The sequence below is a fragment of the Lactuca serriola genome, chromosome 3 (genome assembly GCF_051521515.1).
Source record: "Lactuca serriola cultivar US96UC23 chromosome 3, Lser_US96UC23_V15, whole genome shotgun sequence".
Lineage (NCBI taxonomy): Eukaryota > Viridiplantae > Streptophyta > Magnoliopsida > Asterales > Asteraceae > Lactuca > Lactuca serriola.
Window position 1 is genome coordinate 270,426,381 of NC_136410.1, and position 72,089 is coordinate 270,498,469.

Consider the following 72,089-nt stretch of genomic DNA (forward strand, 5'->3'; position numbering starts at 1 on the left):
TGTGTTGTTGAATGATGAAAAATCCATATGGAAATAATAGCATGGCCATGACATGGTAAGTAGTGGCAACATCATGGTATCGAAAATAGCAGCCTCCTCTTTTGATGAAAAGCTCCCCACGACATAGAAAAGTGTCAACCATGCCGTGGCAGCCAAGATGATACTTTCGTTTTGCATCGAAATAAAACCCAATGGTGTGGGAACAGCTCTTCCATGCCATAAGAATCAATGTATAATTGAGACACCGCTCTTCGAAATAATAATCCCTACATATATCAACACGCACCCCACACTTATTAAAAATCGTGGGTCTCGGTTAGAAACTTCAAACTCTCACACGACTTTTTTCCCATGAAAAATCAAAATTATACCCTAATTGTTGAAATTTCTGAAAGCATTTGAAAGGCAAAAATTTTGCAAACATCTAAAATATCAAGAGCATCAACATGGAAAACAAAAATTTTAACAAACTAAAAATAAAAATAAAAACTCAGTAAGATAACTAAAAAAATAGCAAACCAAAATAACTAAAAAGGATATCACAATCACTCATCTTCGTCGAAATCAAGCTAGAATTGTCTATTAAATCCCTTGCATGCAAGAAGTGGTTTGTGTAAGCCAAAACTTTTGAGACCTGTCAGACTATTTCCTTTTGTTTTCTTTGCGCCATTAACTAAAAAGTAGAACAAGAGTTGACCCAACTAGTCAAGAGTAGCAAGAGTTGGATAATTCACCAAAGTAGTAGACTAAATAAGTCAAGAAGTCCCTAATCGCTTGCAATCTCAAAACTGATGCAAAAAGTAAAACCAAGCAATGTGTATGATCACGAATTCCTGCACATAAAAACAAGAACCTTCCCAACAAGTGACATGACACTAACTGAAATAAAAATAAAAATAAAATAAAACTAAAAGTTAAAAACAAATAACGAATAATCAAACAAACTAAATTAATTAAAAATTGTTCCCCGACAACGGAGCCAAAAACTTGATGTGTATTTTTAATGCACTAGTTTTTTATTTATTATTCTTAGTTTATCGCATCTAAACCACACCTTATAGGTAATGAACCCGATAGAGTATAGTATATAGCTTTGATAAGCAAGGGTGTCGAACACAAAGGAAACGATAGTGAATTAATTTAGAATGTTTGATTATAGGTTAAAAAAACAGAAGAAAGTAGTAAAGGATGATTTTATGGAATTACATCTCAAACAATTGATTAAACAATAAATCTCGATAAATTGACCGAAGAAAAATCTCTTTAGGTACTTTGGTCTAGGCAAATTACCTCTTAAAATCATAGATAATTGCACACAAATTTATTTATTCATGTTCACCGATTTCTAAAATGATTAGGTTCATATTCACTATTACTAATCCTTTAGCAAACAAGTCATTTCAAGCAGTTGTCAGTTGATTAAACTAACATGTTCCCTAGTGTTCAGTTTGAATCAAGCAATACTTGTAATAATAGTTAATCAAGTTGGTTGGTTTAATTAACTTATATGTGGTTGGTCATCACACATGATTACACATTAATTTACTTATTTTATAGTTAACCCTAGGTTATGTTCACAACACTCCGCTTACAATCTTGTTTTCACAAAACCATAAGATTCAATTAATAAAGCAGATGTTCATTTAACTCAATATACTTACTCATCAACAAAAAATAATTGTCATTAACACATAAGGATCTTTTAACAAGGTTAACAAGATTAATTAAACACGAATAAAACAATCCAAATAGCAAGTAATCAACAAAATTGAGGGTTCATCTAATCATAAACACAAAGCAAAGGGTTCTAACACCCAAATCAGAAAGTAAATGCATAAAAAATCACATTGGAACACTAATCATGGTAAGAACAATGAACCAAATTATTTATGGCGTGAATCTGCTCACCAATCCTTCAGAATCTTCGCTTCTGTCAGCTTAACGGCCTTCCGACAGCCTTCTAGACCCTCAAAATGGCTTCCTGGGGGTTTATAATCGCATAAATCAATCTAGTGTGTAAGATCCCTCTTTAGGGATAATTTTCAGCAAACTGTTCTGAATCAAAGCCATACGACCACACCAACTTCAAACAAGTTCAGTGGTTAGTTTAGGATACTAGAATATGCATATAATCAAAAGAAAAACCGCTTTAAACAAGCAAATTTGACTGAAATCGAAACCCTAGAAATTATGCCAAGTTCAAAAATCGGGTTTTTCACCCAAATCAAACATAGTACTAAAAAAAACCCCTCTTTCACTGCGTTTAAAAACTTATAAATTTTTGGTATATAAAAGGGCAACACGCCGAGTTGGGGAACCCAAAATCGTCGTGTTGGAACGAGCTACTGGGCAAAATCGCGAAAAATCACCCAACATGGCGAGTGAACTGCTCATACTCGCCGAGTTGGGGGTTCAGAAAAAAAAAAATTAATATTCACACAGAATTATACGACACCCCACACTTAAGCCTTGCTTTCCCTCAAGCAACATTTAAAATATTTGAAGACTAAGACTAGAAATCCTTAACAAAACACAAATAAATAAGGGAAATAAAAGATGAAAGTGAAAAGAAAGAAAAGGAAAAGAAAGCAAACTCAAACGACGACTTGCCTCACGTAAGCGCTTCTTTTTTAGGAGTCTTTAGCTGGACTCATTCCTGCTCTACGTTGTAGTGGTTTCGAACGAAACTTCCCTCTTCACCCTTTGCTCCTTCCACCTTCTTTTGTAAGCATGTACTTTCCTTTTTACGCCATTTTTTAGTCTTCCTTTTTCTTTTTAGTGGCATTTTCTGTTGGATTAATGTCTAAGTCCATAACTATATTTGGTATGTACTTGACCCGGTTGGAGCATGGTCCTTTTGGGTTGCCTTCACCAAAGCAACTTGACTGGATGAATAATAGAGAAAGAGGTTATTATGGTTGATTAATATATTATAAGAATAATATATTAAAATAGAAATTACATTTATTTAGTTAACGTTGGACAAAAATTAATTAAGAATTAATTTTGTGGTTAGAAGAGGTTAATTGAATTATGGGGACTGAATTGTAATTATGTGATAGCTGCAAGGTTGGGTAAGGAAACCCTAAAGGATAAGGTGGATGAATTTTAAGGATAAGGCATTAGGAATTCGTCCAAATCAAGGGTTCTAGAATTATCCTATTGGGATCTTGGTGGCTAAGTAACCAGATAAGGATAATGACTGAAACCCTAATTCCCACACATATATAAAGACCCCTTGGACATGAGAATTCGACTACACCTAACCCTAGAAGTCTTGGAGCCGAATTTTTTCTCTCCTCTCTCTCTCTCTCTCTCTCTCTCTTGCTTCATCTAATTGCTTTTCGTGTTTGTGATTCATTAGAGGCACAACATTTGGGGTGCTAAGGTTCTCAAAGCTTCAAGATCTACAAACAACAATCAATGTATTCATCTAACTTGTTTATTTGATATCAATAAGTTTTTGTTGTATGCTATATTAGGCTTTTACAAGTCTTGGACAATATGCATGTAGAATTAGAAAAACTAGATGCAAGCATTAGGGTTTGCATGAACACCATAGGAATGTTGTTATGCCTATAACCCAATAGTGGTATCAGAGCATAGATTGTTTATTCTATTGTAATTGATGCAAAGTTTATTATTCAAAGCTTCAAAATTTGTTTGTCTATTTTTGACCAAACTTATGACGTGACCAAAGAGGGTCACGACGTGAGTACAACTGTTTTCTGTATTACGAATTTTCTGCCTTGATTTGCTTTGGATAATTACCATAAATTATTTTTTTCAAATTGAAAATCATATTTTTTATTATGGTGATTGATATCCAAATCAAATTAATGGATAATTGTCAATTTAAGATAATTACTAGTATTATAAGATAAAAATATATTATTTGTAAATTGATTTGAATTATCTTGTTTGGAAAAGAATAGGTCAAATTATGTGATAAATATTAATAATATGATTATCTAATAATTTTCAAATTTGATCTATGTAATGTTTTGAAAAGTTTCAAACCTTGCCCTCAAGTTTTGGATTTTAAATTTTTGATTAAAAGTTTAATTTTGAAATATTTAAAATCCTAAAACCCTAGTGTTTTAGAAGTTAAAATTCCAACCTTATACTATAGTAATATTAAAAGATTAATTATTATATATGTATAAGAATATGGATAGTCTTACCGTTAGTAGGCCTCACTGACGAAACCGATCTATAAGGGGGTTATAAGGTTATGACCTATAAAATGGTCGTTTAATGGGTGTCCATTCTCACCCACTGCTTCCTTGATTGGTGGAGGGTCGTTAGCCGAACAGGTAGGATAGGGCAACTACATCCTCATCAAAAGTATAATGAATTTAATAAAGTAACTAAATGTTTTTATAAAATTCCCAATCTTAGTTACTTTAGGCAAAATGTGAATTTGATGATATTCCATGAAATTACACTTTGTATCCTTGCTAAGACGTTAGTGGAGCGTGTGTGGTTAACCGGCACATTAATTTGGTACTAAGAAAAGGTAGCAAATGGTGACTCGATGTTGGTCATAGATCAATGGAGCGTGTGTGGTCAACTGGCACATTGATTAGGTGACTGTAACATTGGGGGAACCATGTACATTTGCATGGTTATTCACACCCTGTTTGTGATCCTCGGTATCCCAGTCACAAACTTGAGGGGCATATCGAGATTTAAACATGCCATTGAAAAGTTCAATGAATCTCAAAGGATCTAGGAGTTTTCAATAATTTAAAATTTAATTCTATTTTGTTTTTCATGCTGGAAATTAGTGAATCGTCATTCAATTACCTTCAAATTATTTGTTGTTTAAATTACGGAATTCCTCTTCTAAATTGCAAATAATGTTGTTGGATCCCAGGCCTAATTTCTCATTTGAGTGTTTAATTAGGGATTATTATCTAATAAACTTTCTCTCTTTTCCTTTTCAGATGTCGAACTCAAACAACAACGCTTCAGGCTCAAACACCTCCGACTCATTCTCAATCATGAATTTGTGTGGGACGGTGATCTTCGACAAAAATAATTTTAACGATTGGATCCAAAACATAAGGATGGTCACCCGCTACGAGGACAAGGAGTATATCCTCGAGAAGGAGCTGAAAGAGGTGGATGTGAAAACTGCTACTCCAGAGGAGATCGCTGCCTTTAAGGCCCATGAGCGTGATGCCACGGAAGTCCATCGCCTCATGCTAGCAACCATGACTTCTGAACTCCAAAAGTCCTACGAGGACTTCTACCCCTACAAAATGCATCTGGACTTGCTTGATAGACAAGAGAGGTACGAGATCATCAATTCGATGATCACGATCAAGATGAGAGACAGAGAATCTATCACTACTCATCTGTAGAAGATGCAAAGATATGTTGACCGCTTGCTGAAGTTAAATGCTAACTTCAATGAAGAGTGGGAGATTGACATCATTCTTAGTTCATTGCTACCCTGCTTCAGCTAGTTTTGCATGACCTACCACATGAACAATGAGGAAGTCATGTTAAGCAAACTTCAAGGCCTGTTGAGGACTGCTGAGAGCAACCTCAAGGAAAAGTCTTGTGACATCCCCAGTTTCATGGTCATAAAAGACCGATTTGTTTACGCTTTGTTTAAGAAGCAGAGTAATGGTTTAAGAAAACTATTGTAGAATTTGTTCCCAGGAAAACATGATAAATATATCATCAAAGCATTTCCGGAAAATGTTTTTTTATTCATTTTAAAACATTTGGGATGTCATCGTCAATACAGAAACATAAGCATAAACAGAAATTACATTCATTTACACTAGTAATCTACATCTCTTTTAAATCTCTCAGTGTAAAGTAACTTCATATCGACACCTGTGATACAAATAAGCTTGAGTGGGTCAGGTTGGGAAACCTGATGAGCATATAGGGTTTTCAACCCATAATAAAATATTATATTATAATCATCAAACATTCAGCCCAATTACGCACACCCATTATCTCTTTTAATTTCTTAAATATTTACTCTAAGAATGAATCATCCTTCACTCATTCGTTCCTAAGGATTAACCTAAGGAATTAGCACAAAGTTCATTGCTGCCCGAGGTTCATACAACAAGCACTAAATCCATAGCTGCCAAGGGTTATCTCGTTTATTGACATTGTCATTTTTGAGACTCCTCTCGTAATACAAGTCAATGGGTTTTTTTGAGTACACCGGTGAACATCAAGTCCACAACACCTACAAGTTGCGAGCCTGCTAGTGTTCCACTGGACTGTCTAGAATAGTCTGTAGTTGTCATCCCTATTCTGCTGAATGACAGGGCCATCGTTAGGGTAAAGTTTTCACTCATTTTTCACCTGTCACCCTTATCTCATGATCTATATCATCTTTCGTCTCATCCTCAAACTCATCTTTCTTCACACACCAACTATTTCATCTACCCATGTTCTGCCCAACATATTTGTAGATATAAATTACATATATAGTTTAAATCATTTAAAAACCTATATAAAACATTCATTCAACATCCATCTCAAGTAAAGAATATATATATATATATATATATATATATATATATATATATATATATATATAGACATTACACGGATTCTATAACAAATACTTCATATGTATGTGTAAGTTGAAGTAACTACACACTCACATGATAAGACGATTTCCGGACAGCACTACGGCTCTTAAAGTAGTATTCTTCGAAGAAATCGGGATATCTTCACACATCGGGCTTCTCGCGGGTAAAGTTTCGGCTTAAAACTCTTTTTTTCTCGGGATCTTCAGGGCTTCGGGACTTGCTTCGGGTGTCGGGATGATATCGGGGCTTCGAGGGTACTTCAAGAGGGCTAGAGAGGGTATCGGGAGTGAGAGAGTGAAGTAAGTAGCAACCAAAATCGGCTGTCCTTCAATTTCTATTTATAGGGCTGATTTTAAGGATTCACGTCGTGAATCTCAAAAATTCACGTTGTGAGTTTTGTCAGGCATAGGTCATTGCATTAGTCATCAGTCCACTTGCTCTGGAAGCCGTCCAACACCTGTTCACGTCATGAACACTGTGTTCACGTCGTGAACTCTGACACAGGCCTCGAAGTTTGTGATCCGAACTTTAGAAATTCATATCTCTCACATAAGAGCTCCGTTTTCGACATTTTTTATATCCACGCGTAGCTGAGATTATGCTCTACAACTTTCATTTAGACTCCGTCGGCTAATTTTGAATTTATTTTTATTATATTATTTTTAGTAGGCCGGGACAAGAAAACTCCATTATTAATTCATAACTTCTTTATCTGACGACCATTTTCGTTTGATTTTTTACCAATGAACTATTATCGATGAGACCTTCGATTCTCATTTAGATTGTTCCGGCTAGAAACCACTCGATCTCAATATCGAGTTTTGGGCTGCATACTGCTAAGCTGAAACTTAGAAAAATCATAACTTCCCCATACGAAGTCAGATTTGGACGTTCCTTTTATGCACGCTCTTGGCTTAACGTATTCTATAACTTTCGTTTAGATCGCTAAGGTTAAAAATTGCTCTATCATAAATTCACTATTTACGTCCTACAACGTCGTGCCGAATCTGTCGGAAACTTCGACAGGTCATAACTTCTTCGTTATAACTCGGATTTCGTCATTCTTTATATATCCGGAATCCTTGTCACGGCCACTACGACTTAGTTAATATTGTTCATTCTAAACAATCTTTTATCAAAAAGTCACGTTTTATGCTTATCGTCTCTATATTGACTAGCTCGTATCTATGGGCGTTATAGTTATCTCCCCCTTAGGATGATTACGTCCTGGAATCATCAACGAAAATAGGGCTTGTATAATGATTCCATACGTAATCTTTTCATCCTAGGTAATAATCGTACTTCTATGTTTCTACGAATGAGTATCTAAATCTTGGACTTCTTGATCGTAGGCGATGCTCAATCTTGCACCTACGCCTCATACTATGTTGGACTTTCAATCGTAACCTTCAAGTTACAAAATAAATCCTTATTGAGGACTCCTTCGTCTTCTTAGAATAAGTACTTTCCTTCATTTGTTGTAACCGACCGATGGGTCATGTTCTAATGACCTCTCATCGTATGATGCAACGCTTAGACTTACGTCTCTAAGAGTCAAATTCAAGAATGGAATATACCTTCCTTCATATGCTAATGTGATATAATCACATTTTTAGCATGTAGCATCTCTAGCTACTAACTTCTTTAACAACGAGTGTGATACTATTGATCATTTTGATTTGAATCTTCTGGCTTAAGTCAGATGCTACATCGACCTTGGTTCTCCGAACCATGTAACAAACTCATCATAGTTGGACTCAATTTGATATGACCACTAGGGTCAAAATATCAATCATCTTTTTAGTCATTACCGAAACAATGGTAATGACATACCTGAACAACACGGAATCAATTACTAGCTTCTTGGTAACCTTGTGACTTTCCCTAATCCAAGTGCGAGTCTTGTGCTTCTGGTAGTATAGGCCTCTACTCCCTTTCACACCTACTCATACTCGTCCCAAGTATTGTCTCGCAGTTCCCAAGTCCTAAATTACAAAACAATTTAACACATACGAATGTGTCCAAATAATCATAAAAATTTCCCTATACTCTACTAGGACTTCTTCCATGTGTATCTTCAATCATCAATTATGCTTCAACTCGATTGGTGATGGAAAGGCCAGTCGAAGGGACAACTTCAACAATTACTCCAATCATTCCATCATCCTGCCAATCGAAGGTGTACTTCAGACGTACTGTACTCCTTTGGATGTAGTGTTATTTTATCAGACATATTCTAAAGGCAAGATAACATTCTTGCGATATCCTTCGATAGGTGTCACTCACTATCATAATCCTTTCATTTCCACCATTTAATCAATTCTCTACGAGTCTTCACCATGACGTTTTGTACACCCAAGAAGATGCTTGGTGTACTTAGGTGAGAATTTTAAGATAAGAAAGCTTTATTTATGATAAACGTATAAATCTCTTTATTACTCTGAAACGTTTACATGCTAGTTCTAATATCGTAGTCGTACGCTTAGAATCCTAAACACATAAGGTTTCCAGATCCGGTCGGAAACAGACCATAAACCCAAACAAATAATAGCATATATGGTAAACATATACTATTTAGCACATAAAGGCATTTTAGGCATCTTTCATAAAATAAAATAGTGCTCGTGTCTAAAATATAGCACACTCATCTCACAATCATCGCTTAGCATTCTAAGTTGAAGACTAGAAATTTCGTACAAATTCCTAGTTCGCTTAAACTAATGCTCTGATACCAACTGTGACATCCCCAATTTCATGGCCAAAGAAGACCGATTTGTTTATGCTTTGTTTCAAAATCAAAGTAATCGTTTGAAGAAAATTGTTGCGGAATTTGTTCCCAGAAAAATATGATAAACATATCATCAAAGCATTTCCGAAGAAATGTATTTTTATTCATTCTAAAACATTTGGGATGTCATCGTCAATACAGAAACATAAGCATAAATAGAACTTACATTCATTTACACTAGTAATCTACATCTCTTTTAAATCTCTCAGTGTAAAGTAGCTTCATATTGACACCTGTGATACAAATAAGCTTGAGTGGGTCAGGTTGGGAAACCAGGTAAGCCTATAGGGTTCTCAACCCACAATAAAATATTATATTATATTTAATCATCTAACAATCAACCCAATTACCCACCTCCATTATCTCCTTTTATTTCTTAAAGATTTACTCTAAGAATCAATCATCCTTCACTTATTCGTTCCTAAGGATTAACCTAAGGAATTGGCACAAAGTTCATTGTTGCCTGAGGTTCATACAACAAGCACTAAATCCATAGATGCCAAGGTTTATCTCGTTCATTGACAGTATCATTTTCGAGACTCCTCTCGTAATACAGGTCAATGGGTTTTTAGAGTACACCGGTGAACATCAAGTCCACAACACCTACAAGTTGCGAGCCTGCTAGTGCTCCACTAGACTGTCTAGAATAGTCTGTGGTTGTTATCCCTACTCTGGTGAATGACGGGGCCATCGTTTGGGTAAAGGTTTCACTCATTTTTCACCTGTCACCCTCATCTCTTTATCTATATCATCTTTCATCTCATCCTCAAACTTATCTTTCCTCACACACCAACTATTTTATCTACCCATGTTCTACCCAACATATTTGTAGATATAAATTACATATATAGTTTAAATCATTTAAAAATATGTATAAAACAATCATTTAACATCCATCTCAAGTAAACAAACAATATATATATATATATATATATATATATATATATATATATATATATATATATATATATGCGAAAACCATCAAAATTCGAGTAAGTTCTAGATTTGATAAACTTAGTTGCACATGTAGGCACGACACATACTAGAGTTAGTAATTAGAAGCTAAGTTATAACCTAATAGAAACTTGGAAACAATTAGAAACAATGGATAGTGTACTTAGATTTCACATTGGTATGTGAATTCTACAACTACTTAACTGTAGTGACTATCTATATTTGGGTCGCACTTTGACTCGAACACCTTTTCATGAATCATATACCACACACCATGCACTTGACCTAGTAGTAGAAATTAGGTCAAAGTCTCATAGAAACGTAAGTCAAAGTTGAAGACTAGGACTAGTATACTTGATTTCTCAATTTCGCTTGAATCTCGGAATCACTACATAGAATGCCAATAAACCGGTAAAAATAAATTACTAATATTATTTCTAACTTGAATAAGAGTTACGAAACTCTAAAATAGTTTGAAGTCTCAAAATTTAATTAATTTTGATATCCAAAGACTTACAAACTCTCAAAAATCCTAAGTGCCCTAAAAACACATATTTATAAACTTTAATCTTCAAAATTCTATAAAAATAATTATGAACCTTATAATATTAACTTATAATCGTTAAAATTAAGAAAATTCATTCTAGGAAAATAAAATTTAATACATTAACATTTACCCTTAATTTATAAGTCAAAAAAGGTTTTATGGATATTATATAAGTTAAGGTGCATATTTTATAAAAATTTCATAATTTGATAAAAGATATGAAATTTATAAAAATAGATGAGAGGGAAACCCTCTCTAATCCCCTAAATTTCGTTCTATCTCTCCCACTATCTCTTTTTCCAAATTAGAAATCATTTAAAACAATTCTTAAACTCAACCGTCTTCTTCACTTCTCTCTCTCTCTCTCTCACACTCTTCAAATCCCAACTCCATTTTCTCTCTTCCTCTCTCTATAACCATGAAATTTTCCATCAAACAAACCTAAGAACACTCCTCAAACTTGAAATCTTCATCATATTGTGGTGTTCTTGAAGGTAAAATCGATTTCTACTTCACTATTCCTTCAAATTTTACTATTTCTTCTTCTCCATAAACACTTTTCTTTGAGATTATTCACATGCATGTTCATAACCACGATTTTTATGATTATGGTGATATTATTTAACCCAAAAACCAACATGCATGTGATGATCTTCAAGCTTAGAGGCTTCATCATCAAAGTTTGTTGTTAAAAAGCATTCAAATAGGTTCATAAAGGATTTATTCAAGAATAAATATCTAAAACTTATTTTCTGATCAAATATAATTTTTCCCAGAATTCCATCAACAAAATGAAATGTTCTACAAATTTTTAGAAAATAAGTCATTTTTCTCGAATTATTATAATTATTGCATGAAAATAAGGCAATAATTCATATAAAAAAAACTTTCTGAGGTTTATAAATCCTAGGTAAATTCTTGGAAGACCCCTAAAGTGAATGATGACATATCAGTGACATATCATAAAACCACCTTAAGTTATGTGAAAAGGATATATATGATTTTCCGCAGAACTTAACTAATGTGGAGTACTCAGAAAAATATTTTCAGAATTTTTCATAATGCATTCCTAAGTTTCTCCGATTTTTGTATTTATAATGGACTAGTAATGGGAAAAATATTTGTACTCATCCAAAATTCATGAAACATTACCACAAGACCTTAAAATATATTAGAACTCTAAAATTTTTTTTGATGATTTTTCTATTCAGTATACTGTTTTTCTTCTATTTTCAAAGATTAAATACACTTAAATCCACAAAATCAGATTTTAGTATATAAAAATCACTATTGGTATTTTTCCCGGATTATGTACACTTTAAATGGAGTTTACAAAAAAGTTGGTAATTTACTTTAACTATTTGATAATTATTCACCATTTAATGATTATTTAAAAGGATAAAAAAAATAGCAAGACTACTTGAAAAGTATCTTTTATATTTTTTTGATCTTCTACATGTATAATAGAAGTGTTACAAAAAGTTTGGCTAGTTTTGGAAAGAATTTTCTATTTATTTCAATTTTTATTAGAATAAATGAACAAAAACCATAGAATCGGGTTAAACAGTTTAGAAATCCATTTATTTATTTTTCCCTACTTAAGAATGTCTAATAACAGTAATACAAAAAGTTTGGGAAAATTTTAGAAATTTGTTTCTATTTATTTCAATTTTTATTAAAATAAATGCACAAAATCATAAAATTGGGTTAAACAGTTTAGAAATCCATTTTTATATTTTTTCAGGTTAACTATGTTCAATGCCAATATTATAAAAAGTTTGGGAATTTGTATCATCTAGATACTATTTTTCACGAATTTACATTGTTATTAAGGCTTAAAAATTCGGAAAAATAGTTAATCACATCAAAAATTCAAGGGAAAATTTCTGGAAGACCTCTACTGTATTTAGAATGGAAATGCAAAGTTTGACAATTTTTGGAAAGTGTTCGATAATATTTTGGATTTTTAGGAGCTTAAAACACCTTTAAATGTATTGAAATACCCTCAATTAATATTATAAAAATCTAGAAATTAATATCTAAAATTCTCTTAATCACATGAGTTATAAAATTTCACCATTTCAGAAAAATATTTGTAACTTATCAATATTAAATTTTGACACAATATTGACATAATTCTATTGTAGTAGTAAGTATACTAGTGTTAGATTTCGATTAGAGACTCACTAGCGAATACCATTATTGTAGGAATCGGTAGCGGTACAAGTGGAACGTAGTTCAAGGAACCATTTGCATAATCTCAATGCATTATGAGTAGTCACGACTCCTCTAATTTCAGTGTTTATGTTTTGGTGTGGAAAATCATGTCCGAAAAACTATTATTTGTTCGTTGTATTTAAATTGATTTGTATCAAACTTGATTGTTATTTTATTGCTATATTCTCTATGTATGTCTATGCAACACGAAACATGAGAACTTATCGTCTTAAGTCCCTCCCCTTACACTTTTCTCCAACCATTAAATCTTTGAGCCAATGGTCATTATGGATAGCGCTATTAGGAATTGACAACTCCTCACTCGCCCGATTGCTGGAGTGCATGATACCATATAATCTATGGAACGATAAGCATAGATCTTGATAGGGCATCAGTCATAGGCTTGGTTGGGAACTCATTGTTTGCTAATACACATACAAATTCGTTACTTATTATAGCAATAAACTTTGTATCTCATTATAACAACTAACTTTTGTTACTAAATACTCCCTCCGTCCCAATATTATTGTCCACAGACAAAAAACACACAGATTAAGAAAAACATTAATTACCACTAACTTTATATAATAAAATGACAGTTTTGTCCTTACTTTGCATTTAATGTTCCATTAAATGCTTAGTTGGTTAAGTAATAATGAGGCGGTATTTTGGTAAAAATGTTATTTATTTTTAGAAGTTGACTATTATTTTGGAACAAACCAAAAAGAAAAGATGGACTATAATTTTGGTACGAAGGGACTACTTATTTACTTGTTTTAGCAACTACCTTGGTCGGTCCTTATAGTAACAAACTTGTTTTCTCCTTGTAGCAACGAACTTGATAGCTCATTATAGCAATGAAACATGTTTACTCATTTTAGTAACAAACTTTATTTCCCATGAGAATATGAACGTTGCATCTCATTTGAGCAACATACTTTATCTCTCATGATGACAAAGAACTTTGTTTTTAAAAACTTATTTACTCATTTTAACAATATACTTTTGTTATCGGAAACTTTTATCAAAACTTTGATTTCAATTCATGGAACCAATATTATTTTGTTTATCTGTGAGTACTCACCAACTATCTTTATAGTTGACACTCGTTTTACATGCTTTTTCAGGAATCATCGAGTAAGTGGCACTTAGGGACACATCACTGTTAGGAGCATTCGCATGTGTTGTATTTCAATTTACATTGTAATTTTGTTTTTAAATTTTTTCAAACCCATTGTAAATTTGTAATGATTTTTAATACTATGGTTGATGTTGTCTTTTAACTTTTTCTACGAAACCCTTTATACTGCCACGCCTCGTGTTTACGCTTTAGCGGTGTGTGACAGAAATGGTATCAGAGCCGAAGGTTATAGAGAATACCGGTTTTCCTTTGCAGAACCACAACTATAGCCAAAAAATTTCAAAACGTTTTTAAAATACTGAACATACTACTAGTATAACTAATTCGACTACACGTTATTGGAATTTAATTAAGAATAGCCTGGCCAACTATGCTTAATTAAGGAAAGTTAATGCGAGGCTGGAAACAGTTATAGTAGAATTATGTTCAAAATGATTTTCAACTTTAAATTTTGAGAAACAAAAATTTTCGGTGTGCGTACGGGCATTACATATTATAGGAATTCATCTAGATATACTTAGAAACTAAGTGCACTTTTATAACAATGACTTTATTTATAAATACTCTTATCCTTTATCAAGTGCTAAGTTAACCACTTAGGATATATCACTAGCCACTCTAGGAGAAATGCACTTAGTACTGAGAATGTGTATCCTTCGGTAGCTATTGACTTCAGATGTAAGGTTAGTAGCTAGATATACACTAGTAATAATCTTAAGTCGAAACCTATACCATTTATTCCTCAATACCTCTTCATCGTCTTTGTACTAGACTTACAACTAGGAAAAAGCATTTCGATACCGACACAAATGATAATTGAAGCATCGTGTAAGGAGGTAGATGAGTCGCCTCTAAGTAATCACTTGGTTACCATGGGCAGGCATTCCGGATTCGACTCACGAGGAGACACGGAGGTTTAACCCATACGTGAGACTTCTCTACTACGCTACAAATTTAGCGTTAGGCTGTTTCCACCTAGAGCTTAAAACTTAACATAGGATATCCCTTTACCTCTATAAAAGGTCGGATATTGCATTGACACTTTAAAACGGTAATGACCATAAAAATTCAACCAATTTTAAACTTTTCAAAAACAACCCGGTTTCATAAAGTTATTACAAAAAGGTTTCCAATACAATTATTATTACAGTCTTCCCAGAACCACATCATAAAACATAATCATGAGGAGCGGTATGATCATGCCTTTGCCTTGCCACGGTCTCTTGAAGAACCTGAAAAACATTAAACCACAACTGTAAGCCCGAAAGCTTAGTGAGATACCCCAAAAACACCAACCACATATACCACACACGCATAACATGCCATATCATAACAGAACACATAACAACCATGCACTTCGGGTATACTGTGTGACTGGTCCGCCGCACTGGCCTTCAGTCCACCTGGTCCACCCTCCGAGTCTAGCCACATACATCGAGTCTACAGTGTGATTGGTACGCCCACACCGAGCCTTCAATCCACCTAGTACACTCTCTGAGTCTACTGTATGACTGGTCCGCCTGCACTGGGCCTTCATTCGGCCTGGTCCACTCTCCGAGCCTCGGCACTTATGGTTCGCCCTCTTGGAGCCTACAGCTTATCCGGACTGCTCGCTGGGCCTTTGGGATAACCGGTCTGCCCTGGGTATGTTGGCCTACAACACAAAGCAGGACCCGCCTCAACCCAACCCCAGTCCAACAACCATGTGCACATAAACATTTAAACATATAACAATTCACATCCAATCAAACTGATCTAGCAGATCAAATAGGATAACATCATCCTAACCAGGATACCGACCTAACCGGTCACTAGCATAGCATCATCCTATATACCAAGATACCGACCTTAACCAGGTCTCTAACATATACCATCCTAACTACCATGATGCAAACATAGCAATACAATAACATAACGACGATACCCGGATCACAATCCGATAAAGGGCCGACCTTGGTGCCGTAGACCCTGTCGATATAGTGAGGATAACTCACCTCGCAACTGCCGACTGAAAAGATAAGCCCAGGCTGATCCGACCACTGACACGATCTCCACCACTAGCCAACACCAAAATACTGAACTCAAAACAAATGCCAACAATTACCAAAATGCCCATGGAAGTCAACTGGTCAACCCTTGGTCAAAGTCAAAGTCAAAGTCAACCCCTGACTGAATCTACTCGCCGAGTCAACCCGATGACTCGCCGAGTCCCCATGCTCAGAAGTTCCCCAATCCGCGACTCAACTCGTCAAGTCACCCCGAGACTCGCCGAGTCCCTTAACTCTAAGTCCTTTCTCATTCAACTCACTGAGTCATCCCTCGACTCACCGATTCACAACTCAGCCAGGAAAGGTTAGGACCTCACGACCAGACTCACCGACTCCAAGAACAGACACGCCGATTCCAAGTCTATCTTCAACAGACTCGCCGAGTTGTTCTTCCAACTCGTCGAGTACCTGCCTATCTTCATCCAACTCGCCGAGTTGTTCTTCCAACTCGTCGAGTTCCAGCCTATCTTCAAGCAACTCGCCGAGTACACCCTTGTGACTCGTCGAGTACCCCTAGATCTGAAACCATATAGAGGCTTTCCAAGCCATGCAGTAGCTCTAAACTATAGATCTACCCTTCTACAAGCCATCCATCACGTAAAGTGGCAAACTTTACGTGAATCCAAGTAGATCTAAGAATTTTACACTCTAGGGTTTGGGTTTGGGACAAAAGACTTCACCAACAACTCTTGAGCATACACTTTATGGATTTCTGGATCATTAAGAACCTAGATCTGAGGTAGCAACCTTAGATCTTACACCAAACTTGAGATAGACCTCATTTTTGCCCCAAAACCTCCACAAATGATAGATCTAGATGCACAAAAGCCCAAACAGAAGATTATTATCTCAAATGAAGGCTCCCACTGATGAATGAATCAATTCTCTGCAAATCCCCTTGCTCCAATCTTCTTGCTCTTCAATTTCCTTCCAAGATTACTTCCTCCATGGCTCTAATCTCTCACTAAGGAAAGCTCCCACGAATTTAGGGTTTCTGGAACTCAAAGGGAAGGTAAAGAGGCTAGGGAAGAACTATTATGCTCTTTATATAGGGCTCAACCCCCGGAACTAGGGTTTTCTCCACTCAGCACCAACTCTCGAGTCCACCCATGCTACTCGCCGAGTTGGGCACTTAACACGCGACCAGGGTCGCGACCCTACTCGTCGAGTCCACTCGTGGACTCGACGAGTTGCCCTTTCACACTTACACTTTTAGCCCTTCAACTCTACTTCTGATATTTCGGGATGTTACAATTCTCCCCCACTTAAATTAGGCTTCGTCCTCGAAGCCTGCGACAATACAACTCCAGAAACTACTCTCGCAATGCACCACCTGACATTAACTAAACCAGGTTCCTCAAAATGCTAGCACCGAAACCCGAAACTCAACTTTTCCTCTGTAGTGTCCTGACCACCGCCTCAAGCCGGCCACCGGCCTCATCCTATGATAACCGCACATATCCGATACCACACTTATCAACCGAGTACCACTCCATGGTACTTTTCTCGTTCCAGATCATAGCAGCCACTTGACTCATACGAGCTAGAAATAACTCTGAACCACCGGAATCCCGATCAGAGTCCAACTTTATGCATTCCATGCTGAAAGAAGGAGACATCCTTCAGTCTCACAGCAACTCCGATGAGTTCTCCTCTGTAATCTCAAACCCATGCTGAACTGGCTCTAGCATCCTCGGGTTGAGAAAACCCGACACACTGACGACACCTCCAACATCCCCCCATGATGAATTTCCACCACATACATAATTCCTTGATCCACATCAAACTGGAATCCAAGATTCCGTCCCTGCATCCCTTCCGAGCCTCTTGGCCTTGCACCTGCGAAATTCCTTCCGGGACCTCAGCAGACATTCAACGTGGATGTGATTCCATACCACTGCCACAAACACGCTGCTCAAGACCATATTTGGGAACACCCCAATCATAACTCCGCACTACTGCTTTCACTTCCGTGAACTTACACTCCCTTTCGGAGCTACATTCCTTTCCCTTTCCTTACCAAGGGAATACACTTGGCTGCCTTTACACTACCACAAGTGTCACGGTGCTCACCCAATACCACACCATTCCCTTATAGCATAACCGCTATCTCATGCAACACACATGCTCTGGATCTGCTCGCAGGGACTCTCGAGTCCATGAACTACCTTCCACTAATCGCGATCAATACCCGGGGCCAGACCTTCTGATGCTATCACATCACGACATACTCATTCCATATCCTCATACAGATTTAGCAACACATGCAGAGTCTTCAGCATGACTGGACCGCCTTACCAGGCCTTCAGCCAATCTGGACCACTCTCAGAACCTTAAGCAGGTCTGGACCGCCATCCAGGGCCTTCAGCCTGTCTGGACCGTCCTCCGAGCCTTCTGCCTGACTTGTATGCCTACCGACCTTCAGTCTATCCGGACCGCTCAACTAACATTCATCATCCCGAGTTATCCCTCCAAGAAACTCTCCCATGCATATTGTTCTACTATTCTAGCCCTCTAGGGGTTCCGAACTCTATCTCCATCCTACATACTAAATCCCGACCCGATCCCAGGCCTCCCATAATCAATCACCCTTGGTCTGCATCCCGCCCCGTCTGTCTGACACTTACTCATACTAGCCTACGTCCGGCTGACGGAACCACTGTTGAATCCCAGCAGCTAAACAACCTTTCATGCTTATCGATCTTCTGGAGAATTCTCCAATTCTCCCCCACCTAGAGCACTGACTATCAACCACCGGTCACCATCACCGATCTTCCTCGACAACCCTACACAACACAACCCTTACACGCGAACTGATTCCCACTAGAACGAGCAACCTTCACAAAATTACATAACAACACTGATCATCTCGGGCTCGAAAGAAACCCGACCTTCAGCAACCACTCCTTAGACGGCAGATGCTACCCGACATTCAGACCAAAAGCCAAATTCCCACTAATAATCCTCATGAATGATAACCAACGAAATTCCCAACACCAAACCCATAACCCTCAAGGAACAACGAATACAATACCAAAAATCACACAATGAGACTAGCAGATATACAATAATCCAAAAATAATCACAAGATATCAAGATATCAAGAAAGAAACATACCCGCAGCTGCATCTGGCACTGCCCTGACCTCCTCTGCTGTAAGCTGAAAAACACGACCCTGAGCCCTCGGGGGCTCCGCTCCACCCTGACCTCCACCCGTAATCCTTAAAGTGGCCGGTGTTGGAGCCTACACCGGTCCTGCAGCAAGCTGTGGACAGTTGACCCTCAAGTGTCCAACCTAATGGCAATGATAGCATATCCTCAAATCCCGAATCGGGGTCGTCTGCCAACAATCCCTCGCATAGTTCCCCTCCTTTCCGCACTTGCGGCACACACCACCGGACCTACAAACTCCGGTGTGACCCTTCCCACACTTCCCAAAAGTGTGGCTGTTCTGATCTCCCAATCTAGAATCAACGGTCTTGGACCGTTTTGGCGCCGGCTGAGACTATGCTGGGGCCTTCCTCTGCTCTCTCAACTGCAACTCAATCTCCAACTCACGCCGCCTGGCGGCCTCCTGCAACTCTAATAAGGTCTCGCACCTCTACGTAGACACAAACTGCCTGATATCCCTCTTCAGCATACTCAGATATCGGGACATCTGAGCCTGCTCCAAAGCGAACTCAGGGCAAAACATCGCCCTCTCAGTGAACATCCTGGTGATCTCCGTCACCTTCTCCGAATCCTACTTCAGCTCTAGGAACTCCTAAGCCAATATCTCCCTCTCAACCCGCGACACATAACGAGTGCTAAACATCTCCCGAAACTGATCCCATGAAACCGCAGCCCTCTGCACATCCGAATATGACCCCGTGGTCAATCTCCACCAATCCTTCGCCCCGAGTCTCAACAGGTTCAGAGCACACCTCACCCTCTGATCAGCAGGGCATGAACACGTGAAGAAACACTCCTCCACATCCGACAACCATCTCATAGCAACAATTGGGTCCTGAACCCCGTTGAAGGTAGGAGGCTTCGTATTATCGAAGTCCCAATACTGAAAACCTTCACCGGCTCCTCCCCCTGCTGCTGCTACAGCCGTTGTAGCCGCCGCGGCAGCCGTCTCTGTGAGAGCTGCATAGCGCTCATCAAAATACTCAATCATGGCGGTCTTAATCGACCCAAATAGTTCCGGTAGCTCGGCCCGGAACAACACAGCATCCTCATCATGCAGGATCTCACGAATCCTAGCATCTAACTCGCCTGTGCTCATCTGACCAATAACCTTGGGCGGTACTAACCCGCCCTGACCGCTCTCTCCTGCTCCTGATCCCGATCCGGATCCACTCCCAGCATGCCTCAAAACCTCCATACTGAAAAACACCGCAAGATCTCAGATAATTCCCACTAACCCGGGAACCAACCCCCAACCCATCCCTAGAGGTTATGGTTTCTTTAATACGCATATGGGACCTATGCATTCAGTAGTACGAGCCCATACTACCTTCCACACCTACCCATATTTCTATCAAGTATACCACAACACCCTAGTGAAGAACATACATAACAAACACTCAACCCTCACTCTTAGAGGAACACTGGAATTCTCCCACATAGGAAACCCTAGGGTAACAGGCATCATAAATCAGGCAACATTATCATGAAATCCTGAAGATCCCTAGCCTAGTACTAGCATGCTGTTCTATCATAGCTCAAAAACAAATATCATGTATGGTATTTTGGGGTTACTTACTGGCTCCGGCTGGTCGTACCTCCGCGTCCTCCTTTACTCATTTTAAAAACAATTTTAAATTCTCTTTTCAAAACTTTCCTTGATTTGAGACTGGATACACACGAATGTTCCTCCGATTCACTCAGACCAAGGCTCTGATACCAACTTGTAACGACCATAAAAATTCAACCAATTTTAAACTTTTCAAAAACAACCCGATTTCATAAAGTTATTACAAAAAGGTTTTCAATACAATTATTATCAGAGTCTTCCCAGAACCACAACATAAAACATAATCATGAGGAGTGGTACGATCATGCCTTTTCCTTGCCACTGTCTCCTGAAGAACCTGAAAAACATTAAACCACAACTGTAAGCCTGAAAACTTAGTGAGATACCCCCAAAATACCAACCACATATACCATACACGCATAACATGCCATATCATAACAGAACACAGAACAACCATGCACTTCGGGTCTACTGTGTGACTAGTCTGCCGCACCGGCCTTCAGTCCACCTGGTCCACCCTCCGAGTCTAGCCACATACATCGTGTCTACAGTGTGATTGGTCCGCCCGCACCGGGCCTTCAATCCACCTGGTCCACTCCTTGAGTCTACAGTATGACTGGTTCGCCCGCACTGGGCCTTTAGTCGGCCTGGTCCACTCTTCGAGCCTCGGCACGTCTGGTCCGCCCTCTTGGGGCCTACAGCCTATCCGGACCGCTCGCTGGGCCTTCGGGATAACGGTCCGCCCTGGGTATGTTGTCCTACAGCACAAAGCAGGACCCGCCTTAACCAAACCCCAGTCCAACCACCATGTGCACATAAACATTCAAACATATAACAATTCACATCCAATCAAACCGATCTAGCAGATCACATAGCATAACATCATCCTAACCAGGATACCGACCTAACCGGTCACTAGCATAGCATCATCCTATATACCAGGATACCGACCTTAACCAGGTCTCTAATATATACCATCCTAACTACTAGGATGCAAACATAGCAATACAATAACATAACAACGATACCCGGATCACAATCCGATAAAGGGCCGGTTTTGGTGTCGTATATCCTGTCGATATAGTGAGGATAACTCACCTCGCAACTGCCGACTGAAAAGATAAGCCCAAGCTGCTCCAACCATTGGCACAATCTGCACCACTAGCCAACACCAAAACACTGAACTCAAAACAAATGCCAACAATTACCAAAATTCCCCTGGAAGTCAACTGGTCAACCCTAGGTCAAAGTCAAATTCAAAGTCAACCCCTGACTGACTCTACTCGCCGACTCAACCCGATGACTCGCCGAGTCCTCATGCTCAGAACTTCCCCAATCCGCGACTCAACTCGCCGAGTCACCCCGAGACTCGCCGAGTCCCACAACTCTTAGTCCTTTCTCACTCAACTCACCGAGTCATCCCTCGACTCACCGATTCACAACTCAACCAGGAAAGGTTAGGACCTCACGACCAGACTCGCCGAGTCTAAGAACAGACTCGCCGAGTCCAAGTCTATCTTCAACAGACTCGCCGAGTTGTTCTTCCAACTCGTCGAGTACCTACCTATCTTTATCCAACTCGCCGAGTTGTTCTTCCAACTCGTCGATTTCCAGCCTATCTTCAAGCAACTCACCGAGTACACCCTTGTGATTCGTCGAGTACCCCTAGATCTGAAACCATATAGAGGCTTTCCAAGCCATGCAGAAGCTCTAAACTATAGATCTACCCTTCTGCAAGCCATCCATCACGTAAAGTGGCAAACTTTACATGAATCCAAGTAGATCTAAGCATTTTACACTCTAGGGTTTGGGTTTGGGACAAAAGATTTCACCAACAACTCTTGAGCATACACTTTATGGCTTTCTGGATCATTAACAACCTAGATATGAGGTAGCAACCTTAGATCTTACACCAAACTTGAGATGGACCTCATTTATGCCTCAAAACCTCCACAAATGATAAATCTAGATGCACAAAAGCCCAAAAAGAAGATTATTACCTCAAATGAAGGCTCGCACTGATGAATGAACCAATTCTCTACAAAGCTCCCTTGCTCCAATCTTCTTTCTCTTCAATTTCCCTCCAAGATTACTTCCTCCAAGGCTCTAATCTCTCACCAAGGAAAGCTGCCATGAATTTAGGGTTTCTGGAACTCAAAGGGAAGGTAAAGAGGCTGGGGAAGAAGTGTTATGTTCTTTATATAGGGCTCAACCCCCGGAATTAGGGTTTTCTCCACTCAGCACCAACTCGCCGAGTTGGTCACTTAACACGCGACCAGGGTCGCGACCCTACTCGCCGAGTCCACTCGTGGACTCGCCGAGTTGCCCTTTCACACTTACACTTTTAGCCCTTCAACTCTAGTTCTGCTATTCCGGGATGTTACAAAAACGTCTTTCAAACAATTTTTCTTGTCCTTTATCTTGGGAAAAAAGACATCGGTACTCTCCTTATGCTCGCCTTAGTATTTAGGAGCGATTAGCTACACTAAGATACTTATTTGTTACTTCTTAATCTTCCATCGAAAAGTTATTTCACTTCATTGGTTTTATTTATCATCGATAAAATATTTTATAGACACATCGTACAACTTACTAGACCTTTCCTAACAATGTAAGCCATATTCTCTCTAAAAATATTTTGACAACTTGCTTTAACTTAACACTTTTCTTCAAAACTCAATTTAACCAATATTGTTTTTAATCTTTCTATTACAATTTCATTTCAAATCCATTTCAATAGATAGATGTGCTTTTAAGGGCATATAGACCTTTTTAAACATTGCTTACCATTTTGACACGTTTTTGAAAAATTTAGAAATATTTTCTTTTATAAAAGTGTTTAAATTGCATGCTATAAAACTTAAACATATGACACTTTTAACAGCTTTCTCATTTAGACATTGTAATTTACTTTAATGTGTTTTCTCGAAACCCAACATGATATTTATGCAAATTTCTACTTCAAACATATTTATAAGACATCTCCAATGCTTGTACTTCAAAACATACCTTATTTGTGTACTTTGCATCAATATAGTTTTATAATCTATAATGCTTTTTTTAAAGTTTATAGCATTTGAAAACTTAGTTTTCACTTTTAAGTTTCCAGTGATACACTCTCAACAATGAATAATTATTCTTCTAAATATATTGAGTCTTTACCTTATCCATTTTAATCGTTGTTGGACTTCAGACTAAAAAGTCAAAGTTGTCAGATTTTCAATTACAAGTTTTAGTGTTTCTTCTTTTTCACAAATGGAGTTTAACTTAATAGATAACTCGTGAATTTTTAGCAAACCTTCGAAAACACTTTAAAACTTCTGTATTTCTATTTAATTATCAATATATATCAAATATTGAAGTTTGAAATATATCTCCACCTGGTTTTAAATCTACCTATATATATATATATATATATATATATATATATATATATATATATATATATATATATTGTTCTTATAATTTTAACAATAACAATCATTGTCGCCGCTACTTTCCTTTTTCTTTCCCCTGAACTTTATTTCTCGCTGTCCTTCTGATTTTAGATCTTGCATGCCATAATATTAACATTATACATTGTCTAACTTTGTTTCTGTCTATTTAGCTTCTCCTGGTATCATGTTCGTATACAAAAAGACTAAAAGTCTACCCTTTCGTTTTGAGCGATTAATACGTGTATAGTCATTAGACGTACCTTTTATTTTGTCAATTTTGATATATTCAATTATGCTTTTTATCATATACATCTTGTTTTTATTTAGAAATCTACTATAAACAAGTGATCCTTATAACATTTGCTCTTTCGTTCTAAATTCGGAAACTTGATTTAAAATGCAAGTTTCCTTGTATTTTTCCTTATAACTAATACACAAGATGAATACCCTTATGCTTATAATTTTTCTATACATGGAAATATATGTGAAAGATATGTTTCCATATGTTTCTTCTTTCTTTAAATACATCAAACGTTTTGAATTTTACGATTATCTATTCTCTAAATGATTGTTTTTGTAGAAACACTAAACTATGAATGCACTATTTTCAAAGATTGACATTTTTACACCTTTCTTAAAATAGTATTTTACTTTGCAATTGTCAGTGAGTTCCTAAACTCTCAAACTTGTTTCCATAAATATTCCTACTCCTCTTAAACTTGTATTTGTCTTGCCAAAAAAATATGCAATTTTTCAAAAGATTAATCTAAATATTATTTGTATAAACTCCCTTATTGATGGAATAAACCTTAACCTTTATTAATCTCCTTATTATTTTACTACTTCGTTTCATCGCCACACATGTATCTTCATTATCTTGGAATTATTACACATTTTGATAACAATGAGATATTCATCACTTCTAAACACTAAAAATGCTATCTACACAATGTAATTTAAAATATCATAAATATTCACCGCCTTCATTAGAAACAATGACTCTCTAATTATGTATATTCTTCGAATATAGTTCTATTATTGTAAGAGTAATCATAGTAGTAATTATAGCCTCGTAGATCCTCAATCATTTTGTAATTTATTTTGTAGACGACACCTAAATAGCCTTTACATTTGAAATGTCCCAAAACTTCGTTTCCTACCCTTAGTACGTATTTTTAGGAACTTACCCTCTATCGCTTCCCTTTCATTCGTGCTGCCCCTTCTTATTTCGAAATATATCTTTTCCATATTCAGTAGCCAACCCGGAAGTCAACAAATTGTTCCTAATCTCTTCTTCATCAGGCGACAAATTTACACTTAGTGTCGATTTAGAACGCAACTTAAGCATCAATGCGGACTTAACGCTGAATGTTGTTGGTGCTTCGGAAAAAATTATAGCTCTCTTGATTCAGATAATATCTAATTAAATAATCTTTTCAATTAGGTCGCCATGGTTGGATCATGATTTGCATAAACCAAATTTCCCACAATCTAGACGCTAGAACTCGAATTAGGGACGCACTAATTTTATTATAACTAAAGAAGTTGGGCCGCTCCCTTGAGGAATTCACCCAAAGTAATAGAAGAGCTGTCAAAGTCACCACCTCTCCAACTATACAATTATGTGCGGCTAGTTTCTAATAGAATACGTCACGAATTGAATTTCGGGGCGAAATTATTTCAACCGGGGGAGAATGTAACAACCGTCAAAATTTTAGTCAGTTCTAGATTTGATAAACTTAGTTGCACATGTAGGCACGACATATACTAGACTTAGTAACTAGAAGCCAAGTTATAACCTAATAGAAACTTTGAAGCAATTAGAAACAATGGATAGTGTACTTAGATTTCACATTGATATGTGAATTCTACAACTACTTAACTGTAGTGACTATCCCTATTTGGGTCGCTCTTTGACTCGAACGCCTTTTCATGAATCATATACACACACTATGCACTTGACCTAGTAGTAGAAATTAGGTCAAAGTCTCATAAAAACTTAAGTCAAAGTTGAAGACTAGGACTAGTATACTTGATTTCTCAATTTCGCTTGAAACTCGAAATCACTACATAGGATGCCAATAAACCGGTAAAAATAAATTACAAATATTATTTCTAACTTGAATAAGGGTTATGAAACTCTAAAATAGTTTGAAGTCTGAAAATTTAATTAATAAACTTTAACCCTAAATGCCCTGAAAAACACATATTTATAAACTTTAACCTTAAAAATTCTATAAAAATAATTATGAACCTTATAATATTATCTTATAATAATTAAAATTGTGAAAATTAATTCTAGGAAATTAAAATTAAATACATTAACATTTACCCTTAATTTATAAGTCAAAAATCAAGGTTTTATGAATAATATATAAGTTAAGGTACATATTTTATAAAAATTTCATAATTTTATAAAAGATATGAAATTTATAAAAATGGATCAGAGGGAAACCCTCTCTCATCCCCTAAATTTCGTTCTATCTCTCCTGCTATTTTTTTTTCCAAATTAGAAATCATTTAAAACAATTCTTACACTCAACCATCTTCTTCACTTCTCTCTCTCCCTCTCTCTCTCTCTCTCTCACTCTTCAAATCCCCAACTCCATTTTCTTTCTTCCTCTCTCTATAACCATGAAATTTTCCATCAAACAAACCTAAGAACACTCCTCAAACTTGAAATCTTCATCATATTATGGTGTTCTTGAAGGTAAAATCGATTTCTGCTTCACTATTCCTTCAATTTTTAGTATTTCTTCTTGTCCATAAACACTTTTCTTTGAGATTATTCACATGCATGTTCATAACCATGATTTTTATGATTATGGTGATATTATTTCACCTAAAAACCAACATACATGTGATGATCTTCAAGCTTAATGGCTTGATCATCAAAATTTATAGTTAAAAAGCATTCAAAAAGGTTCATAAAGGATTTATTCCCAAATAAATATCTAAAACTTATTTCCTGTTCTACAAATTTTCATAAGATAATTCATTTTTCTCAAATTATTATAATTATTACAAGAAAATAGGGCAATAATTCATATAAAATACTATCTGAGGTCTATAAATCCTAGGTAAATTCTTGGAAGTTTCCTAAAGTGAATGATGACATCTTAGTGAATTCATCGATATTTGTTACTGTTTGCTACGGTTTTGAATTTTCTTTTTGGTTAATTCAAATAAATCATACAACCACCTTAAGAAATGTGAAAAGGCTATATACGATTTTTCGCCGATCCTACCTAATGTGGAGTACTCAGAAAAATATTTTCATAATTTTTCATAATGCATTCCTATTTTTCCCCGATTTTTTATTTATAATACATTAATAATTAGAAAACTATCTGTACTCATCCAAAATTCAAGAAAATTTACCAGCGCACTTTAAAACATATTAGAACTCTAAATAAAAATTTTGATGATTTTTCTATTCATTATACTATTTTTATCCTATTTTTTAAGATTAAATACACTTAAATCCACAAAATTGGATTTCAATATATACAATTCACCATTGGTATTTTTCCCGGATTATGTACACTTTAAATGGAGTTTACAAAAATTTTAGTAATTTACTTAAACTATTTGGTAATTATTCACCATTTAATGATTAATTAAGATGATAAAACAAAGAAAAATAGCAAGACTAATTGACAAATATCTTTTATATTTTTCACATCTTCTACATGTATAATAAAAGTGTTACAAAAAGTTTGGCCAATTTTGGAAACATTTTTCTATTTATTTCAATTTTTATTAGAATAAATGAACAAAAATCATAAAATCGGGTTAAAAAGTTTATAAATCCATTTTTATATTTTTCTAGCTTAATAATATTTAGTAACAGTAATAAAAAAAGTTTGGGAAATTTTTGTATTTATTTCAATTTTTATTAAAATAAATGCAAAAAAATCATAAAATTGGACTAAACAGTTTAGAAATCCATTTTTATATATTTTTTTCCAGCTTAACTATGTTCGCTGGCAGTAATATAAAAATTTTGGGAATTTTTATTATCTGCATACTATTTTTCACGAATTTATATTGTTATTAAGACTTAAAAATTAGGAAAAATAGTTAATCACATCGAAAATTCAAGAGAAAATTTTTGGAAGACCTCTACTGTATTTAGAAAGAAAATGCGAAGTTTGACAATTTTTGGAAATTGTTTGATAATATTTTGGATTTTTAGGAGCTTAAAACACCTTTAAATGTGTTGAAATACCCTCAATTAATATTATAAAAATCTAGAAATTAATATCCAAAATTGTCTTAGTCACATGAGTTATAATATTTCACTATTTCAGAAAAATGTTTGTAACTTATCAATATTAAATTTTGACACAATATTGACATAATTCTATTGTAGTAGTAAGTATACTAGTGCTAGATTTCGATTAGAGACTCACTAACAAACACCATTATTGTAGGAATCGGTAGTGGTACAAGTTGAACGTAGTTCAAGGCACCATTTGCATCATCTCAATGCATTGTGAGTATTCACAACTCCCTTATTTTCGGTTTTTATGTTTTGGGGTGGAAAAGCATGTCCGAAAAACTATTATTTGTTTGTTGTATTTAAATTGATTTGTATCAAACTTGATTGCTCTTTTTAGAGCTTCCGTGACAAGCTTCATGTTCTCATCAATCCTAAATTCTGGAGTGGGATTTGGAAGTGGTTCTTCCAAAATTTCATCAGGGATCCGGAGAGGAGAACCCTGGTCGATCGGTGCAATTTTTGGTTCCGGAATAGGAGGTTGCATGGAGGGAGTGGCTCGGAAGGCTTGTGTAGCGAGGAGAGATTTTTCCTTGGCCATTTGAATTGCCTTTTGAAAGGCGTCTGGTAAAGAAGTTGGCTAGGAGATTGCAGACCAAATTCTCTTCTCTTCCTTAGATAGAACCTTTGGAAATATCTTCTTTGGAGCTTCAAGGCCTATAATTCCATTTGTGACGTACTAGTCTTTGTCATTGTTTTCTTCATCAGCAGAAGAGTTTCCTAGACGTTCGGACACGATGTGGACTTCATCAACGGAATCCAAGTCCTTATCTCGAATTTTGAACTCTGAGGCAGGTTTCCATGGTTTACTTGGTCCCCCTCTTGCATCGGTAGCCCTAGGAACCAGTGCAAGTAACAAACAATCCTTGAGATCATCAAATTTGGAGAAGACTATCTAAAGGTCAGTGTTAAGTTGAAGGGTGAGGGTGTCATGTGCTTCGGATTTTGGGGCTTGAGCAGCAAGGTGTTTGAACATGTCATCGAGGATGGATATCATCTCATCAAGCTTACGGTTCAGAACATCAACGATGTTCCAAGTTGAGAGAAGAAGTTTGATAAGGACTTGTAGAATTATCATGTTCATCTCATCCTTCTGTTTGATCTCCTTCTCCAGCCTTTGAATTTGTTTCTCATGACGAATGTGGGTCTGCTATATTAGGTCGTTGGTAGCAGCCACCAAGTCTTCATGGACTTTCAGCATAGAAGTGATTGTGTTGAGATAGTTATCAACCAGAATGTCGTATTTGGAGTTCGCTTCTTCCATTGTTCGTTTGAGCCGGAGAGAGATCAGCTGAGCCAATTGAGCTTCTCTCTCAGCAACAGATGGCCCGGACTGCTGAGAAAGAGATTGAAGAATGGCATCAAGCTTGGAATCAAGTCCATAGACCTTTTGATCCATCTTCGTATTGAGATCAGTGACAGAGGTTTCAATGGAGGCCACTTTCTGCATGGTGTCGAACACATTCGTCTGGATCTTAGGCAGTGCGAAGGTTTCTATGTAGTCACCAACGGTGGATTCGGAATCAGAATCCGAGTTGTTTGGAGGAGCTTGTGAGGAAACATTTGTTGAAGGACCCGACTTGGTTGCATCATCATCTTCAGGCATTTTGGAGTTGAGAGTGGCATCCAGAGTGGTTGACGATGACGATCCGAATTCATATGCAAACTTGGATGTGGATGCTTTGGATTGAAAGTGTTTTGAGCTCATGAAGGTTAAGGTCGGGATACTTTTGGCTTCATCATCAAGCATAACTTCCTCGGAAATTTCTTCATCCGGATTTGTGTGGAAAACACTTTGATGAGTGGTAATGGGGGGAACTCTGAAGTAAGTTCGTTTACTGCATCGGCATCAGAGGGAGGAACATAAGGCGTGTTGCTTTGAATGGCCCTATTCCTCATAGAAATAAGCATGGACTCCACTTGAGTCGTGGTGAGATCCGGACGCTTGGATGCGACCCTGTTGTCAAAGTCTTCCCAAAGAGGATCATTAGTTCCTGTTCGTCTTGTACGCCTTCCGGGTATCAGACCAGTTGAGGCTTCCGGAATTGGAGAGCTTGGGGTCCGGAATAAGGGTTCCGGAGTATGTGCATGTAGAATTAGACAATGGGATCATCAAAGGTGACATGTGGGTTTCTTATAGGGGACTACAAGGAACTATGTTCAACACCGGCATCACCTTTTTGGGAAGGTCAGGGTGGATTTGATGCGTTTTGAGAATTCTAACAATCCTAAGTGTACATGCAACCCTATAAACCTTGAATCTATGTTTTCTCTATTATACATGCAAATATTAAATATTCCAAGGTTTCATCCTAACTAGCAGTTTATGAAGCACCTATACTACAAAGTTCTAGTTAGATGACATACCTTTTGATGTAGCTTGATGTCTTCAAGCTTTAAGACCATAGCCCCAATAGAAAGGAAGCCTCAAGTGGAATCACAAATCACCAAAACACCTTAGAAGACTTTGATAATAAGAATACTTTAGTTCTCTCTAGTGAAATCGGCTAGCCCTTCTTAGTGTACCCACACTAGTGCTAATTTCACCAACCAAGGACATCTTTATTTAGTATGGAGACTAGGGTTAAACCCATGACCTTTCATTTCATATGATCCATGGGTTAAACACTCAATGGACTATCCATGAAAGCTTAGCCCAACCTAAATGAACTTGGCCCATTCCATATATATAAGAGTCCATATTTAATTAGTTCATTTTGATCACTTAATTAGTTCTAAATTAAGACTTGATCAATAATAATTAAATAATATGATTCCATATTAATATAGTAGAACTTATAATATATTAATATAAATCATAAATATACTATTCTCAAAAGACTATCCATATAAATTGTGTCGGTGATGTGCAACCCAAATGAACCAAGTCGGGTCGGGTCAAGTGCATACCAAATATAGTTATGAACTTAGACATTAATCCAACAGTCTCCTACTTGGATAAGTCTAAAACTATTACTGAGTATGACCTCAAAACCTAACTGGCAATCATAGCTCTTAAAGCCGCTGTCGAACTCTGACCTTGTAAATGACTTGTCCATTAGATAAGGGATCATATATTCCTCCATTCTAGATATCATATGGACTGAGACATGGATTATAATCATTCTCTATGTCCATTTGTTATTTCCTGATTTCCGATTCATGACGACTGACTGATTGAACAAATCAAATCAGTCCTGGCTTTGCCAAGCACTCACATGTGTCATCATTAAATCATCAAGGGGCCCATATATATCACTTTTATCCTGAAGGTAAAAGGAATGGATAAACTTCGACTCATATGCCTTGTTCTGCTACTTGTTGAATCATACACAAAGGCACGTTTTATAACATCGAGTTACCAATGCGTTTTCGTGCAATCAATGTACAATCTACTCATAGTAACAACTCATATCTCTAGGTTTGAAGAATATAAGATGTTATCGTCTCATGATCACTCGTGATAAAATCCATGAAGTGATTCCAATGAGCGCGGGTTGAATCCAATACTCAGAACTTATGAGCATTCATGATTGTTGTAGAACAACAGTGTCCACCAACTTGGACCTCTACAAGCCAACCCATGACATTCTTGATTCATATGTACTTCCAACATATGACTGACTGTGGATGGTTTGAATAACTTAGTCATTCCGAAAGAATAACCTAGTTTATTCTGGAAGTCTAAACATGCAAAATGAAACACAAGAATAATTGAATCTAATATGGTATCAAAACCTATGAACATAAATAAAACACCTTTTATTTCTCATCATATGATTACACATTATTCAATGCATACTGTTTCAGCTATCAACTTTATTCTTGAATTAAAACAATAGTTGTCCCATGCTCCGAGCATGTACACTATGTTTTTCTAAACAATAGCTTTGCCATACACCAAGTATGCACTCTATGTTTGTCTATGATCCTTACTTTGTGAAATAAACCAATTGACCAAACTTTCAATGATTCTAATTTCACACTCTCGAATTCTTATGGAAAATGCATGAATTCCAAATTCATGCCATTTTACCGAAATCTATTAGATTCTAAACTTATATGCAATGATTCTCTTGTAATGATTATGCAGAAAGTCACAAAGACTTGACAACAAGCATTACAGAGCATTCCAAAGGAGATCAACTCCTTGGAAACATCCTTCTTGCATTAAGTTTCCTAATATTACACAAATTTATTGAACAACTTCCACCAATGGGATCATTTCCACATTCCCTTTTTGACTCTCACTTCTGAACAAGAGTTGCCTCTTTTCAGAATATGTCAATATGGTCCTTCCAACAATTGACACTATACTTCCAACTGTCCCTGAGCAACCAATCTCTGGTAAACCTTAGATTGTCCTCTACAATTGCTTAATCGTTTTAGTCATATCCAGTTCTAGACCTTTTCCCTTCTTAATGCCCCAGGCATTTGGAAAATTTTAGAAAGGATGAATATAGCACATGTAATCGATCCTATATCCGAAGCATATGGGACACGATTCATGATGTCTCACATAAAGACTAAACCAGTCTTTTGCTATAATATTTTCATTTTTATTTGCCAAGTTCTCATAATTCAGATTATGAAAAGGGATGCCGTAATCATAATCAAATTTTAGAACGCAAATAATGAACCCATATATAGAATTTCCTTATGTTGAGCCATTCCAACATGAAATTAATATATATTCTTGAGTAAATTTGATTAAAATCTCAATCTAATCTTTTAGAATTGAAATGAAGTATAATTTCATCTCCCTTAATTATAATAGAAAAACTTTTTCAACCCCTGCAGCCTCTCGAATTGAAACTCTTGTTTTCTATAATTAACATTGCTAACTTGCAATTCTTATCATAGTTATCATGCTCCCACTAACATGATGATTATTAGCATAACACTTATGTTCCCACTACCTTTGACATGTACCCAGAAATCAACTGGACTTCTAGAAATCAATACTTTATTGACTTTCTTACCAAAGTTCAGATTTCTGATACTAGATTGCTTTGATAAGGCTTTATCAAAATTATACACCTTATATTAGATAGCTCACAGGTGTGTCTAAACAATTTCAGAACTATGAAAAGGGATGCCGTAATCATAGTCTCAATTCTTTAGACCTTTTTCCATTTCTCATAAGTCAGTTAGTGTGCCAGTTAACCATGCACGCTCCACTAACGACTTTGAGAACTACAAATATCACAATTGCTATCTACTTAAAATCTACTTAGTGGAAGAATTTCCTCACCATCATTTTTCATGAATCAGAGAGAAACCTTATGACACTTAGATTTTATGGTGTATGTGTTCTTATCCACGAGAATTTGTCAAACCATAATCACAACACTAGGTTAGTGACAAATCCTAACTCATATGGATTGAACTTATGCAATCTTAACTTCTTGCCACCTGGTAGCTCAAGGGCCTGCCATTGTTTCCTAGTAGTTATGCACACAATTGAGAACATGTAGAACTCAAATGTGTAGCCAACATAACTGGAATGGGAACAGAAATGTCAACACGATAGGTTATAAACCTCTAGTTGTGTGCTAGTGATGAAATATAGGTTTTAATCTTGATTACTTCTTGAAACCCTTTCAGGATCTTTTAGACTCCCACTGTCTCCTTGACCTATAAGACTTTCTTGCCAAATATTCAAGAGATAGTGTGGATTCTAATCAAGACAAACACTTAACACAATTGGCCTTAGTTGGTCTTTGTTTTATCCAAAACATCACAACTTACCAATTTCAAATGTACAAGAGTAGAAAACTTTTACTCTTACATTTGACAAGTGTTTTAAACCTTCTTTAAGACATGTCACTCAAGTTACAATCTTAGAGTATAACTCTAAGAATTTTTTTTGGAACGAAGTATGAATCATCTTCTTGATTTAACAACTTCAACAATTCATAACTCCTCATCATAAGTATCAGAATGCACTTAGAGGATGAATTGCGATAGGGTCTCAAAATCATTAACATGATACTAAAGTACTCTCCCATTTTTTCAGATTTGAGAAACTTTTATCCTTCTGCCTAATTTGATTCTTCTTATTCGTTCCGTCATACATTGAAAATATTTTAATGTTTCAGAATTATACTTAAGCTTGTAAGTATAATCATATTTACTAAACCTTAGGAAATCATGACGAATAGTCTTATTCATCTTTTGTGGTGGACTTGATTAGTGCACAATACTGTGTACTCGATCTCTTAGTCCTTTACTTGATTCACATATACATGTGAACAAGGGACTAGTCTTAATTTTCCAAAGCTGAAAGTTCTCATTCATCATACTATACAACTTGCATGATTTCCAAGTTACTATCCAATTGAAACCTAGGGTGATGATAATCTTTCCTTATTTGGTAAATTTAGACACTACCACAAACGAAAGAATCAAATTCATATTTCCAATATTGCTATAAACATACAAACATCAAGTTTTCATGAATGTCATTGTAAGGAGATAAAAATAAAGTAAAACAAACTTTTATTTATTTTAACATGCAGAAAAAACTTATTCCTTACAATGTAACTTGAAATGAAAACTATGTTATTACATGTTTCCTAGCAATCTATCATAACTCCTAAAAAGTAGCTCAAGAATCTGATCTTCAATCAAGTGATAGGAATCCATCTTCGCGGTCAGATTCAACATACTCTTTCTTTAAGTTTCCTGCATTTTTCCTTTGATTCTTAAAACATCAACATGTGACCTAGTCACATCATGTAATAAGAATCTCATAATAGAAATGTAATAGAGTTTGATAGTAGACTTTACCTGAAGTAGAGTCAAACTTATTGACTTTACTAGCCTTATGATCTTTCAGGTAAATTTGGCAGCTTCGCAACAAATGCCCTTTCCTTTTTGGTAATAGAACCATATGGATCCTTTGGGAATGGTACATAGGATAATCTCAGATTTGGCCTTTCTCTTTACCATTTGGTCAACCGAGTTGACTATGGCTGATCCATTTCCATTGGGAAGAGAATGCTTTTTCTGGAATTCCAGTGTTACCATTTTCAATGCCCATAAAGTTTTGGGAAGACGATCTTCTAATCAAATTTTCTTTACTAGCCTTCCAAATCATTGTTGATTCAGTAGCACCAAGCAAATAGATAAGATCATTAAGGGTCTTGTCATAGTCTGTTTCATAGGAGTCCTAAAGGAACTCACTGTGTGACTTCGAAAGTGATTGAACCACTAACTTTCTCAAGGCTTTGACACCCAACTCTCCTGGCTTTTCAGTATGTGACTTCATCTCCAAGATGTGATCACACATAGACCTCACTTGCCAATAGGGCTTGAGTGACCTTGAACCTGTAGGTTAGGGAGAATAATTGGAGTAGGTGGAGGAAGTGAAGTTCCAAGAGATTTGGGAAGATCATAGATGTCTGAACTAGACACATTTTGGGAGATATTCAAGATAGTTGATTTAAAGTCATTAATATAACACCCAATATGAAAGGTTAAATCTAGGACCCAACAAACTATTTTATGACTTGGAAGAGGGATGTCGTAATCCAAGCTATAGAATATTTGAATGTAGGTGAATGATAATTCACCAATTTCCACAATGAAAAACGAAATAATTTATTAGTTTTTAATTGGATTTGAAACTGCTAGATCTTTGAGATTCATTGAACTTTCAATGGCATGTTTCAATCTCGAGTGTGCCCTTCAGGTTTTGTGACTGGGATGCCGAGGATCACAAAACAAGGTGTGAAGTAACCATGCATATTACTTGGTACCCTTAAGTGTTTACCCCTCAATTGATGTGCCAGTTAACCACACATGCTCCACCGATACTATGATAAACATTAAGTTACCCTTTGCCCACCTTGTTAAATAAAAGTTAGTGTGTCGGTTAACCACACACGCTCCACTAACTGACTTAAACAAAGTGCAAAGTGTAATTTCATGGATTAGCACCTTATTCACATTTTCCTAAGTAACTAAGATTGGGTATTTTTGAAAGGTTTAGTTAGTTAGTATTTATCATTAATACTTTTAATGAAGGGAGAATTCATAGTCTTTGTCCTACCCGTTCGGCTAACGACCCTCCACCAGTCAAGGAAGCGGTGGGTGAGAGTGGACACCCATTAAACTGCCATTTTATAGGCAGTAACCTTATACCCCTTATAGACCGGCTTCATGAATGAGGCCTACGAACGGTAAGACTGACTTGCTCTATTACATATATATATATATATATATATATATATATATATATATATATATATATATATATATATATATATTAACTTAAAATTTTATAAAGTATAAGGGTTGAATTTTAACTTTTAAAATTCTAAGGGCTAAACTTGGATTTAAAGTATTCATAAGAGAAAACTTTTCAAATTCCAAAACTTGAGGCCATGTTTTGTAACTTTCAAAACTTTTCTATTCCATAACTCTTCAGGCTCCATAACTTGAGGACAAGTTATGGAAGACTTTAAACTAATTAAGAAAGTGACTCTTCATAATTCATAACTTATGGAAGCTTTATGAGACTAACTAAGGTTACACATATTTTATTTAATGAAGAGACTTTTGAACCTCCATAATTTGAGGACAAGTTATGGAGTCATAAAACCATTAATTGAGAACAAGATTCTTCATTTGGTAACCTATGACAATTTTTTATGAGTTTTAAGAAACTTAAATGTGACTTTTCATGTAACTTGAGGACAAGTTACACAAACACATTTTAGAATCAACTTTTAGATTAAAATGTGTTAGGTCCAGTTTAGTGTTGCGTCTTTTGGGCTCGTTAGCTAGTCTAAGTTTTGTCTTCGGTATGGGCCTGTCCATCCGTGAGTTTTGTTTAGGGTTTATTATATATAGGTGCTTGCATGCATTCTTAACGTAAGATTAATAGAGATTTGATAGTGTACAAGTTCTTATCTTTTGTAACCCTAGAATCCTCTACAGCGGAAGTTCTTCATCGAGCTTTGTTGAGGATTGAGTTAATAAAATCATTCGACACATTCAAATCCATACTTGTGTTTTTACATCACTATTTCTGTTTTATTAATTTACCTGTTACAAAGATCTAATCGATCAAAGAGTTTTTGAACTCATCAATTGGTATCAGAGCAGGAGGCTATGTAATTCATACACATCTCTTCTGTGAAAGAGTTTTCGATTAGGGTTATTCCACATTAACTGATATTTATTGAGCCGTCACTCCATAATTAACGTATCTCAGCATTTATTCGTTTTGCCCTAATATTACATATTACAAGTCTGATCTTTCAAACAGGTTAAACGATCAAGCATGGACGATTCTCAATCTAATCCTATCAACATCTCAAACAATATTGGATCAACGACGAAGATTCCTACTCTATACACCCAGGATTACGAAGTTTGGGCACATCATTTTGAAGACTATGTCATAGGATCTGAAGATAATGGGTATCTTATTTGTGAAGCCATTGTGTCTGGACCATTTGCTCACTCAGGAACATCCAAGATCATTAAAACTCAGAAAGAATATAATGATTTGTTAAAAGATGTAAAAGACGTTGCTCAAGACGAAAAGGAGAAGTTTCAGTGCAATATCAAAGCATTGAGACTGATCCGATTCGCTCTTCAATCTGACACGTTTAGGTTGGTAAGTTCCTGCAGTACCACTAAAGAAATCTGGGATAGGTTGCGAGAGCTGTATTCCACAGATGAAGATTTAGAGCACTCCATTCAGACGTTGCTTTTGTCTGAGTTTGGAGAATTGAAGCAAAATTCTGATGAGACCGTCACATAGACGTTTGATCGCTTCAATCATCTTCTTAGCAAGATGATCAAACATGATATCGAAAGGAACCTGATTGAACAGAAGGTCACCTTTTTCAATGACCTAAGATCTGAATGGAGAGCTGTCGTGTCTATAGTTAAAGCTCATGAGCAGTTCAAGTCATATTCATTGGCAAAGCTGGTGGGAATTCTGAAATCCCAAGAAAAGATTGTCATGCAAGAAAAGAATGTGGTCTCAAATTTTGGGTCCTTGGCCCTCCTATCAAAAGGCAAGAATGCAGTGGAAGACGAAGATCTGAACCTAGAGGACTGTGATCTTACGTCAGAAGATTATGCTATGATGGTATCCAATCCCAAGAGGTTCATCAAGAAGAGGTTTCCTACAAATAAAAACAGAAATTGGCAGGGGAGCTATAGTTCTGAAAAGGTAAGGGAGGAGCCGAAGACAGAGGAACCAAAGAAAGAAACGAATGTTGAAGGAGATTCTGGCATTAGCTACTATTACTGTGGAGGAAAGAACCATAATGCTAAAGATTGTGTTCTGAAGAAAATGACAGAGAAAGATGAGGAAAAAGATGAAGAGGCTGTCTTGATGAAAAAGCTGGAAGAGATCAAGAGGAAGAAAGCTGCTACTAACCCTTCTATGAATGCTCTTATTGTACAGGGTTCGGCAGAGGATGACGAGTTCGGTGGCGTGCAGGTATGGTCAACCGACTCAGAGGATGATGAAGTGAGAAAGCCTTCACATGGAAAGGCATATGTTGCAAGAGGTGACGAAAGAAGTGGAAAGTTTTTGGTGGTGACTGATGTATCTCACATAAGGGGATACAATATTGATGGTGGAAACGAGGACACCAAGGAGCGAGAGGACTTATGCTTCACAGCAAAACCTCTCAGTGTGCAGATCAATGAGCTTGATGAATTGATCAAGAAGGTACAATCTATCTTTATTTCATTCAAAGTCCCACAGAAATCATATGAAAAGGAATTAAATAACCTAAATTCAAGAATCTTAAATCTGGATAGTTGTTTAACTCAAACACGGGTCACCGATTCTAACCTAACTGACCAAATAAGCAGGGTGTCATCCAAGAGTGAGGAGCGAAGGATGTGGATTGAGCAGAAGGAATCGGAGCTGATTAAGTCTAAGGATGAAAACATTTATTTACAAAGAGACAATTTGAAACTTTTAAAACAAAGAAATGTTTTCTGTTTAATTGCTAAAAGACTTTATGCTAACATTACTCAACTGCATTTGAATTGTGCAATAGGGAAGAAAATACATCACATGATTTTACCCTTCCTTGAGTTTAAGGAGGATGAAATCGATGCTGAGGCATACAACTGTGAAAGTGTTGTATCGTCTGATGATGTGAATCCCACTTACATGTATGGTCTGGACAAAATTGAATCTTTCATAAAGTCCAAAGACCATAAGGACATGCTGAAAAATCTTTTGGATGGAAACGATAAGCTGAAACTAAGGACGGAAACCATACAAAAATTAGACTCATTGAGTGCTAATTTAAGTTCAAAAAATAAAATAGATGTTGAAAACGCATATGAACTTAATGAGGACGATGATATGAGTGAAATTTCTGTAGAGGATGTAGTCGACTGTTCTGAGTTTGTCAAGAGCGAACCGGAAAACCACAAAAATCTTATTTCTGAAAATTCTGTGGAGTTCGCTCGTTTGTCCCAAAATAAGTCCCCGATTCTTGAAGAAAAGGCTGTTGTGTACCAAAAGGTGAGAACAACACCAAATCAAGTGTATAAGGTCACAGGAGTAACTGAACATCAAACAGCCGAACTCACTACCATAGTGAATGAAGATAACGCAGATGGCTGTGATGAATTTTTCTGGTCTGCTCCTATTGATTAATGCCGACGAAACTGTTGGTCTGTCAGAGCGAACGTCCTCAAAAACCAAAGGCATATATGTACCAGAGCCACTAAACAAGCCTGACAACTTCGACGTGCCAAGCACTAGTGGTACAAAAGAAGTTCCTGTAGAAGAAGTCACTTCCACAAGCGAAACATCATCTGTGAAAAGTGAACCGGCTGACAAGAAGCAAAAGCAAAAGGATAACATCCACAAACAGCCAAAACAAGTGAAAGTTCAAAAGCAGCAGAGGAATCTGAGATACGAAAAGAATCTCTCAGAGTGAAACCAATTATGGCGATCTCAAAACGCCCATTTCTCCTATCACGATAAGAATTCAAAGTCAGAGAAAAAGGCTATCGGGCCACATGAGGAACATAATTGAAAGGACAGGTTCGGTTTAGAGTGCAACAACAACCGAAAGGATAGGTTCGGTTCAAACAGCAACCGAAAGGACAGGTTCGGTCCCGAAAGCAACAACCACCGAACGTCCAGGTTCGGTCCCTCCAATGACCAATAACGAAAGGGTCATATCGAACTGCAAGTCAGAAGAAATTCCCATTCTAATTCTTCTAGTTCTCAATTCTCTTCTAAACCCAATTCTGTTCGTGCACAAAATTCTAAATCATCAATGAACCTGAAAGGAAAATCGAAGATTTCCTCTGTCCAGGAAGACCGAAAGCAGTCTAAAGCCCAAACACCAAAACCTGAAACCAAACCCACTGTTGCTAATCCTAACAAAATCAAAGTGTTTACCATTAAAAGAAAAGATGAAACAACATTAATAAAAAGAACATATCTTATTGATGTTTCTCTTACTATTCCTGTTCCTGTGAAAGGCTCACGTGGACCCAAGAAACTTTGGGTTCCTAAATCTACCTAATTTTTGCAGGTTATAAGTGACGAGCAGTTCGACGAAGAATGGTACATTGACAGTGACTGCTCATGTCACATGACAGGGAGGAAAGAAGAGCTGAGGGAATTTCGATCTCTTCAGAATGGTGGGAATGTCAAATTCGGCAACAACTCCTATGGAACAATAAAGGGTTATGGGATGATAACCAATGGAGACTTCACAATTAGAAAGGTAGCGTATGTTGAAGGGCTACAGCATAATCTCATCAGTGTATCTCAACTGGCAGGAGGTACCGGTCTCAAATTTTCATTTGACGATGAAGGTTCAGAAATCATAGAGAAGAAAACAAAAAGGGTGATTCTCAAATCAGAACATAAAGGCGAAATGTTTCCTCTCAATCTCAAACCAATCAAAGGAAATCCAGCTATATGCCTTTTATCCAAAGCTCATTCTGACGAAAGCTGGTTGTGGCACCGAAGGCTCTCACATCTCAACTTCAAAGACATCAATAAGCTTGTCACAGGAGGTCATGTTAGGGGTCTCCCATTGCTCAAGTTTGATCGAGAACATTTGTGTGCTAAGTGTGAAATGGGGAAGCAAAGTCGTCAAAGTCATCCATATATTATAAATACAAAAGTTGTTGAACCACTTGAGTTGCTTCACATTGACTTGTGTGGTCCATCATCTATCGAAAGCATTGGTAGTAGCAAGTATATTCTTGTTATTGTTGATGATTTCTCACGTTTTACATGGGTGTTCTTTCTGAAGCACAAATCTGAGGCCACTCTTAAGCTAAAGACGTTTATTAAGCAGGTTGAATTACAACTGAGAAAAGTCGTTCGCAACATCAGGAGGGTCAATGGACTGGAGTTCAAGAACAAAGAATTTGAAGACTTTTTGGCAGAAAAAAGAACCAGTCACAACTTCTCAGCTCCCTAGACACCTCAACAGAACGGAATTGTCGAAAGATGAAACCGATCCTTATGTGAGGCGGCCCGAACGATGCTAAGTTTCGCTTTTCTTCCTTTATATTTCTGGGCTGACGCTATTGCTGCAACATGTTTCACACAGAACATGTCTTATCTCAACAAGCATTTTTCTCTTACTCCCTATGAGATCATAAATAACAGAAAGCCGAACATAAAATTCTTCCATGTATTTGGCTCACGATGCTTCATCTTCAACTCCAAAGAACATCATAACAAGTTTGACGTTAAAGCTGATGAAGGAATTTTTCTGGGATACTCACTTACTTCAAAAGCATACCGGGTTTTAAATAAGCGTTCGAGGAAGATCGAAGAAACATATTATGTGACTTTCGATGAGAACTAAGTCAAAAAGCTAAAGGCTACTGAAGAAGCAATTGGAGAGATTTTTACTCAAACAAGTCAAGTTACGGCCTCAATTGCTAATCTATTCGATCAGTTTGTAGAATTATTCGATGAACCTGAGAAAGCTACTCTCTCGGAAGCCAAGGCAACAGACAACAAAGTCGACCATCTGAAGCAAATTGTCGAAGATGCCACTAAACGAATGGGTGAAGGAGAACAAGTTTCAAACGTACCTCCTAAGCATGGTGCTTCAGTTGAGGGGGAGAATCCATCTTCATCAAAACAACCGAGCTCACAAGTTGAGGGGGAGAATTCCATTCCAGCACCCGAAAGCTCATCAATACCCAAAAGTCCTGTAGCACCAAAAAGTCCAGCTACACCGGAAAGCTCATCAGTCGAGGGGGAGAACTCCGATATGTTCTACGATGACGATAGTCAATCTGAATTGGAAGAAATGGTGAATGCTGAATTGGATCCATCCTATGATCCAAATTACCCTCCTCTTGTTAAGTGGACCAGAGATCATCCTCTATCCCAGGTAGTGGGTAATGTCTCTGAAATGGTCCTGACCCGATCTCAACTGAAGGCAAAGCAAACATCTCTATTCTCCAAAGTAGAGTTCTGCATGTATAATTCTTTCGTATCAAAAGTTGAACCGAAGACAGTAAATACGGCTCTTTATCATTATGACTGGGTTCAAGCTATGCAAGATGAACTCAACGAGTTCGAAAGAAACAAAGTATGGCGCCTCATTCCAACTCATAAAGACGCCTCAGTTGTTGGTCTCAAATGGGTATTCAGAAATAAAATGGACAAGGAAGGCAATGTGATTCGAAACAAAGCTCGTCTTGTGGTGAAAGGATACTGCCAGGAGGAAGGAATTGATTATGAGGAAACTTTTGCTCCGGTAGCGAGGCTGGAATCTGTTTGAATATTTCTGGCCTATGCTGCACACAAGAACTTTGAGGTCTACCAAATGGACGTGAGATGCGCCTTTCTGAATGGAGAACTTGAAGAAACAGTTTACGTGGAGCAACCTCCTGGATTTGTTAATGAAAAATACCCAAATCACTGTTATATTCTGGACAAGGCAGTTTACGGTCTGAAACAAGCACCAAGGGCATGGTATGAAATGCTAACCAAGTTTTTAAAGATGTCAAAATTCAAACAAGGTTCGGTTCACCCAACCTTCTTTCGTAAGAAGGAAGGTAACCACCTTATGATTGTTCAAATCTATGTCGATGATATCATCTTTGGCTCAACGAATCCTAGCTTAACAGCTGAATTCAGAAAGCTGATGGAGACTAAATTTGAAATGAGCTCAATGGGTCCGATTAACTTTTTCCTTGGTTTAAACATTAGACAGGGACCCAAAGGCATCTTTATCAACCGGGAAGCTTACACCAAGACTCTTCTTGGTAAATTTGGCATGATGGGAGACTCAAATGTTAAAGTTCCAATGGCATTCGGCACCAAGCTCACACCATCCTTGGAAAAACCGGCAGTCGATATTACGTTATATCGCCAGATGATTGGTTCTTTGATCTACCTCACTGCTAGCAGGCCTGATATAATGTTTTCTGTGTGTTACTGTGCTAGATTTCAGGCGAATCCTCGTGAACCACATATGCTTGCAGTGAAAAACATACTCCGGTATCTGAAACGAACCACCTCTCTCGGTTTATGGTATCCATCAAACTCAGGTTTCTTCGTTCAAGCCTACTCAGATGCAGACCTTGGAGGTTGTGGTTTAGACAGGAAAAGCACCACTGGAGGCTGCCAATTCCTAGACGGGAAGTTGGTTAGCTGACAATCAAAGAAACAGACATGTGTTTCTCTGTCTACAGCCGAAGCAGAGTACATCGCAGCAGCTTCCTGTACATCTCAAGTGATTTGGATCCAAAGCCAGCTCCAGGACTATGGACTCAATATGAAAAAGATCCCACTATATTGCGATTCAGAAAGTGCAATTAGGATCTGTCATAACCCAGTGCAACATTCCAAGACCAAGCATATAGCACTGAGGTATCACTTTATTAAGGATCATGTGGAATATGGGAACGTCGAAATTCACTTTGTTCGAACCACTGATCAACTGGCTGACATCTTCACCAAAGCTCTTCCTGAAGCATCTTTCAATAAATTTCTACAAGGGCTAGGAATGATGGAATCGGAGTCAGTACCAAAGACTACTTCTTAAAATTAAAAGTTGGAAGAGAAATAGACCGAACTTTCGGGTTCGGGTCTCATGTGTGCCGAAATGAACCGAACGCTCGGGTTCGGGTCTTGTTCTGGTATACCGAAATGAACCGAACGCTCGGGTTCAGTCGTATCATCTGATCTTTGCTTATCACTCAAAGGTAGTTTCTTTGGTTGTAAACCTTCTGTATTATTTTCTCAAATTCATTTCTCTTATTTTCAAAGTTTTGTTCTTTTTCAAACTTATTTTTTTTTAAAACCGAAATAGACCGAACGCTCGGGTTCGGTTCCAAATTTTTTTTTTGCCGAAATAGACCGAACGCTCAGGTTCGGTTCCAAAAAAAATTTTGTGTCTCATTTTTTTTAAATCAAAAATTCCAAAAATATTTTTTTTACTCTTTTTCTTATTTTCTTTTCGTGAATTCAAAAACTCCAAAAATATTTTTTATTATTTTTTCTATTATTTTGTTTCGTTTTGTGTCTTATCTTTTTGTGTGTCTATTTGTGGGGAAATCATTTCAATAGTTAAGTGACTTGGTACAAACAAACCTTGTCTCCCCAATTAGGCTTTCATATTTATTCTAATCATGAGCTACCTAACTCTCTTCTCACATGAGCTAAGAGTTTTCTTCTTGGTCCCTATTTTAACAGCAAAGGTACTTTGGTTTCTTTACACCATCTATACCACTTTTCTCCATCTCATTCGCTTCACAAACGTAACCCTTGAGACTCTCAGAAATTACCACTGAGGTTTATGGTTACATAATTCCTGTGTTTATGATCTTAGCTTCGTGTCACTACGTACTAAGTGAAACCCACAATTCAATAACTACTATGCATTGACGGTGAACAATCAATTTTGCTCTAAGCTTTCACTAACGAATTGACGGATTTATCAATGAAGATGGAAAGTCAAATCTCTAATTTTCTTTTGAGTGATTCCTATGAAATTGTTAAGTCCTGTAACATTTCTTCCCTTGGAATCCAGTTTTACATTTTTTTGAGATTTTACATAAACTATTTTATCTAGCCACTTAAATTGTTTCAAACCTACTTGTTCAACAGACTGCATTGGTCTCACAAGTACTTCGTTCGATTTCTGTCTTATATCAAGATCAGGAATTCTGAATTGAAGCGAAAGCCACCCAAATTAGCCTGATTAAAAGAAGCATTTCAAGACTTCTCAATAAGTGTCTGATCGTTATTCAATGGGAAACCATACAAACACTTTAAAGTCTCTCTTGACTTTGAAGGAAGAGATTCGTGCCCGGGATCCTTTGTTTCGTGTCTTTACTGATATCACAAAATCCCTCATAGATGTTGCTTTATTTCTTTTTCTTTTACACACTAAACACGAAAATCTTTTTGATTTTCCAAAATTCTGGTTTCATTAGTTACAAGGCATAATTTTTAAATGGGATTTGCAGTTATAAGGGAGTTGTGGTTAATATTGATCCACGTGGTCAATTTTGCTTTAAGATGACGTTTAATCTAAAAGGATAAGATGCTGACTCAGGCGGGAGTCCAATCGATTTGATTTTCAAACGGCGCTTGAAAGCCAGGCGTGCGAAGTGGAACCGTTTCAATTAAAAACGGCGCCTGATGGGAAGGCGTGTGAATCAAGACTGACACTCTCTCTCATGCGTAATCATCGGTGATACCAACTGTCACGCATCCATCACTTCCGAAAAACCCTTCGTATTTCCCTCGAAGATTTAGGACAGATTCTTCTCTCCCCTCTACCCACAGTATAAAAGGCAACGTAAACCATTGTTTACCTCTTTACTGCACCCATATTTCAGAGAGCAAGAAAACCTTCAAGCATTCTACTGTTCATCATCTCTCCCATCTTCTTCACAACAATGGCGGATTCATCATCAGTTCATGCCACTTCCCACATCCTCCCGATTCGTCCCCAACAGATTTTGATCATCGATCTTACTCCTCGGGTCTATGATACTTTCATGTTCCCGATAATCGAATGCCTCAAGTACTCGCCGATTGCTCCAGCTCTTACCAAAGTTGAAGCAGTTCCTATGGAGTTCTTATCTCAGATTTTCGCCACTGCTCATTACAACAAGGCAGTCGATAGGATCTTCTTCGACGTGCTCGATCACAAGGCGTCCATCTCCAAGCAGAGGTTTTCCTCAATTTTAGAGTTTGAACCCGATTCTACTAGGGTTAACCCTGAATCGATTCCGGTGGGTCACATGTTCTCTATGTTCTACAACATGGGGTATACTGAGGTGCTGACAACGGTTACGAAGTTCAATAAATCGTGCCCGCCTCCTCAGTGGAATGGGTTGTTTACAGTGCTGTTCAAGGGGCTGTCTGAATGCAGTGCTGGATCAGACGGAGGAAGTCGTCTGTTCATCACGCTTCTCTATGGGATCTACAATGGTATCAACCTGGACTATGGGTCGGTCCTATGGCATCAACTTATTCAGAGTTTGGCTTCTACATCTCGGCATTCCGAGATCTCCTATGCTCGTTTATGGACTCTTGTTACAAAATGGGTGATGGACAAGTACCACGTCCCCATTGTTGTTGGTTCTCCAATGTCTTCGATTGGTACTTTCCATACCACGAAGATCATTGTCTCTGATGCCTCAAAATTTCAATTCATGGGCTCTATTCCTGAGACGATGTATGGAGATCTTCCTGCCGACAACCGGATCATTCGAACCTACAAGGAGTTTCGTCGCTCTGGTCCTCGAGAGCTTACTCCAGAGATGCTCAAGTCTATTCACGAAGCTGACAAGCCTGCTCCAAGGGGAAAGAAGACTGAGAAAGCCAAAGACAAGCAGGTTGGCAAGGGAGCGAAAGGCCCTTCTCCCGAGAAGCGTAAAACTACAAACACTGTTCAGGCTACTCCGATGAAGAAGAGAAAAACCCAACCAAGGCGAAAGCTGATAATCGCTTCCTCCTCAAGCGAATCTGAGGAAGAGAGTTCTGACTCTGACGACTCTCCTCGTGGTAACACTCCACCATGATCGACTACTCTAGAAGTTCATGTTTCCACTTCACCAATCTCTTCTCCACCAGTTACAATTCCTATTTCCATTCCCCCCATAACCTCCACCACTCAAATACCATCCACCTCCATCCCAGTACTCCCACCCCTCTTTACAGAAGCAACCACCACAACTGCTGAAGTAAGAACCAACGTATCTGATACGGGGGCTCCTACTACAACACCCGAACCCACTCCAACTACCGAACATACAACTCAACCCGAACCTACCACAACTACCGAACCTCCACCCTCACCACCCCCCTCATCTCCTGCTCAGGCAGCAGAGGACGAAGAACCATTCCTCGGCGGGGAGGATATGACATTTGATTCAGTCTATTACAGTCCGTTTCAGGTACATAGTGATGATGATGATGATGATGCTCCCGTTACCAAGAAGCATCTCAAGGAGCTTCACGACAAGATCGATTCGCTCATCGCCTCCTCTTCTTCATCCCAGTCTACCATCTCTGAAGCTGCCATTCAGAAGATTGTTGATGCTTTTTCCAACGCTCATCAAGTCTCTCTAGACTCCACCACTGCAGCCATTGATGCCTCAACCAAAGCCTGTGAGGCAGCGACTGGAAAAGTCGATAAACTATTCATTGATGCTTCTTCTTTGTTACATTCATTACAGGAAAATGCTGAAGCCACCAAAACAAAGCTGGAACCCATTGTCAACCAGCTGGCTACCTCAGTTGCATCAGAATTGAAGTCGTTTTCTTCTCTTCGTCAGACTCTCTCAGACGACAACTCAACGTTTAAGGCAACGATTGAGGAATGATTGACTAAGCTCCATGAGGATCTTGCAGCTGAAAACTCACTCATGGACGCTCTTGCTAGAAAGACCACCGCTCTGAAGGTCAAGAGTCTTCAACTCTCCAATTCTCAAAAGGAGATTGAGTCTCTTCGATCTAAAAGAGAGGTGATTTCATCGTGTGTTTCGGATGTCCACGCATCCATTTCAAACATCCTGGAAGCACATGACCCAATACTCAACTATTCTGTGAGGCGTACTCTTGCAGAAAAACTTGCTCCTGCCCTTTCTCTCCTGAGTAAGATTGAAGGGCTCCTTGATTTCGTGTCCATTCCGAAACAAGGGGGAGAAAAAGAAAATGTGTCTCAACCGCCTCCTTCTTCAACGGCAACACACACAACCGAACCTCCTCCTACAGGCCAAGCCTCAGGTTCGGGTGTAAAAGACAAGGGCAATAAAATTGTTGAGGAGAGCGATGATGACAAAGAGACCATTGCCGACCTTCTGAAGAAGCAAGGTCGAGATAAAGATGCTGACATCAGCGCTCGTGTAGCTAGAGAGGCTGAAGAAGCCGAAAGAAGACAGAAAGAAGCTCACGACCTTCTCGAGAGTAGGAAAACTCCTTTTTCTTCCTTGGACTCTTGAGAAGTTGCTGAAAGAAGCTATCGATACTCCAAGCATCTTGTGGCTAGAATCGGTGATCTCTCTAGATCGTTCTAATACTGTCGATTCTCAGTTCGACATGTCACTGACCCGAAAGGCGTTCGTATTCCATGCCTTTGACAACATTGTTGAGTTCCCTCATCCTCATCCAAAGGTTGACAGGGACTTAGTCGATTTCTATCTGAGGGCCGCTCAACCACAGTACCAAACATGGAGCGCTCAGAAGATTATCAATGTTCGGGTTCTAAAGTCGTACAGGGAATGAAACTTCACCAACATTCGGTTTAAGGTGCTGAGAGGATCTGCCAAGACCGAACATGCCATCTCTCTTGCTGATCTTCCCAACTTGAATCCACACGACTGGATCATCTTGCACAACATCCTTCTTACAAACGAAGCAGAATATGGTCTGATCATTGACCACTTCAAAAGGATGCTTGTCTGCTATATCATGGAAGTTGCCAAGATGGATCAGGAGATAGCGAGCGTATTCAAGAAAAAGCCTACCATATCTCTTATTGGCTCAGCAAGTGACCTAAACATGATGCAAATGGGAAAGATTGACCCGAAGCGAAACTCTGTTATGTTTACTAGAAACGAAGGCCAAAAATGCCTGTTCGCTTTGGCAGACAAACATCTCTATACCACTGCATGTCTGGAACACGTCTTAGGGATCATTCATCGGTGCAAGCAGAATTCGGCGGATGACAAGAAGTACTTTGATGATATGATTCAATGGTACATTCGCTTCAGACAGACAATCCTTGCACTTATCTCACGTCTATTGGATACAACCAAGAAGGTTCCGGCAGCTGGTCTGAGCAAGAAGAAATGATAGTCTCGCTCCAAATTGACGCAAAGGGGGAGATTGTTAGGTCCAGTTTAGTGTTGCATCTTTTGGGCTCGTTAGCTAGTACACGTTTTGTCTCCGGTATGGGCCTGTCCATCCGTGAGTTTTGTTTAGGGTTTATTATATATAGGTGCTTGCATGCATTCTTAACGTAAGATTAATAGATATTTGATAGTGTACAAGTTCTTATCTTTTGTAACCCTAGAATCCTCTACAACGGAAGTTCTTCATCGAGCTCTGCTGAGGATTGAGTTCATCAAATCATTCGACACATTCAGATCCATACTTGTGTTTTTACATTACTGTTTCTGTTTTATTAATTTACCTCTTACAAAGATCTAATCGATCAAAGAGTTTTTGAACTCATCAAAATGGATTGAAAACAACTATTCAATTAACTTATCTATTAATCTAAGCAACTCATATGAACAAAGATAATACACATCAAACTTTTTCATGTAATTAGCATAACTTTTAAACTAATACAAAACATGAATCTATTGACAATTATCTTTGAAATTGGATTAGCATGAACATTACCACATCAAAAACAAGTTCACAAGTTCAAAAACAACTTAGGGTAATGTTCCTAGTCCATTTCTAGCCAAAACAATCGAATATATGCTGTCTAGGGGTCCAACTCGTCAAGTGCATGAACCAACTCAGCGAGTTGAATGCATTTTGTCTTGGACTCGGCGAGTCCATCAGTGGACTCGGCGAGTTTGCTGAGCAGACAACATAAAAACTCAATTTTTTAGCCAATTTTGCAAGAATAACAAGAAAAAACAAGCCTAGAATCTGATACCACTATTGGGTTTTGAGCATTCTAACACTCCTAAGTGTACATGCAACCCTATAAACATTGGATCTATGTTTTCTCTATTATACATGCAAATATTAAATATTCCAAGGTTTCATCCTAACTAGCATATTATGAAGCACCTATACTACAAAGTTCTAGTTAGATGACATACCTTTTGATGTAGCTTGATGTCTTCAAGCTTTAAGAGCTTAGCCCCAATAGTGTGCAAGCCTCAAGTGGAATCACAAATCACCAAAACACCTTGGAAAACTTTGAGAATAAGAATACTTTGGTTCTCTCTAGTGAAATCGGCTAGCCCTTCTTAGTGTACCCACAATAGTGCCAATTTCACCAACCAAGGACATCTTTATATAGTTTGGAGACTAGGGTTTAACCCATGACCTTTCATTTCATATGATCCAAGGGTTAAACACTCCATGGACTATCCATGAAAGCTTAGCCCAACCTAAATAAACTTGGCCCATTCCATATATATAATATTCCATATTTAATTAGTTCATTTTAATCACTTAATTAATTCTAAATTAAGTCTTGATCATTACTAGTTAAATAATATGATTCCATATTAATATATTAGAACTTATAATATATTAATATAAATCATAAATATACTATTCTCAAAAGACCATCCATATAAACTGTGTCGGTGAAATGCAACCCAAATGGACCATGTCGGGTCGGGTCAAGTACATACCAAATATAGTTATGGACTTAGACATTAATCCAACAGGATTGTGTGGAGACTCCCCGTGAGTGTGTACTTGTGATTTTCAAACATCGAGGGGTACCTCGTATGAGTGGGCAGGTGGGGTGTGCGGACGGCCTGAATCATCCGGAATGTCATGGGTGCCTTCCTGTTGAGAGGAGGCACTGACTTTGGCTTTCTTTTTGGTTTTAGGATTTGTCGGAGAAGCCTTTCGCTTGGCTGGTTTCTTGAACTTGGGTCCAAACTTAGTAAGGTTGTCCTCTTCCGAAATGGACTCAACAAAGACTCGGGCAGGTTGTGTTGGGTCGAACACAACCGAAGTGTCTAGATGTTATTTTAAGTAAAGGGAATCCAAAGGAATGAGGGCCAACATGTGGCCCGGAAGACGTCTGACCGGACCAGAAGAGGATTGGTCCGGAATCCTATAGGCCTTAACTATTTTAAATGAGACACATACCTCCGGAGGAATGGTGTTCACCGGAAGTGGTTCGGAAAGCTCCTTGAAGATTTGTTAGAGAGTTAGAGCCAAGAACCTAGGGCTCGAAATGTCGTTGTTCTTCCTTTTGACAGCAAACATGCAGAAATCTTGCCATAAGACCTCCGAAAGATCCACGTCGTTTTCGCGTCCGGAGTAGATACTGAAGACGACATTGAGCCAGTCCTTGCTCACGGTATCAGTTCCACCGTGCTTGTCGGACAGTCCTCTGATGATGAGGTGCATGAGTGCGGTCCATAGTCCAGATACAATAGATTTCCTGAAATCTTTGTCCTTGTAGTCGTGAGTGTAGCCAATGTAAATCAGGAACGTCTGAAACTCTTCAGTCGTTGGTTCGATGACTTTGAATCCATTTGTATTTGCTTTTACACCAATCGCCTTGAGGAAGGTCGATTTTTAGATGGGAATGATTCTATCACCGATGATTGTGGTTTCTAAAGTATCATCTTTTAGTCTGATGCTGGTGAAAGCGTGAGGAAGGTGATGAAGTGCTAGTGGTGGTTTAGGGATTTTGGTGAGGGGAATGGAGATAGGGTGGTTTGCAATAAACTCGATCATCACCCTGATCGATTCATCGTAGTCTGGTGGATTTAGGGAGAACAATTCGGTAGTGTTTCACAGAAAGGGTTCTTGATCAATAGATGAGGATGAACCCTTTGATCCTTTGGAGGATTTCCTCCTTGCAATCGATTTCTTTGGGATTGAGGCAGTTTGAGTGGGTTTCTTTGGAGACGACATTGTTGCAGGTGGATGAATTCTTGAAGAACACAAGAACACAAACAGAAACGAGGGTTTGGAGATATTGGGCACATAAAGTGGTAAAAGGTGGGTTTGAAAGGTATTTATAAGTGAAGTTAGTGGGTCGGGTCGAAGAGTGTAATGATGAGGATCCGAAAGGAGAATGGATCGTATTAAATGGTAAATGGATTTATGGGGGATGAGGTGACCTGGTAGATGAATGGTGAGAATATTTGTGGCTAAAAATGGAAAACGCATCCGTCGAGTTGATGGCTGCGATTATGGGGGCGTGCAATCGTTTCATGAAAATCAAGGAAGATGGGATAAAGATCTTCCTAAAAAAGTAACCGTTGAGAGAAAAACATTTCACCTTATTATCCCTTGCACTTCCAGAAGATCTATTCCGAAAAAAGTGTGATCCGGACAAAGAGTTGTGTTCCGAAACATATTTGTTTTTAAAGGAGGTCCGGAATGAGAAATATTCCGGAGTGAGTTTCAGTTTGATTCGAAAGGGTTGGTGAGTCCGGAGCAAAAATTCTGCAATGGTGATTTTAAAGAAATTCGGAGTGAAGATTTTGAAAAGGTTCCGGAGTCGATTTTGAAAACTCCGAAGTCGATTTTTGAAAATTCTGGAGTCAATTTTGAAAATTCCGAAGCACTTTTGAAATTCTGGAGCGTAGAATGCAATACCTTTTCCGGAGTAGAATTTCAGGATGCCATTATGAAGTATATTCCGAGATAACGTTCCGAATTCAAGATCAATGTGGGCTTAATACAACAATCAATCAGAATGAACTGTACAACTTAAAAACTCAAATGATGGTCAAAAATAAAGATAAGTAACATGATCATATGTATTTCTAGAGAAAGTAGTTCCAAAATGAAAATATTTTGAGATCAAAACTAAATTTCTTTTAAATACGTCTATCAAAGAGAACATGTCTCTTGAAAGACTTGAGGATCTGGTATCATCATACCCATCATGTTCAGAAAACCATTGAATTTGGTTTCGTCTAATGCCTTGGTAAAGGCATCAGCAATCTCATCGTCAGATAGAACAAAAATGAGTTCAATGTTACCATTAGGTACATGATCTTTTATTAAATGGTACCTTATAGCGATGTGCTTGGTCAATTAGTGATGAATTAGATTGTGAGAAATCGCAGTGGCACTTTGAGAATCACAATAGATAGGAATACACTGAAAGCGGTAACCATAGTCCAGGAGTTGAGATTTCATCCATAGAACTTGAGATGTACAGCTAGCAGCAACAATGTATTCAACTTCAACTGTAGAGAGTGCACTACAATTCTTTTTCTTGGATGGCCAACTTAACAAATGACCACCTAAGAATTGACAACCACCCAAAGTGCTTTTTCTATCAAGTTGAAGACCACCGTAGTTCGAATTTGAATAGGCTTGAAGTAGGAAGCTTTCATTTGCTGGGTACCAGAGTCCGAGACTCTTTGTGCCTTTAAGATATCAAAAAATTTGTTTTGCAGCCAACAGATGAGACATCCTTGGGTTGACTTGAAATCTGGCACATAAGCATGTTGAAAACATTATGTTCGGACGACTTGCTGTGAGATAGAGTAGAGATCTAATCATTCCACGATACTTCTTTTCATCAATAGGAGCACCTGAAGGGTCAGCAAAGATCTTGTGTCTGAAGCCTATTGGAACTTTAGCTGAGGCGCAGGTGTCCATTGAGTATTTCTTGAGGAGTTCTGAAATGTACTTCTCTTGCTGAATGAAGATTTCTCTATTAGTCTGTTTGACTTGAAGACCAAGAAAGAAACTTAATTCCTGATTCATGCTCATTTGGAATCGATTGATCATCAGTTTAGCAAAGTCGGCAACCATAGATGAATCCATTGATCCAAAAATGATGTCATCCACATAAATTTGTACCAGCATGAGATGTTTTCCATTTGATCTTCGGAATAGAGTGGGATGTAAAATTCCTCTTTGAAAATTGGAGCGCTTGAGAAAATCAGTGAGGGTATTGTACCATGCCCGAGGAGCCTGCTTGAGTCCGTAGACAGCCTTCCGGAGTTTGTAACAGTGGTTCGGAAAAGAAATATTAACAAAACCAGGGGTTGTTGAAGATATACTTTAGTATCAAGTTCACCGTTAAGAAAGGCGCTCTTAACGTCCATTCGGTAAACTTTGAAGCCTTTATGAGCAACATAAGCAAGAAAGATTATGATGCCTTCAAGACGTGCAACAGGATCAAAGGTCTCATCGTAGTCGAGCCCTTTGATCTGAGTAAATTCTTTTGCCACCAACCTTGCTTTATTTCGAATAATAACTCCAGCATCATCTAGCTTGTTGCGAAATACCCATCTCGTACCGACAATGGGATGATTTTGAGGAGGAGGCACGAGAGTCCAAATTTCATTTCGGTCAAATTCTGCTAGTTCTTCTTGCATGCCAGTAATCCAGTCAGCATGCTCCAATGCTTCCTTGATGGATTTGGGTTCAACCATGGATATAAATGTTGAAAAATGACATTCAGTTTGGATATGTGTAGCAGAACCAGTTTGTATGCCAGCATTGGGGTTACCAATTACTTGGTTCGAAGGATGATCTTTTGTCCAAACATGTAGTCATGGTAGCTCTTGCGCAGCCGTCGATCCTATATCAAATGTGGAATTGATTTTCTCTCCCTAAATGATTTGAACGTGAGGATGATGCTACCCCTGAACTTCTGAACCAGAGAGATTGACATCATCATCAGAAGGGAATTCAAAGAAGTTTTCATTTTCATCATTGTTTAGAGGATTGGAATCATCGAAATCAGCAGCTGCATCTAGGAAACCATCCACATTTGATTCAAGAGAGGGATGAGCATTCTCCCCCTCAATCTGAGAAGGTTGAAAAGGTTCAGAATCAAATGGAGGGAGGCTTGGAATTGGACCGGAGACATTATGTGAAATGGGATCTTCTGAAGTATGGATTGGAATAAGATTTGGTCTTGATGGAGATTCTGAATCAAGAGCCATTTCGGAAGGGCCAAAGAGTGTTTCAAAATCAAATTCAAGAACTGTTTGGGGGTTCGGACATCCTGGCAGAGGAGCATCGAACTCCATAATGTGAGTTGTGATATGAGTTGGGCCAGAATTCTGAACGAAGTTGTCATCGAAATTAACATCAAAGCTTTCTTCCAGAACGTGAGTTCTCCAGTTAAGAACTCTATAAGATTTCGATGTTGAGGAGTACCCAAGGAAGATGGCTTCATCAACTTTTGGTTGCAACTTGGTAAGCTGATCACAGTTGTTCTCGATGAAGCACCTGCATCTAAAAACATGCAACAACTAGATTAATGGCTTCCGACCATTCATTTCTTCATACGGTGTCATGTTGAGGCATCGATTGATGATACTTCGATTTTGAGTGAAGCAGGCAGTAGACACGGCTTTAGCCCAAAGATAAAGTGGTGGATTTGCAAAGTTCAGCATGGATCGAGCAGCTTCAACGAGAGTTATGTTACGTCTTTCAACAACACCGTTTTGTTGTGGAGTATAGGGAGCAGAGAAGTTGTGGTCAATTCCTTTTTCTGTGAGAAACTTTTCAATGGTAGATTTGGTGAACTCCGATCCATTATCACTTCGAATTCTCCTGACGGGGAGTTTGATAAGGACTTCTATTCCTTTAATGAAATTTATGAGCTTTGAGGCTGTTTCGAATTTCAGCCTTAGGAAGAAAACCCAAGTGAACCGTGTAAAATCATCAATAATCACTAGAATGTATTTCTTATGATGAAGTCTTTCTACCGTAGATGGTCCACAAAGATCGATTTATAGAAGCTTTAGTGGTTCCAAAATGGATTTTTCGATGATGACAGGATGACCCTACTTCGATTGCTTACCAAACTCACACGCAACACACAAATGATCATTTTCGAATTTGAGGAGAGGTAAACCTCTCACCATTTCACCAGATACGAGATCATTCATATATCGAAAGTTCAGATGAGCGAGTCTTCGGTGCCATAACCAACTGACGCCAGGAAGACCTTTGCTGAGAAGGCAAAGTTGCGGTTTGCCAACAATCATGTTGATGTCAAGCGGGTACATATTCTTGTTGCGAAGTGACCTGATTAAGCACTCTGTTCGATCTTCGGTCATTACATAGCTGTACTCCTTGCAAAATTCAACACGTCGATTTGAATCAGTGAGCTGAGCAACACTGATCAAATTGTGTTTCAGAGCAACTACATAAGCCACATTTGAGATAGAGAAGTTTCCATTGGCGAGAATTCCATAACCATGAATTTACAAGTTGTAGTTGTTGCCATAAATCACGTAACTAGCATTTGGTGAAAGCTTTAAGTCTCGCAGAAAATCTTTATGCCCCGTCATGTGCATGGAGCAAGCACTATCAATATACCATATTGTATCTTCCTCCGAAGCACAAAGTGCCTGAAAAATTAGTGAGTGATGGAGTTTTTAGGCTTCGAATTAGACTTTGGAACATAGACACGAATTTGGACTTTGATGGTGACTTTGGAACAACTTTGTGTTTTTGGGTGATATTCTTTGAAGTTTTTGGAAACAGACAGAAGGTCAATGTCTTTTCATCTATCCAGTGGTCATATTCTACGACTTGAGGATTTCGAACAGTCTTCTTCGGACTTATGCTTTCCGGAGTGTGGGTAACATTTATGCTCTCTGGAATTGGCTTTTTATCAATGGAAGTTTTGACTTTCCACAAAAGATTTTTCTTTGAAGATTTTGAAAAAGATGTTTTCCCTTTATTTTTGAAATTACTTGATGACAAGTTGGTTTTAGAAGGATTTAGTTTAAAAATTGTGCCATTAGATTTTGTAATAAAAATAGATGAAACAGTCTGAGGAGATGTGTTTTGGACAGTAGTGACACTCACGTGAGATTTAGGTTGAGTAGATCTTTCTACTTTCTTAGGTTCTACACCACTAGGAGATTTTGAGGGTCTATTGAGAATCTTTTTGGGAACAAAGGAGTTTTGACTATGAGGTAATGCATGAGAATTCTGAGATGCAACTGGTTTGAAGCTTTCAGTGAATCTGGAATTTAATATAGTCTTTACTTCCATCTTATCTGCATTACGAGCTTCCACTTTGGGATTCACAATATCATTCCTATTCAACATTGGTTTTCTCTTGGAGTGAATCATGGATTTTGAGATTTGACGTGCAGATGGAATGCTAAACTTGGGAGTAATAGGAACCAACTTAGTTTTTGAGACAACTAAGGAATCTAATTCGCAAGAATCAGAGGAGACACAACTTGATTTTTCAATTTTATCATCTAAGGATGCCCATACGAACTCAGAGGAGTTGGTTTCTGTTGCCAAGGAAGGAATTTCTTTAATAACACAATTGTTTGTGTGATTACTAATACGAACATAATCTACGCAATTTGGAAGACTCTAGTTAAATTCTATGGTCTGATTCAGGTCCAAGTTGGTCAGAGGCAGAAGTGGCGTGGAATCAGGACACTTGACAACAATTGGTTTAACCTCGGGAATTAGGGACTCAAAATGATCTGTAGTCTCCGGAAGAGGTGAAAAGGGAGAAATGGGGGTGTCGGAATGTTTAATGTTCGGAACCTCTCCCACGAATGTCAAAATTTTCAATTCCTTCAGGGGACTAGCAATTGGTTTCGAAAATTCGCTTCTGAGACCAGGTGCTTTAGACCATGGGTGACGAAAATTATGAGTCATCCGAAAGTCTACTTCAACCATGTCTACAGAATTGTGCAAAGCATCTATCTTGGCATTAAGACGTTTATTATCAGAGATCAAAACATTTCGTTTGGAATAAGTGATTTCAAATTTATCTTTCAAAATGATACATTCATCACTTAACATTACAAGCTCACGCTCTAACGACTCGATCTTCAACTTTTTATCCTCGAAACGTAACCTAAGACGATTTAACTCACACTCCTTCTTCTCATTTGCGTCTAGGTTAAACTCATATGCTCTATAGAAGGTGTTCATATCTATTTGAATTTGGGTCAAATAAGGTTCACAAAGAGACAATTCAAAATTATTATCAGAGATCATAGATTTTACATGTTGAATGATGCTTCGTCCTGGTGGGTCATTGGTTGCCATGTAGCAATAGTGAGATTCAACAACCTCATCTTCGTCTTCTGATCCTGAAGACCAATACCCTTCATTACATTCAATGGTTTGTCTTTCCATCAGACACATATTTCTTCCTTTTACCACGTCATCATCATCCCTGGATGACCAATATCCTTTAACATCTCTTGATACTGTTGTGACAAAGGCTTTTTCACTTTCAGCAATCCCTTGTGCACTTCGGATGTAGTCGGCGGAGTCCTTGACCTATGGATTTTGTGGAGCATCAGCCAAACACTCTTTGGCTAAATGGTTTGCATGTCCACACTTCTAACACATATTTTTTGGTTTCTCCGATTTGAAACTTTGAGAAGGTTCCGAAGAAGACTTTGGTTTAGAGAGGTTTGGTTTGTATGCTGGAGGATTTTCCGAAGAGGGTTTAGGTTCCGGAGCTGAGTATGGTTGAGGATTGTTTTGGTGAGGAGCATAGAATCGGTTTTGGTATGATTTGTAAGAAGGATTGAAAGGACGCTTGTACTTCATTGAGAGTAGAGCGAACTCCTATTGACAACGGAGTTCAAATTCCATGGCTTCGGAATCATCAACATGATAAGTTTGAGGTGATAATGTAGGTGTGGATGTTTGAATAGATGGAACATTGGGTTTGAAAGAATCCGAAGTAGATGAGTTCGAAATAGTTGATTCAAAAGAAGTGACAAGGCAAGAGGTCCTCCGGAGAGTTCCCTTATGGTTTGAGAAACGTTTGACTCATGACCTTGAAGTTCATGAAAAAGTTGATAAAGCTTCAACTTTTTCAAAGAGCCATTGCTTTGAAGATAGGATTTTACATTTCCCCGTCCTTTGCCAAGATTGTTTATGAATTTAAGATTGTACTCCAAGGGAGTTCGGACAATCCCATGAGCAGTCATGTTGTTCACCACAATACGATAACAGTTGGAGGCAGAGACCACTGATTCACTAAGAGTGGTGGTGAAGGTATCAAAGTCGTTGACAACTGAGGTGAGATGCTTTTCTTTCATGTTTTCTGAACCTTCAATCAGGTCCTGAAGAGTGTCCCAAATCTCTTTGGCTGATTTGCAAAGCTTGATGTGCTCCAAGAGTGAAGGAGGAACTCCGAACACCATTTCAGAGAAAGCAACTTGATCAGCATGAAGCTTCTCGATATCATCTGCAGTTAGAGGAGATAGGCAATTTTCATCTTCTCGCATGAGCTGAGCAGTTGCATCTCTTACAACAGTTCAAACAGGAACATGTGGAACCTTTGTGACAGATCTCCAGATTTCTTCACCTTTATCTTTGGCTAGTAAAAACCTTTCCATTCTAACTTTCTAGTGATCATATTCTTCCACAACTAGTAATGGGGCACGGGGAGGGCCACCCACACTATCTGTGATTTGCATTGAAATCATTTCTTAAGGATTAGAAGCAGCCATTGAAGTTAAGATATCTTCAAGCTAGAGTGGTATTTATCCTCAACACAGAAATGGTTGAAATACCAAGGTAATCTCAAACCAACTATAATTTGATCTTGTAGATTCAAAGGACAACCACTCAAGCTCCGATACCAATTGTGAGAACAAGATCGATGCGTAGGGACAAGGTTTGGAAACTCAAACCTTGAGTGAATGCTTAAGATCAATGTCTGCTTATTAATAAATGTTAAAGTCAAGTCTGGAAAGACCAATCAAGTCTTAGATAATGAATTCAACAAATGATCAAGTCATTAAATGATGAAGAATAGTAAATGATCAAAGTAAGGTTAATATATTAAGACAAGAAGAATGTTTGAAAGAACTAAGTAAAGAGCAAAAAGTTGAGTGAAATATCTGTTTTGACTTTTATTGAATGCTCCTTTAAATAGGAGTAAAGGTTAAAGCGAATTAACTACAATGTTTACATAAGACCGGACAGAAGAAATATTTCTGACATTCTGATTGTCCAAATAAGATAATAGACTAAGTCCTATGAAACGTTACATCAAAACAATTAAAAATACAATAAATACTTTAAGACAAAATAAGGTTCTTCTGGATCAGCATTCATTCCGGACGTGAGAGTCACTCCGAAATGTCTTCAGTCTTCTCTTCACCTTCTTTCCTGGTTTGGACTATGTTCCGGACTACTCCTCCAATATAGACTTCGGAACACCCACTCCGGAATGTCTGAGCTTCAGAATGTGGACTTAGGATTGCTATAGGTTCACTTTAAGGTTCCAACATTCATGGGTCGGACAAAAGAATCAGAACACACTCTCTGGACCATTGAGCAAATCCGGTGTCTACATAAAGCCTCTTTCTTCTAGACTTTTTTTTGAAAACATCACATCCAACTCAACCTCGTAACATTCCCTAAGTTACCAAGTTCCCAGGACTAGGTCTAAACTCTAACACGAAACTTGTCCCTGTAACTCATGTCCATGCATCAAGTCAACAAAATTCCAGTTTGTCCTTGGGTTCCAAATTCGTTTTGGTGCCTAAACTAACCCATTAATCTTGTAGGCAATGTGCAAGGAGGAACAAAAAGAGTAGTGGTTAATTGAAAGTGCCCGTTCTCTGCACATGACCGGAAGGTTAGAGTACCTTCGTGATTTTAGGCCTATATGTAATGGTGGTCATGTCACATTCAGCAACAATGCAAATGGAATCATCCGAGGATATGGTGTTCTGACTACGGTAAACTTCTCAATTTAAAAGGTTGCTTATCTTGAAGGTCTCAAGCATAATTTGATCAGTGTGGGTCAATTCTGCAAGGCTGGTCACAGAGTTGAGTTTGACAGTGAGTATCGCCACATTTTGACAGTGAGTATTCCCAAAAGTTCAAACAGTTCCCAGTTAATGTTTTCGCAACCAAGGGACTGAATAAAATTCAGACAGTAGAACTAACGTCCCTGGTTGAAGAAGACAATAAAGATGGCTATGATGAATTCTTCAGGTCAGCTCCAATCGACAATGCAAATGAAATCAAAGGTCTATCTGAAATGACCTCTTGGAAAATGAAGAGCAGATACGTAGCAGAACTATTGAACAAAGTCAACTCGAGCTATGAAAAAGGGAGTCCAAGTGGATCTAAGAATATTCCAAGTGTTACATCATCGGTTAAGACCGAAACTTCTCTTAGAAAGCCAAAATCTATGGCGAATATTCATAAATCCTCTGAGCAGTTCTCAGCTCAAAAACATCAAATAAATGTGAGATATAACATAAAAACCTGAAGGAAAGAAAGCATTTCTAGAGATCCAAAAATCCCAACTTCGTTTATCAAGAAAAATCATTCAGTCCAAATGCGAAAGTCCCTTCACATGCGAACCCTAAGAGCTTTCCATGAACTCATTCTCAATCTCCATAGGTTTCAAATCAAAAGGTTTTTCAAAAGCCATCTTTTTCAAATCATGTGAAACCGATGGAGAAGCTAAAGTCTCACTTCTTTTCTACAAAAGTATTTCAAATTCTGCCAAGACATAGCAAGATGCTAAGGGAAAAGAAAAGATAGTTTCGGAGCCTAATGTTCCTCTCAAAAGGTCTGAAACTAACCCAAAGAAAGTTGAAAAGAATGTTGTCAAGCAAAAAATCCAAAAGAATCAAAGGAAAATATCCTCTAATGAGAAGAACTTAAAAGATAATAGGATCACTATTTTTCAAATAAAAAAGAAACATAGCACCACCTTGGTTAAAAGATCTTATTTAGTTGATGTTGCTATTACTTTTCCCGTGAAAGCCTCATGTGGACTAAAACAACTTTGGGTTCCTAAATCTCTTTGATTCTTTTAGGTAATTCGTGACGAGTAGTTCGACTCTGAATGGTACATTGATAGTGGCTGCTCGCGTCACATGACAGGAAGGAAGGAAGAGCTGAGAGAGTTTCCAGCATTATAAGACGGTGGAAGAGTGAAATATGGAAACAATTCACTGGGATAAACAAAGGGATACAGAATGATCACAAATGGGGAATTTTCCATTTGCAAAGCCGCATACGTGGAAGGCTTACAACACAACCTCATAAGTGTTTCGCAATTGGTTGTTGGTACCAGATTAAAATTTTCGTTCGACAATGAGGGATCTAAGATCATCGAAAAGGAAACCAAAACAGTGCTCCTAAAGGCAAAGCTCAAAGTCGAGATGTATCCACTTAATCTAAACCCCATCAAAGGGAAGCGAACCATCTGTCTACTTACGAAAGCTTCTACTGGTGATAGATGGTTGTGTCACCAAAGAATCTCCCACCTCAATTTCAAAGATATCAATAAACTTGTTCTTGGTGATCATATGTGAGGGCTTCCACTCCTAAAGTTTGACAAAGAACATCTTTGTGTAGCCTGTGATATGGGGAAGCATAGCAGGAAGAGTCATCCAACAATTGTGAATACGAAAGTCATAGAACCACTCGAACTCTTACATATAGACATTTTTGGTCCGTCTGCAATTGAAATCATTGATGGTAACAGATATATACTTGTAATTGCTGATGATTTTTTCTAGATTTACCTGGGTGCATTTTCTTAAGCAGAAATCAGAAGCCACTCCGAAGCTCAAGGACTTCATAAAGCAAATTAAGATACAACTGCGAAAGTTGGTTCGTAACATTCACAGTGACAATGGTTTGGAATTCAAAAACCATGTGTTTGAAGAATTTATTACTACGAAAGGAGTAACTCACAACTCTTTGGCTCCTTATACTCCTCAACAGAATAGGGTTGTTGAAAGACAAAACCGCTCGTTGTGTGAAGCTGCGAGAACCATGCGGTCATTTGCGAATCTTCCGCTTTACTTCTGGGCGGATGCTATAGCAACTGCCTGCTTTACCTATAATCTATCAATCCTTAATAAGCGATTCTCTTGTTACTCTCGATGAGATTATAAATAATTGAAAACCTAATGTCAAAGAATTCCATGTGTTTGGTTCCAGGTGCTTTATCTTCAATTATAAGGAGCAAAGGAACTAATTTGATGTGAAGGCTGACGAAGGTATTTTCTTGGGGTATTATATGACTTCTAAAGCATATAGGGTTCTCAAAAAAAAGTCCAGAAAGATAGAAGAAACCTACTATGTCACATTCGATGAATATTTGAAGAAGTATCAGAAGAATGAAAATTAATCAAAGGAGATTTTTCCCAAGCCGAATCCTGCTACAATTCCACTCTCCAATCCATACGAGGAGTTCATGAACTTATTCGATGATCCAAAAAAGGCAACTTCCTTAGAATCCAAAGCAGCACACAATAAGGAAGACAAACTGAATAAAATCATTGACCATAATGCGAAAGATATGGAACACGAGCACTCCACTCCAAAACACCCTAAAACTCCATCTCAATCAAAATGTGTGAATGCCACAACACAGGGGGGGTTCACTTCAACCTCCTAACATCATACACCTGTTTCGGGGGAGAACAAAACCCCTGAAATCAGCATAGAACCACCATTCTAGGGGGACGGTTCAACTACGAATGAAGAAGAACAAACATCATTCGATGGGGAGAATGAAAATGTGTATGATGATTCGAATGTGCAATCATAGTTTGAAGATGTAAATGTTGAATTGGATCCAACCTATGATCCTAATTACTCTTCGTTGACTAAATGAACCAGAGATGATCCAAAAACCCAAGTAATAGGAGATTTGTCTTCAGGAGTTTTTACGAGAGCACAACAAAAAGCGAAGCGAACTGCATTATTTTCTAAAGTGGAATATTGCATGTTCAAATCATTTATCTCCAAAATTCAACCTAAAAATATTCGAATTGCTCTTGATCATTCTGATTGGGTACAAGAAATGCAGAAAGAGCTCAATAAATTTGAATGAAACAAGTTCTAGACACTTATTCCCTCTCCAAAGGATGCATCTGTTGTTGGTCTAAAATGGGTGTTTGGTAACAAGCTAGACATAGAGGGAAATTTGAAAAGAAACAAGGTGCGGCTCGTTGTTAAGGGTTATTGCCAAGAAGAAGGAATTGACTACAAATAAACCTTCACACCAGTTGCAAGGTTGGAATATGTTCGCATCTTTCTGGCATACGTAGCACACAAGAACTTTGAAGTATATCATATGGATGTCAAGTGTGTTTTTCTAAACGTGGAACTAGAAGAAACAGTGTATGTGGAACAACCACCAGGGTTCATAAATGAAAAATATCCAAACCACTATTATATTATGGACAAAGCAGTTTATGGTCTAAAGCAAGCTCCAAGAGCATGGTACAAAACTCTTTCTTGCATTTTAAACAGGCTAAATTCAAACAAGGATCAGGGGACCCAACCTTCTTTCGCAAAAAGATGGTGACCACTTGATGATCGTCCAAATTTATGTTGATGACATCATCTTCGGATCAACTAACCCCAGCTTAAATGTTGAGTTTTCAAAGTTGATGGAAACTAAGTTAGAGATGAGCTCCATGGGTCCGAGTAACTTTTTCCTTGGTTTGAATATAAGACAGAGTGAGGATGGTACCTTTATCATCAGGAGGCTTATATAAAGACCTTACTCTTAAATAATGGAATGGTGGGAGATTCAAAGGTGAAGGTACCAATGGCATTCAGAACAAAACTAACACCATCTCTGGACAAACCAGTTGTTGATATGACACTCTATCACCAAATGATAAGTTCATTGATGTATCTGACGGCTAGTCATCCATATATCATGTTTTCTGTTTGCTATTATACCAGGTTTCAAGCGAATCCTCATGAACCCCACATGACTTTTGTTAAGAATATCTTCAGGTATCTCAAACTAACAACTTCACTAGGAATATGGTACTCCTCAAGTCCAGGTTTCTTTGTGCAAGCGTTTTCGGATGTTGATCTGGGAGGTTGCGATTTAGATCGAAAGAGTACAACGGGAGGATGCCAATTTCTTGATCGAAAACTCATAAGTTAGCATTATAAAAAGAAAAGTTGCATCTCCCTATCAACTGCTAAAGCAGAGTACATAGCCGCTGCCTCTTGTACCTCACAACTTATCTAGATTCAAAGTCAGCTTCGTGACTATGGCATAAATATGAATCGAATCCCGTTGTATTGCGATTCTGAGAGTGTCATTCATATTTGTCACAACCCAATGCAACATTCAAAGACCAAACACATCGCACCGAGGTATCACTTCATTAAAGATCATGTGGAAGATGGAAATGTCGAGATACACTTCGTTAGATCCGCTGATGAGCTGGCTGACATCTTCATGAAAGCCTTGCCTGAACAAACCTTTAATCACATTCTTCAAGGCTTAGGAATGCTAGAGGCTGAATCTTTTCCAAAAGAACCTTCGCAATCTTAAAGTTGGTTGCACTTTGAATTGGTGTGAACGCTAGTAGTGACTCGCAATCCACTGTTCACGCTGTGAATTGGTGCCAATGCTCGTAGTGACTCGTAGTCAACTGTTCACACTACGAATTAGTGAGAATGTTCGTAGTGATTCACAGTCTACTGTTCATTCGTGGTTCAAGACTTCATGTATCCTTTGTACATTTTCTTTATTCCTTTCTTTTTCTTTCTGTTTTTATTTCTTTTTCAGAAAATTGAAAATGCAAAAATATTTTATTTCTTTCTGTTTTTACTTCTTTTTCATAAAACCAAAAATTCCAAAATATTTTCTTTATTTTCACTACTTATTGCTTTTCATAAAATATTCAAAAATACCAAAAGTATTAGATAATTGAGCAGATTTTGAAGGCTAATATCTTGGTGATCTCAATTATGAATGATGGGGCATGTATAAGTTTTCTAATCTATGCACTAGTTAAGTGACCCTAGAATCATGTTGTTGCATGTGGTCCAAAGCCTTAAAGACTCTATGTTGAAGCCTTAATGAATCGATAACACCAATCGTTTCTTCCCAATATGGTTGCTTATTCACATAAGTCATGAGCTACCTTACTCTTCTCACAATGAGTTAAGAGTTAACTGCTTGGTCACTTTCGCATAGCGAAGATATGCTTTTTCTTTGGAACCACCTCCTATTATTTCTCCATCACTTTCGCATTCATAAATGTAACCCTTGAGACTCTCAGAGATTACCACTAAGGTTTATGGTTATAAAAAATTCTATTTTTATGATCTTAAATTCGTTATCACCACGAATTGAGTGAAATCCAAATTTCCACACATATTTACGTATTGACGGTGAACAATATACATGTTCTAGATTTTTCACCAAGGAATTAACGAATGTCCAACTTCGTGGTCAGTACCATGAAATCTCTTTTTCTTTTTTCTGATCTTAATGAGACGTTCTAGTCATAAGATGTTTCTTCCCAATAGATCCAGTTTTTTTCTTGAGATTTCTATGCTTAACCAAGTCTCTTAAATTAATTCTAAAGCATACTTGTTCTTATGGCTACACTGTTCAGACAAGTACTTCACCCGAATGCTTAGACTTATGTCAAGTTTTCTAGTTTGGTTGAAGATAAAGTCACCCTTTAAACTTAATGAAAAGAAGCCATTCACTGTTTCTCAACAAACAGATGATCATAATTCAATAGGACACCACATAGACACTTTAGAGTCTCTCTTTACTCCGAAGGAAGAGATCATTGCCCGAGATCCATCTACTTCATGTCTTAATAGACATCACTAGAATCCCTTAGAATAATGTTGATTTATTTCTTTATCTTTAACACACTATCACACGAAGATCCTTGTGATTTTCCAAAGTCTGGTTCGTGGTACACATGATTACTTTTAGTTTCATAGAACAGTTGATGGCGGTTAATTGCGAAAGTTCGTATGTGAATCGGTTTCGAAAGGGCGTAACTAAAATAACATTCTAAAAGGATAAGATTTGGATGCATGAATTTTGAATTTGACGTTAATTTGACGCCGCATAACACACGTCGCAATTATCATTCATGCCTTTTTAGGCGGCTTTTTAGTATTCGATGCAACCAACCACCAGATTTCTCTCTCTTACTATTCGGTATAAAAGGATTTTGACGATTCGATAATTACTTACCACTTTAAAAAAAATCTAAATCTTCTCGGCGATTATACTCTCTACTGTCCATCATCGTCCTCATCAAGCATCCATGGTTACTTTATCATAAACCCCCTCCGTTGCATAACAAATGGCGCAATCAACTATTCTTAGCATCAAGGAAAAACAGAACCTCATTCTGGACCATGATCCAACCAAATATGACAGATTTCTTCAACGTCTTGTCGAATGTTTCTGCTATTCCCCTCTTGTGATAGGACTGACGAAATCAGAGCTCATTCCCTTGGTTCATTTGTCCAAGGTGTACTATACAACAACTTACCAAGAGGGTAAGGAGATGATTACATTCGAAATCATTAACAAGAAGACCAACATCACCAAATCCCGGTTCTGTAGCCTGTTAGGGCTTCCTCAAGGTCGTCACCTGGTTGACCATGAGACTGTCTCCAACTCTGTAATCTTGGAGATTTTATACCATATGGGGTACAAGGAAGTTTTGACTGTCATCTCAAAGTTCAAAAATCCTAACCTACCGCCAATGTGGAACGGACTGTTCACCCTCGTTTTCAAGAGTTTTTCAGAGAGGGTTACCGACTCCAACTGTGCCAGCAAGCTCTTCATGATGATTATGTATGGGATCTTTTCAGGTATCAATCTTTACTATGGCTCAGTGTTTGGGCTCAATTGGTCCAAAGTACCCTTTTAACTACACGACACAGTTAGATTTCATGCGCTCGTTTCTGGACTATTGTGGTTCAACGATCATTGATCGGCATAACTGTTGGATAAGGTGTCTAAGTCCATAACTATTCCGGGCTTGTACTTGACCCGACCCGGCATGGTCCATTTGGGTTGCATGGCACCATGCAATTGGATAGACTAAATGAGAGAAATAACACTTGGAGATTATTAATATATTATAAGTTCTAATATATTAATAATATTATTTAATTAGTTGATCAAAGAATTAATTAAGTGATCAAAGGATAACTAATTAAATATATGGGTTGATTATGTAAATCATTCATATCTTTTATAGTGGGCTAAGAGGCTCCATGGATTATCAAGTTGGGTTCTACCCATAGGATGCTCCATGGATGCTCCATGGGAGTTACAAACCCATGGGTCATGGAAATGAAGAGTCATGACACATTAGGGTTTACATGGTGTAACCCTAGATGTGTCAACACTATATAAGGATCCCATTCTCCACCAAAATTTTCTAGGACAAAGAAACTAGAGGGCTTGGCCGATTTTGAGAAGTGTGTGTTATCTCAAGAGTCTTTCCAAGAGCATTTGGTGTTGTGTGAAGCATTTGAGGCATCACACTTGGGGTGCTAGGCTCACAAGGTTTCAAGGAACACAAGCAACAACAAGGTAAGTTATTCTATCTATGATTCAAGTTAAAATTGTTCCCCATGTATGCTAGATAGGAATATAACCTTGGAATTCAACTTTGCATGATAATTAGACAAACATAGATCCAAGGTTATTAGGGTTGCATGTACACTTAGGAAGTGTTAGAATGCTCAAAACCCATCAGTGGTATCAGAGCCTAGGCTTGTTTGTTTGTTATTTGTGCTTAAAAATTGAAGAAAGTCGAAAATCTTGCTGTCTGACTGATGGACTCGGCGAGTCCATGGGGAGGACTCGTCGAGTTCATGTGTATCTTCAACCTACTCGGCGAGTAGGTTTATGCACTCGGCGAGTAGGGTCGACAGAGTGCAGAATTTCGACTTGAGTTGCTGGAAATGAATTAGAATCATTACCCTAAAATGTTTTGGTACTTGAAAACTTGTTTTAGAAGGTGTAATGTCTTTTCTAACTCATTTACAACAACTAGTTATCAAAATTACAAAGATTAAATGTGATTTTGATTCTTGAAAGTGTTCATATTCATATTCTTGTTCTTATGATGTTTAGATGATCATAGGAATTATTTGTAACCTATGTGGTAGATTAATTCATGATCATAATGTGTTTTAATGGAGTCCATAACTTGTCCTCAAGTTATGGAAAACCAAAAGTCTCTTGGGTTAAAAACCATTAAAAGAACACAAGAGTTAGGAAAAATGAAAAGACCTCATTTTATTACTCTATTAAACTCATAAGTTACAAGAAATGAAAAGTTTTGAAAGTTTACAAAACTTGCCCTCAAGTTTTGGAACAAGTAAAGTTAAGTTAAAACTTTAGTTCCAACCCCTAGAATTTTAAAAAGTTAAAATTGAACCCTTATACTTATATTATTATGATTTAATAATTATATATATATGTATAAGAACAAAGTCGTCTTACCGCTAGTACGCCTCATTCACGAAGCCGGTCTATAAGGTGGGTATAAGGTTGTTGCCTATAAAATGGTGACTTAATGGGTGTCCACTCTCACCCACCGCTTGCTTGATCGGTGGAGGGTCGTTAGCCGAACGGGTAAGACAAGGACTTATTAATTATCATTCAAAGTATGATGACTATTATAAAGTAACTAAATGTTTTATTAAATTCCCAATCTTAGTTACTTTAGGAAAAATGTGAATAAGGTGCTATTCCATGAAATTACACTTTACACTTTGATTAAGTCGTTGGTGGAGCGTGTGTGGTTAACCGACACACTAACTTGGACTTAACAAGGTAGGTAAAGGGTGACTTAGGGTTTATTATAGTATCGATGGAGCGTGTGTGGTTAACCGGCACATCGATTGAGTGATAAACTTTAAGGGTACCAAGTGATTTGCATGGTTACTTCACACCTCGTTTTGTGATCCTCGGTATCCCAGTCACAAAACTTGGAGGGCACACTCGAGATTGAAACATGCCTTTGAAAAGTTCATTGAATCTCAAAGAATCTAGGAATTTCTAAGAACCATTCAAAAACCTAATACTAAAATATTGCGGTTTTCGTGGTGGAAATTGGTGAATCGTCATTCACCTACCTTTCAAATATGATATAGCTTAGATTACGGCATACCTCTTCTAAGTTATATTATATTGTGATTGGATCCTAGCCTTAATATTACATTTGGGTGTTTTATTAAGGACTCTCTTATATCTAAACTAATCTTGTCCTCTTTCCTTCAGATGTCTTTCAACAATGCTTCTGGCTCTAATCCTAATGGCTCCTTTACCCTTATGAACTTGTGTGGGAAAGTCACCTTTGATGGATCCAACTTCAATGAGTGGATCAGAAACATCAGGATGATTACCCGCTACGAGGACAAAGAATATGTCCTTGACAAGGAGCTTAAGGAGATTGATGAGTCCACTGCAACTCCTCAGGAGATCGCTGAATTTCGGGCACATGAAAGGGATGCCACGAAAGTGGCTTGCATCATGACGACCACGATGACAGCGGAACTCCAAAAGTCTTATGAGGATTTCTACCCTTATGACATGCACCAAGATTTGATGGAAAGATACCATCAAAGTGCAAGACAAGAGAGGTATGAAATCATCTGCTCCATGATAACAACCATGATGAAGGACGGGGAATCCGTCACGACCCACATGCAGAAAATGCAAAGGTATGTGGATCGTTTGCTGAAGCTTAATGTGAACTTCCCGGAGGATCTTGCAATAGATATTATTTTGCATTCCTTACCATCGTGCTATGATCAATTCCGCATGACATATCACATGAACAAGGAAGAAGTCACCCTCAGCAAACTTCAGGGACTTCTCAAGACCGCAGAATCAGGTCTTAAGGGGAAGTCGGTTGCTATCACTCCTACTCAAAACTCTACTCTGGTTTTGGCAATTGGGAAGAATCGATGGAGGAAGAGAAAGAGATCTTCGAAGGGTACCAAGGCTCGGACCCTTGATGGCTCTTCTTCAAGTGGAACCAAGAAAGGTTTCATTACTCCTTCTTCTGACCCAAAAGAGGCTGAATGCTTCTATTGCCATGAAAAAGCTCATTGGAAGCGGAACTGCCCAAAATCCCAACAAGATGTGAAGGATGGGAAAGTTAAACCCAACCATGCAGGTATTTACACTATCATTTCTAATAACTCACCCCATTCTAATTCTTGGGTCCTTGATACCGGGTGTGGTATTCACATTTTTTGTGACTTGCAGGGACTAAGAAGAAGTGAGGATATGGAGCAAGGAAGGATAAACTTGATCATGGGGAATAGGAAAGCTATACCTGTTACCAAGATTGGAGTTTATACTTTATCGCTAAGTAGTGGGTTTAGTTTGGATCTGAATAAGTGTTGTTATTCACCAGGAATGGCAAGAAATATTATTTCCTTTCATGCTTTGTACAAAC